Source organism: Schistocerca serialis, chromosome 3 (assembly GCF_023864345.2).
Source record: "Schistocerca serialis cubense isolate TAMUIC-IGC-003099 chromosome 3, iqSchSeri2.2, whole genome shotgun sequence".
Lineage (NCBI taxonomy): Eukaryota > Metazoa > Arthropoda > Insecta > Orthoptera > Acrididae > Schistocerca > Schistocerca serialis.
The window spans coordinates 825,830,258-825,902,346 of NC_064640.1; positions in this window are offsets into that span (position 1 = coordinate 825,830,258).

Below are 72,089 nucleotides of genomic sequence, written 5' to 3' on the forward strand. Positions count from 1 at the left end.
AATATACAGATTGAATAACATCGGGGAGAGACTACAACCCTGTCTCACTCCCTTCCCAACCACTGCTTCCCTTTCATGTCCCTCGACTCTTATAACTGCCATCTGGTTTCTATACAAATTGTAAATAGCCTTTCGCTCCCTGTATTTTACCCGTGCCACCTTCAGAATTTGAGAGAGAGTATTCCAGTCAACATTGTCAAAAGCTTTCTCTAAGTCTACAAATGCTAGAAACATAGGTTTGCCCTTCCTTAATCTAGCTTCTAAGATAAGTCGTAGGGTTAGTATTGCCTCACGTGTTCCAACATTTCTACGGAATCCAAACTGATCTTCCCCAAGGTCGGCTTCTACTAGTTTTTCCATTCGTCTGCAAAGAACTCGCGTTAGTATTTTGCAACTGTGACTTATTAAACTGATAGTTCCGTAATTTTCACATCTGTCAACACCTGCTTTCTTTGGGATTGGAATTATTATATTCTTCTTGAAGTCTGAGGGTATTCCGCCTGTTTCATACATCTTGCTCACCAGATGGTAGAGTTTTGTCCGGACTGGCGCTCCCAAGGCTGTCAGTAGTTCTAATGGAAGTTGTCTACTCCGGGGGCCTTGTTTCGATTCAGGTCTTTCAGTGCTCTGTCGAACTCTTCACGCAGTATCATATCTCGCATTTCATCTTCATCTACATCCTCCTCCATTTCCATAATATTGTCCTCAAGTTCATCGCCCTTGTATAGACCCTCTATATACTCCTTCCACCTTTCTGCTTTCCCTTCTTTGCTTAGAACTGGATTTCCATCTGAACTCTTGATGTTCATACAAGTGGTTCTCTTATCTCCAAAGGTCTCTTTAATTTTCCTGTTTGCAGTATCTATCTTACCCGTAGTGAGATAAGCCTCTACATCCTTACATTTGTCCTCTAGCCATCCCTGCTTAGCCATTTTGCACTTCCTGACGATCTCATTTTTGAGACGTTTGTATTCCTTTTTGCCTGCTTCATTTACTGCATTTTTATATTTTCTCCTTTCATCAATTAAATTCAATATTTCTTCTGTTACCCAACGATTTCTACTAGCCCTCGTCTTTTTACCTACTAGATCCTCTGTTGCCTTCACTACTTCATCCCTCAAAGCTTCCCATTCTTCTTCTACTGTATTTCTTTCCCCCATTCCTGTCAATTGTTCCCTTATGCTCTCCCTGAAACTCTGTACAACCTCTGGTTCTTTCAGTTTATCCAGGTCCCATCTCCTTAAATTCCCACCTGTCTGTAGTTTCTTCAGTTTTAATTCATAACCAATAAATTGTGGTCAGAGTCCGGTTGTCAAAATAGCTCCCGTTTTTGCAGCTGCCCCATCGGTGATCCCTTCTTGCTAGTATTCCGCCTGGCTATTGACCCTTGCTGCTCTGCCTCCAGTATTTCAGGGAAACAACTTTAGAATTTTTCTAGCTGCACCAAGTATACTATTCTCCTATTCAACACTTTTGAAAGGTAATCAACAAGAAACATCCCAGATACCACTCTGCATAATTTTTCTGCCATATGATATCTAATTCCGTTTTTATGCCCGATCACAGGCTTCGACACATAGCTGTGATTATTGTTTCGATTCTGAACTGGTGGAACTACAACTCCCTCATAGCAATAAACTGGTATACAAAATCAGTTGGACTCTGTTTGAAACGCTTCAGGCATTGCTGGAAAATTAGTTTTCATATTTGCTTTTTGTGGGATCCTGCCCACTAGTCTCCTATAGGGTGCCTAAAGGATGCTACTTACTCGGATAGCTACACAACGATTCAAAAAAATTACATTAATGTTTTTTATTACAATAAAGTACACCACTGGCCATTAAAATTGATACACCACGAAGATGGCGTGCTACAGACGCGAAATTTTACCAACAGGAAGAAGATGCTGTGATATGCAAATGATTAGCTTTTCAGAGCATTCACACAAGGTTGGCACCGGTGGCGACACCTACAACGTGCTGACATGAGGAAAGTTTGCAACCGATTTCTCATACACAAACAGCAGATGACCGGTGTTGCTTGGTGAAATGTTGTTGTCACGCCTCGTTTAAGGAGGAGAAATGCGTACCATCACGTTTCCGACTTTGATAAAGGTCGGATTGTAGCCTATCGCGATTGTGGTTTATCGTATCGCGACATTGCTGCTCGCGTTGGTCGAGATCCAGTGACCGTCAGCAGAATATTGAATCGGTGAGTTCAGGAGGGTAATACGGAACGCCATGTTCGAACCCAACAGCCTTGTATCACTGGCAGTCGAGATGACAGGCCTCTTATCCGCATGGCTGTAACGGATCGTGCAGCCACGTCTCGATCCTTGAGTCAACAGATGGGGACGTTTGCAAGACAACAACCATCTGCACGAACAGTTTGACGACGTTTGCAACAGAATTGGACTATCAGCTCAGGGACCATGGCTGCGGTTACCCTTGACGCTGCATCACAGACAGGAGCGCCTGCGATGGTGTACCCAACGACGATCCTGGGTGCACGAATGGCAGAACGTCATTTTTTCGGATGAATCCAGGTTCTGTTTACAGCATCATGATGGTCGCATCCGTGTTTGGTGACACCGCGGTGAACGCACATTGGAAGCGTGTATTCGTCATCGCCATACTGGCGTATCACCCGGCTTGATGGTATGGGCTGCCATTGGTTACACGTCTCGGTCACCTCTTGTTCGCACTGACGGCACTTTGAACAGTGGACGTTACTTTTCAGGTGTGTTACGACCCTTGGCTCTACTCTTCATTCGATGCCTGCGAAACCCTACATTTCAGCGGGATAATGCACGATCGCATGTTGCAGGTCCTGTACGGTCCTTTCTGTATACAGAAAATGTTCGACTGCTGCCCTGGCCAGCACGTTCTCCAGATTTCTCACCAACTGAAAACGTCTGGTCAAAGGTGGCCGAGGAACTGGCTCGTCACAATACGCCAGTCACTACTCTTGATGAACTGTGGTACCGTGTTGAAGCCGCATGGGCAGCTGTACCTGTCCACGCCATCCAAGCTCTGTTTGACTCAATGCCCAGGCGTACCAATGCCGTTATTACGGTCAGAGGTGGTTGTTCTGCGTACTGATTTCTCAGGACCTATGCACCCAAATTGCGTGAAAATGTAATCAAATGTCAGTTCCAGTATGATATATTTCTCCAATGAATACCAGTTTATCACCTGCATTTCTTCTTGGTGCAGCAATTTTAATGTCTAGTAGTGTAGATTTAGAATACTTAACTTTGGTTTACAAGAACATGTCGCAAGCGATTTGCGACATGCAAACAGTCAGTGTCCTCTACATACAATGTCCATACAAGCTATTAATATAAGGCATAGGTCTCAGAATAACAGTTAGGATGACAGCTCTACTAGCGTGCGTCTTCTACCTCGCGGTTCCTACTCCGGGTCTGCTATTGCCCGGCCGAGGATGGCAGTGGCGGCGCTTATATTCTCTTCTTGTAGAGGCCGCTCCTGTCGTGGTGCGGTCTTTGTCAGCGGGCTATTGGCTGACATCGTCTCACAGCCTTCTCTGCTCTTGCGTTCTTCATCTTCGTGCAGGCGTCTGTCGTTACGCCGGAACACTTTTAGCCATAATTCAACAAATGTGCTGCCGGCCGCTGTGACCGAGCGGTTCTAGGCTATTCAGTCCGAAACCACGCGGCTGCAGCGGTCGCAGGTTCGAATCCTGCCTCGGACATGGATATGTGTGATGTCCTTAGGTTAGTTAGGTTTAAGTAATTCTAAATCTAGGGGACTGATGACCTCAGATGTTAGGTCCCATAGCGCTTAGAGCCATATGAACCATTTGAACAAATGTGCTACTAATTTCTTTCCACGAATTTTTCTTGTTGGTATTTCTTCATGTAAAATATATGGCACTCTTTCTTTTGGTAGGTCTATAGTGTCAGCAATTTCATTCATCTTTAATTGCCGGCCATCGAATAATATATCGTTCACTTCCTCATTGTTTTCTTTTGTGGTTACAATTTTCGGAGAGTATTAGTAACTCATGTTCAGTAGGAGCAGTCTCTAGAAAAAAAGAGAGATAGACATTCTGAATGCTCTGCATTCCAGTTCGTCCATTTGAACGAAACTCACTCAATACGACTGCTTAAAAAAAGGTTAGAAAACAAAAGTATTCCACAGATCAACTCAAATCTCTACTTACGTAATTGAGGGACGTGTTGCAACACATTGTGTGAAGTCTAATGAGAATGTCTGGAACAGAAGACTGGTCAATATTCCAGACAAAAGGGCAATACTAAACGGTGGCTGTTTATATTGAAAAGACTCACAAATTGCGTTTGATTTACGTGAAGGCACTGCAAAATGGTAATCAGGTTTGCAACAGGTTCCGGTCGACTTTGAATGCTGGATTTGCAGATACTAGGGCATTTGAGGCTGTTGTGTGCAAGACATGCTTACAGTAGCATTTATTTATTGCTTATTTCATTCTCTGATAATGTACGCCTAGGCAGGCATAACACTGCAGAATAATAGCACGCCTGCGAAATCCGTACCCGCCGATAACATTACGAGCCGTTAGACTGCAGTTGCTACCGAGGCGGTAGAAAATCAAAATCACTGGCGTTTCTAAAAGTGATGCTGACTTTAAAATCTGATATAGTGTATTAGTCAGGGAAGTACTTCTAGTGCGATATATAGTATTGTCTTTCATGTTGTTTTGTTAAAAGATGATTTTCATTGAACTTCGTCATTTATTAAATCGACATGTCTAAGCTTCAACTTTCTTGGACATTTGGGTCGTAATCTTTAATAGTCACCATCCAGTTAATTAAACTACGATTAATACTGATTAGAATGAAACTAATATCCAGTAATAAGAGTGACGCTAGCTGCAGTTTTGGGCACAAAAAAAATTACGGGTAGGCAACTGGGGTGTTATCCTGTAGAACTGGTATGAGAGACCAAACGCTTGGGGATTGTGATACTCCATCTATTTTAGAAGAGCTGCACAGCCAAGGTGCTGCATACAATATGTAGCCATGTTCTGGGTGCCAGATATGGTAAGTCCCATAGCAGAAAGAGTCAGAACACGCACGGCGTTCTTTACACGTTGCTTCAATGCCGTGGCTACGAGCAATCGCTTGTCGGCACGTCTCGCGAACCGAGCTGTGCCACTCTCGCCTAGCCTTCCAATTACATCTGCGTACCATGTCTTAACCGGAAAGTTTGAAATCTGGACACATGCTGAGGAACTGCCAAATTCGTAGTTCGTCAGGCGACTACTGGGGCTGTAGCGGACTGCGATCCGCGTCACGGCAGGCGCTGGTTGACAGCGTATCCGTAAACAAATAACACGACTCGGCGCGATGGTTATTTGTAAAGCGAATTTTAGTTTTTGTTGATAGTTTCTCTGAAATAATTGTCTTCAGTCATTGTTCGCTCATATTTACAACTCACTTAATATCCATAATAATTGGTTCAAATGGCTCTAAGCACTATGGGACTTAAGTTCGGAGGTCATCAGTCCCCTAGAACTTAGACCTACTTAAACCGAACTAACCTAAGGACATCACACACATCCATGCCCGAGGCAGGATTCGAACCTGCAACCGTAGCGGTCGCGCGGTTCCACACTGTAGCGCCTAGAAGCGCGCAGCCATCACGGACGGCCATAATAATTCTCAGTTGCTTTTTTGCTAGCACAAGTGTTAACAATGGAGATGAAACTGAATAAATGTTCTTTGTGTTTAACTCTTAATGTTAAGCAGTGTGCAAATCCCTTGATGGTTCGTAAAATTTAACTGTGAACTGTATAGATCGAAGAAAGACTTACACGAAGTAATAAATACGCGCCAAAATGAAATTCGAAAAACTGTGAAAAGAAACCTATCCGAAAGATTTACTGTTAAGTGCGTCCACAAAGCCGCGTTACCCCCCCCCCCCCCCCCCACACACACACACACATTCATAACAATATAAATCCCTAAAGTTGAATAAATAACATGAACAGCATTTGCTTAGAAGAGTTTTCTAGAAATACTAACGATGTAGAGCTGCTCGTCACCCGAGGAGATCTATGAGACAGGGCCCTCCGAATCGCTGCTGAGATGAACATTGCTGATTTCAGGTCTTCTCCGACCTGTTTAAGCAGAATCAAAAAATGATAGTATAGGAAGTCACAAGACCATGAACCTTACTACATGTGCCGGCCGCGGTGGTCTAGCGGTTCAGGCGCTCAGTCCGGAACCGCGCTCCTGCTACGGTCGCAGGTTCGAATCCTGCCTCGGGCATGGATGTGTGTGATGTCCTTAGGTTAGTTAGGTTTAAGTAGTTCTAAGTTCTAGGGGACTGATGACCACAGATGTTAAGTCCCATAGTGCTCAGAACCATTTGAACCTTACTACATGTAAATGTATAGAGGAGGTGCCATTAATTCGTAGCTGACGTGAAGACGAAGCTTGGCGTTACCGCCATATCTGCTGTGTCTGACGCTGACAGTCACGTTCCGTGAAAGAAATTTGAACAAATTGCACTTAATCATTTCGAGGTGAAAAAAGACAGTGTCTGTTGTCCAATCGATTAATGCTACGACAGATTTATATATGACAATGACACTGATAAGTATGAGTGTATTAACTTCTCCGCAAGTTTATATCTGTCTTCAGGGACCTCAAGGCATATTAGTATGCGGTAGTAAAAACTATGCTCGGTATACAATACAATAAGCAGAACAACTGCCAGGACTGTTGCTTACTCTGCCTCGGTTCTTTCTAAATAAAACTAATAATTACTGTGACGTGTCTGAAAGCATTAATTTTTCTTTTGTCAGTTTTGCCTGGTGCAAGGAAAATGTTTGTTGTCGTCTTTCAAACAACACTTCGCTTTACTATGGCGAGTACGGGGAATAAACAAGGAACTGTTTCGTTGATACTACAATATACATTATTAAAAAATTATCATAAGAACTGTCCTACAGAGATTACAATAAGATGTTGTATGTGTAAGGTATATGTCATTTCAACAAATTAATTTCCTTCATTACCCAGTCGGAGATTCCTAAACTATGAGTTCCGTGTTCCATCCAGCTAGTCTTCTCCTTTCGTCTCTAACAGGCAGAACTCGTGCCTCTTGTGCAGTACGTCTAAACCGCTAGCTGGACTCGAGAACAGTTCTGCGCCGAGTATACTAATACATTTTACCTGTTATTTGTTTAACTCAGCTGAGTTGTCCTAGAGGACTGTCCAGGCTTAGCAGTTCGGATCCAGAAAAACTGCAGACCTTGTAATCAGCAAGCGTGGCTTCCCCCAAGCGTGTTTACTGTGGTTGTCCCGAATGTCTCCGAGAGGATATCAGAACGCTCGCCTAAGCAGTGCTGTTGCTGAATTGCAACTAGTCTATGGGTGTAGTGGACAAATATGACATACTACTTAACTCAACGGAATTTGCCCGCAAAACACTGAAATAGTAGAAAAACTCTTTTTTCACTCCTGCGAGTGCTAAATTTGGCGTTATTTACAACATTCATGCCGGAAACATACTTCAGTCACCGAATTTCAACTCGGCCGCTTTCTTAAGATTTTGGAGGCATACCAACAAGAAAAGAAAGCATCAGGAGGTCGTAGATCAGACGAAGAAAGTTTACTGGGGCTTCGAGAAAGGCCTGGCCTTTCCTTAGGTTAGTTAGGTTTAAGTGGTTGTAAGTCTAGGGGACTGATGACCTCAGATGTTAAGTCCCATAGTGCTTAGAGCCATTTGAACCATTTTCTTCGAGAAAGACACTTTCCAAGCACTGTCAGTAAACAACACTGACTTGTAAGATGCCTTATATGCAGCAAGAACTAAAAAGGAAAGGAATTGCGTTACTGCTGTAAACAATTTGCCGTGGGGCTCTATTTTGCGCCTATTTCGAAATATGCCTATATTACACGAAAAATCTTTCTGGTATGTGTTTCGTTGTAATGTTGTCCAGTATTAGGAACATCGACGATAAGGAATATTCAGATCACAATTTGTTTTAAGAACTTATTGGTGAGAAGAAATACGGAAGAACCTGCGATGATAACGACTAAGCGCAGCAGTGCTCAGCGCCGTATAGTGCCCAAGCGGGCGCTGCCGTTGGGAGCTTCCCAACCGCACACGGATGCGCTCACTGTTATGACGCACTCAGCGTTGAAAGGGCTAATAAACACGAAAATCCACCATTTTCTCCTACTATTATCTCTGTTGTTCATCATCTGTTGTCCATTCCTGTTTCAGTAATTGCTGTATGGAACGTCCAGATCCAAAAATCTATTTTGCCGGTAATTCACTGGCTGGCAGTAATAAAGTCACTGACTTAAATTGTGATACTGTAGAAGCGTAAGGAGCAAACGAGAAAACTATTAGTCAGGATCGTATTATAAAGCTTCATTTCTGTTGCAACGGACTTCGGCTGTTATCTTTAAAGGTCAAAGAGCTATTTGACGACACTAAAATCTCCTAATCTGTATGTCGATCTGTGGATAATATTCTTATACGCACTCGCACCGCCTCCACGAAGAGTGCTAGTGACTGCCGTGAGTTGTTTTCTGAGAAATCATATCACATGTTCTCTTCTGAACCGTAAATAAACGGTTTGGTGTCGATTCACTTTGCGTCAATTACTGCGCATCGTTCGTAGCTCCCGCGTTAGCGCGCGCCAACAAACTTCGGTTACCTTCGGCCCAGATCGACCCAAACCGGCACTCTAGCGCCGTCTGCCGCGTAGCGGGTAGCAGGAGCCATTCAATCGATTGGAGCCACGGCGCGGATTGCTTCCTTTACATTTCAGGAGCGAATAGATGCGCCAAGGAGTCTTCATCGTTATCCAAACGACGCATACACATTTCACGATTTGTTACAGTTCGGAACGAAGTAATTGCAAACCACCTCCACTAAGGTCTTATTTAGAAAAGTAAAGACAGATTTCTTTTTTCGCGCTTCAGGCTGGTATGACAGAGAATGGTCCACCGATACACACTAAACAGTTCAAACCAATGTCGAACTTCAATAGCTGCGTCGGTGCTATGGACTGCCAATTTTGTTAAGTAGGTTTGACGTATCGGTATCAAAACTTGATGTTTAGGGGGTATAGTTGCCCTCCTAATAGAACTAAAACGTTTGCTGTTTGCTTTAATTCCGATTTCGTATGCTCGACTACATTGGCGATGTCACATAGGGTTCTTTGTGTATTGAATTCACAACTACTCTAATCTTTCTAATGCGTTGACACCATAGTGTGTACCACACACGAGTCGCTACTGTCGTAACCATAAAATATATTTCGTCCATAGTTGTTTGATTCCAAATAGTGAAAGACCGAATCTGTGACAACTGAATCTATGAAGCAACACAATTTAAACGTACCTGTCCGTGTACCGCCAACATGAATCGTTATATAGTTATTGAATTTCTGAGCTTGGTTTCATTCGCAGAATCGATAACCCAGTGTTTTTTACATTAAATCTTAAAAGAATTCCCTTATGACAGTGTTCAATGTATGACAACATAGACACCAAGTACTTTATTAAATTCTGTAACTGGCTCAGTTTCTTTTGTGTATCTCACATAGTGGGGAACCTGTCACAATTTGGAGTCTGCGACGCGTCTTTCAGACATCTCTCAGTTCCCCTGTTTTATAGCACGAATGTAACTTTCTTTACTGCAGCGTTACTCAGCTCGTTTAAGTCACGTCGAATTAATACCCTCAGAATAAAATACTGTTAGCAAGTAAAACTAGCCCGACGTGACTTCGTTATTCAGCTATGTATGTGAGCAATTTTACAGGGTGCAGCAGAAACACTGACCTCTTCTAAACTGCGCACCATTGTTGAACACGGCATCCTACAGAGCTGATGTTGGTACCAATGCGTATTGCGGTTCATAGCATTACCAGTCTCTATGAGTCCTTCTATATCGTCGTACCACAAATATGGCAAGCGCAAAGGTGCAGTGAGTCTTCGGATATCATAGGCGGTTTCAGCTACTACGGACTGCTGATTTTCTTGTCAGCAGTTGCTACGTCTGAAGTTGCAGGACGATCGCTCTTAGCTAGAAATGTTAACATCTAAAGAAGAATGAATCCCTTCTCGATGTACAGCAGACTCCATTTCTCCCCTAATTTGTCCGTTGGACTGACATGTCATTGACTAGAAACGTGGGAGATCATGTCTCTTTACGAATGTACGTACTGTATGTGTATCCTGAAATCATATTCAAGGAACATCCAAATATTGAGGCAAACAGGATCCGAAAAAACGTAAGATACCTATAGGATTCGACGCTTTAACATTAGGGCTTTCTTTAGCATTGGGTAGTGCCGTGAAATATCCGTTGTTTCATGAGTGACGTATCGGTAGTTGTTGTACAACCGAACTTATATCGTTAATTTTTTCGCCGTCGCCTTCTATTCCAGAAACAACGGTATTGTAATTCAAAGAACGCAGGGCAGATTTTTTTTGCCTAGCGTGTAGTGTTATACTGTAATTAATTGATTTAATAATACTCCAGTATTAAGTTCTAACCAAAAATAAATATTTCAAAGTTCTCAAAAACGAAGTTATTAAATTACTTAGAAGTAACATTTACGTAATTGATTATATTGTGACGTTAATCGCGCAAACAGCGCTTACACAAAAACAGGGTACCAAAAAGCCATAGTAGCAACATAGGATTAGGAGACAACGAAAGTAATTTCAAATCTACTAGAATGTTATAAGCTATCTGAGCTCCAATATTGTTTCAAACAACAATACAATTGCAAAAAATAGTCTTCATTTACAGACGACTGCGTAAATTTTTCGTCATTTCACATTTAACAACTAGCTCCATATTACATCGATAGATACAATATACCTTAGTTCCAATACTGTAATCAAACTATCGTTCAATTAAAAAACGCCGATCATACATCTTTCATTTTCGTATCTCTGATTGCAATGATTGATACTGTTGGTTGCCGCTATCAGTTGTTTCGGTATTCAAACTAAAACGCCCGCGCGTTTACCACTAAAGTTCGGAGGCCTCACAGAGGTCCAAAAACTCGTAGAAATGTGAAAGAATTTTGTGCTACTTTGTTCACTACGCTGCTTATTTTTGGGACCATATACTGCTATTTTGTATTATTCAGGAACTACAAGATAGCGAGGAAAATTCAATACAAAGTGCTCCGAATTAAGTATTTGTGTGAGGCAAAGAGGAATTAATACGTTGCTTGTTTATTTCCGAGGTACGTATAAGAAGCTACTATATAAACTGGAGTGCATCTGGCTATGAAGCGTACTATGTGGAATAGCATCTCATACTCAAGATCGAAAGCTGCAAGCATTTTGTGTGATTACAAGAGAAAAGCTACATGAGCGACGTTTCAGTTGGCTACCTTTTCGGCTTTCCTCGTGACTTAGGCCTCATCCGCGATGTGATTTGTATAATAATTACGCAAAATTATTGCTCTTAAGTTTTTTGTGTATCCATTTCATTATTACTCGGCCTTTTAAATCTTACCGTTTGCTGTGTCATCATGGATGAACAGAAGTATTGTTCTTAAGTGTCTGAGCCGCTTGTATGAGCCGCCAGCTCCCAGTGAACAGTTGGGTTCATAGATACACAGGGTGACCCAAAAGTCCGTTACCTCTCGAAAATGCAGTAATTCACTGAATAATGTAGGCAGAGAGGTAAAAATTGACACACATTCCTGAAATGAGACAATGTTGTATGGATCTATATTTTATACTGCATCGCATATAATAAAGGAACATTTATTGATACAGTTACATTCTTGAGCACTTTACACATTTTCTGTGAATAATACAATAGAATTTGGTTCTATTCACTTTATTATGTTTTATTTTTCTTCGTGCAATATGCGTATTGGATGAGGGGTGATGACAGTACTGTGAAATGGTCAGCAAACTGTGAGGCTGATGTCTCAGTTTATCACTCCTATCTGCTGTATGTTTTGCGTTCAGTCCAAGGTTTCTTTCACTAGATGATAAAAACATCAGATAAATATCGAAGGTGTACGTCATTAAATCAGGAGGGAAAATATGTAATGACTAAAAGAAAGCATCAGCTAACAAAACTCTTCCTCAGGCATCAAGGAATAGTCAATTTCGTTATGGAGGGAAGTAAAGGAGGTAAAAATTATAGAAGAATACCAAGGCTTGACTACAATTAACTGATTCAAGTGGACGTAGGTTGCAATAGCTATGCAAAGATGAAAATACTTGTGCTAGATAGAAGCTGCATCAAACCAGTCTTCAAAGTGAAGACCATGATGAAAAAAATCGTATTTGAGAGTAATATATAGTCTCTGATAACATTTTAGGTACAGAATCACTTTACTTGTTGCCTGCACTGCACATTACAAATGACTGAATTTGATCTCTGTCTGCATAACCATAAAATGGGTGACAAAACAAGTAAAGCACTCAAAAGACATGGTCAGATGTCAGTGTAACTTTGTACATGTTCATGCCATCACCAGGTATGTAAATTATTAGCACAGCAATACTCTCATGTCCTCTGGAGTGCATTAATGTTCTCATGTTTAATGTTGTTAGTATGACTGTTAGGGTATGAACACTTTAAATAGTTGATTGATCACTGTGAAGGATACAGAGATGCTGCATACTCATCTGAGACAGCATTATCAGTACTTCACACAGTTTGAAAAGGACCTTACTGTGGAAGTCCATTTGGCCAGCTAGTTGAATTGTGCAATCATCAAAGGTTTGTGGGGCATTTGAATGTGACAATGGCCCAATGTTAGACTGTATGAAAATGTGGGGGCAGCCTCACTCATCAGCGAGGTTTCATGTGACCATATCTAACAACCACTGAAGAGGATAGCTGCATAGTGCACCAAGCGCATCATAATCCTTTCACATCTGTACCTACCATCTGACAGCAGGAAATGAACTGTGTGTGACTTTCTTTGTCATCCCACACCATTGTGTGGAGGTTTTTACTAGCCACACTACGGAATTATTTTGCCATAAGCCGCTGTTAATACCACAAAAATCTGATGTGTAAAGTGTCACTGTGTTCAGGGAGCACAGACTACTAACAAATGGTGTCACATTGTGTTCAGTGATGAATTGCGGTTCTGCATTATCCTGGATTCCCATTGTCGGTGAATATTGTAATGATGTGGGGAGGGATATCATTCTTCCATGCCTTGGAGAGGCACAACAGTGTTACTCCTGGTGTCATTATGTGGGAAGCCATTGTTATGACTTCAGGTTATAGCTGTTAGTGATCGAGGGAACTCTGTCAGTACGGTATGTCATGGATATCCTGTGAGATCATGTGTTACGTCTCATGTGACGGTATCACAATACCAGTTCTTTGGCAGAATAATGCTTATCCGCAAATTACACAGGCCTCAAGGTACTGTCTGTGTGATGCTGAGGTACTCGCATGGACAGCAGGAACCCCTGTATGGGACCAGCTCGGCCATTAATCTTTCCCCATGCCAGTATTCAGGATATCAATGACCACATAGAACAGTTGTGAGCCAGCTTGCCATTGAAGAGGTAGAATGGTTTTATGACACCTTCCCAACTGAGTCAGTGCGTGCAGCCAGGTCAGAGGAGCTGAACTATCATACTGATAAGGGGGCTCATACCGCAAAGTTCTTTGTAAATTTGACTCATTTTCATAGTCACTAAAATAATTTCACATGCTCTCGTAACTCATAAAGTTTCATTTTTTATCCTCCTCCCATTTTTTCTGAGGCAATACTCATTCTTCAGATTACGTGTTTGGACCGTATTAATTCCAGTATGTAATGAACTAAATGATTCTTCAAACTGCCATCATAAATAATTTTCTACACTGAGAAGATAAATGCTCTGATCCATTTTCTGTTTTGAGCTGAATATGTTAATCAATAATTTTATTTCCTGGTAAGTGTTATTTTCTAAAAAAAATTATTATTTTGTTCTTGGCAATATCCTTTAAAAATAAAATGTGGTGACATCCTTCCTTATTTCAGAAAACCTGTCCTACAAAATGTCTGTATGGGTGATTAATGTAGCCAGAAGGGACTTCAGGCTAATGAAGAGAATACAACAGTTTACTACGAGCAAAGGAAGTTGTTTCTTTAAATACCATATGGGTTAAACATTTAACTGCTGGATGCATTATAAATAAATTTTGCTGCTGAATCAAGCACATGTTTCTTATGAGATGTTGACTGTGATTCCATTTAGTTTCTATTTATGTGTTTACATATATACAAAATGTTATTATGAAGTACAGCATTGCAGTTTTTACTAATGCATATGCTACAAATAGATCAAATTAGCACTTCTAACACCACTTTCATATAAAATGCAAAATATAGTGGCTATGTATATATTCATATATAATAGAAATGTTCGTATAAAACAAACTTGAGATGTAGTTAACAAAAGATTCACTGCTGAATGTAGCATATATTTCCTTTACAATGGTCATTGCATTTGCATTCAGTGCATATTTACATGTTTATGTATAAATGAAATGTTCATATGAAATACTATGATATTCATTTAACTATTCTATGTAGAACAAATAAATTATGTATTTAATGCATTTTTCTTCTACATTGTTATACTGTATCTGCATTCAGTACTTGTGTATGTGTCCTTATACGAATTTAGTGTTCATATAAAGTAAAACGTAAGGTATGTTTTGCACTTCTAACTCTTGAACACTCTACAATTAATTTTCATTCCTCAGTCTAGCACGTATATCCTTCAAAATGGTTGTTGTGTTTGCATTCAATGCATGTTTACATGCTTATATATACAGGAAATATTCATATAAATTACAGAATTAGCCTACATAATATACAAAATATATTAAATCAATACATATAGTACATATTTCTTAGAATCCATCCACTGTATTTGCTTCATTGTATATGCAGGTGTTCATATACAAGGGATATATTTGTATGAAGTTAAATTTCACTAGTAAATAAAATACAAATAAACTTCTGTTAAGAAACTGCCGTATAAATATCTTTGATATTATTAACTTTTTATTTTCAATGTATGAATGAGTCTTTAATGTTATGTGGTGAGAATGTAAATCAGTTTATCATATGAACAACCCCATTTCCTCAAATTGTGATTCTTATATCACTGGATGCAGGAATGATTGATGGTTATGATTTCAACTGATACTTTCAGCGTTTAATGTTATGCTACTTTAAAATTACTGTGTGTGAAACGACTGACATGACCAGCTTAGTAAATATAAATTGAAATTTTTTACCAGATATAGCATAGCAATGAGTGTTATGAGAGACATTAAAGAGAGATAAAAGTCACTCATAATTTACTTGTTACTCAGTGAGAGCTGTAAGCAGCATGTTGTTATTCATCATGTATGGTAATTATGGAACTTCACTATGACTTTCTTCACAGGAAGCTGGCTGAAGGGTACATTGTAAGCTGAACAGAGATGTACGTTGTATGATAAACATAATTCCTTGGATTATTCTTAGCAGCTTCACCTGTTGTTGCCTCCCCCCCCCCCCCTTATGTTTCCAAGGTGGACTGCATTTAGTGTACATATTCTCCATTGAATATGGTAAGAGATATTCTTGAGACTGTAAGAACACCCCCCCTTCCTCCCAAAATACACACGCACACACAAAAGTCCATTATGCATTAGGCAAGCTACACTGAAATCATAAACAATAGTGAATCTATGTAAAGTTAGTACGAATAGTCACTAATTCTGTGTATATAATTAATACACAGGAGAGATAAAAGAGAATTATGATGGTATCATGCACTACATCCCATACTCTAAACAATATCTTGCAGGGTATAGAACTGAAAGCCATATAAACATAAAGCACTATGATCCAGTTCCTAAACATGAGTCCCGTAACCTGGTTATTGCACCACCTCTCCCACTGGCAGTGGCTGAATGTGCATTAGAAGTGTGCCAAGGAGATAGATGTAGAACATGATTTCGTAACTTAATACATTCAAACAGCATTTACAAGGGAGGTGTGTGGGACATTATGTCAGAAGGCAGTTTCATAGCTTTCACATTACTTTTACATTCACTGTGATCCAACAGGTAACTTTGAGTTTGTTTTCAAATGACAGTTTTCTGAGATTATTACTAGCAGTTTTGATGCTGCAGCTGCAGTTAGCTGAAAGTCTCACTGTGATCCATTCTTACTTACTTCCTTTCAGGCATTAGTAATTCTGCAAATTGGTAAAACACATAATACTGGACGCTTTTCAATATCTCTGTTAGTGGTTGTGAATTTGGCTGTCTTCATACTATTAATTGGTTTTATTATCAATGTGGTTGTGTCATTGGGACTGTAAGCTTTAAAGGTATGTTTGTATGCTGCAAAATTCCATATATTTTTGTGGAGTTAATCCTATACTACTCAATTAGCTACATAACTCTCATTATTCATGCATCTGACTGTTGTGTATCTCATCTGCAGGAAGATATTACTGCATTCTCAATCAGTTTTCCTCATGGGACTGATTCTTTGTTGTGTGGACACTGCATGAGAGAAAAGTAGTCATTCTATATTTAGTGAGGATTCTTGGAACTTAGTAATCCTATGCTCTGCTGAGGAGTTATGAAACAAACTTTTACAATACAACTGTTTGCCACACTAACTAAAAAATCTGAGAGAGAATATCTTCTCATCTTGATGACGGAAAACTGTCTATCCTGGACAATATCCCAAGGAGCAGTGTAGGGAATTCTGCATGGTCCTTCAAGGTGAAGCAATGTCTCGTAAGTGGATGATGGAAATGCAGCAGTGGATGTGGATCAAAATGCGCAGGTAGAGAGGGAGCATTCATGGCAGACAGGATCTGTTGCGGCGACAAGAGGCAGTCCTTAATCTGTCAAAGTCAAGGACACGTCTGACTTCCTCTGGGTGGAGCACAGACCGATGTAGCTACCTGGGGAAGGATACAGCATGGTATCACATGAGAATATGAACATGCAGATGTAAGATAGTGACCACTGATTGCAGCACTGTCTGTTACAACTGACATGTCATATAGTGGTGAAACTGGTGACCCTGGATGCTGTGGCAGTTAGTGGCAGCTGGACTGTATACAGTGCCTTTCCTCTTCCATTTACTAACAACCTCGTAGGTGAGGCAGGAGCCACACCTGACCCCCTAAACATAGACAGAAGTGTGGTGGTCAAACTATGCAAGGGGCGACCCTGCCTACATCACATCTGTGAATCACTTAAATATGCATGCCTGAATTAGGTTGACATGATATGTTCTTTGCACTTCATTTATGGGTGGAAGATGCATATACGCTCCTGCCTAAACTTTACTTAAACATAGAGACTGATGACCTCAGCATTTTGATCCCATAAGGTCCTAACTCAAATTTTGGAATTTTACTTAAACAAAATTTACCCTCTCTAATTTATTCTCTTTAATGCCATGGAAGTAGTATGTGAAGAACAGCAGGTTGTTCTAAGATACCAAAGTGAAATTTTGGCTAAAATACTTTAGGGGGTTTTAGTTGGATAACTGGTGCTCTATTGTAACCATTCAACACTCCAGCTTTTCCTTCTACATTTAAAGAAAATCTTTCCAATGGACCAGCTATGTCAACATAGATGTATAATACAGCTTTGATCTGAAATTTAAATGCAGCATAAAAAGTACTGCAAAACAAGGTTGAAGCCCCTCTAGAATTACACAATTCTGTAGACAAGGAAGGTGGCTGGAATGAATAAGACATATATGCACTGTCCTTATTAGATAACTGTAGCTGTAGTAAAGATTGACTTATAATTGAATTGTTGCTAATGAATTACAGTTTCTGATAGGTTTCCAAGATAAACAGGATAACTTAACCTTATAATGCAGTATTAATTAATTAAATGTAATCTATGGTAAGTAGTAGTTGTGTCAAGTCACTTGCAAATATTCATGCACAGCTGGTGAGACATCTGGGAGATTGTGATTATTCATATCAGAATATCTTTCACTAATATGGTCACTTGTAGCTAATTAAAACCATTACTTCTTGAGAAAACATGACATACAGAATGGCAGTGCAAAATGAAGAAATAGTACCTACACAGAATTTGCACCCTTTTCTGAGATTCATCACTTAAAACTGCAATACTATACTTAAATAGTTAAATGCTATTTACATAAATAAGTTGGGAAGTTAATTCTGGAGGACTGAATGTCATAAATTAGTGTTCAGTCAATGAACTTCTATAAATTTCTAAACAGCTTGGACCTATGCTAAGGATTTCTCTCAGTACCATGATAAGATAAAAAATTTACTCTAGCAAACACTTATTTTTCATCCCTCAGGTATTAATGTGCTTATTGATTAATAGTGATCATATACGAGTGTGTCAATACCACTTTTGCTATGTTGTACAGTAATGACTTTTGTTAGAATGGATCTATACATCTCATGCAGCGGAACATTTAACTCCACCACCATTGATTGAGTAAATAATCAGTACTCTTTCTGTCCTTCAAAGCTGAGCATAGCTACTTCATAATGTCTGCTTATAAACAGAGTTGGAGCAGCACATTAAGATAATGTTATCTGGGTGAAAGACAAATTTGTTAGACAAGAACCATATATTGTAGGATCGACTTTCTTACTTGAAATGTTCGCATAATTCTTGTTCATAATTTAGACTCTAAGAGTAATTGTGTAATTGATGGAGTTTGATTAAGTGCCAGCCAGCAGAACCTATTTCATAATCAACCTTTTAAAGTCTTTAATACAACGACTAAGCCCAATGCAAACCATAATGTATAAATACAAGTTGCTTTTCATGAAAAGTGAAGAATCACACAGCAGTTAATAATAATTATAATTCCTGGTCAGTTACAATAGTTTGTTTTAATATCCCTTGTGCCACTGTAGGTTTAATTTCTTTGTGACAACTCACATTAGATATCAGAAACTACACTCACTGCAGATTTTCTCCCTACATATTGTTAGTGAAATATGGCCACAATTATTTATGCTACCATTAGCTCTTTGAATCTTATTCCTCTGTGCATTTGTTGTACAGGCACTTTTCTTTTGGAGTGACCATCGTAGTAGACAAAGTGTCAGATTCAGATGGTTTTACACTCAGAGTGTGACAAGAACCAATGTTATCTGCAGAAGAACAGTGTAAGTTATATAAGAACAGAAACATATTTAATAACCCATGATGGGTTGAGCAATGAGGACATAAAAAGCAGACTGGCACTTATATGAAGGACATTCCTGGCTAAGAGAAATCTACTAGTATCAATTGGAGCACAGTGTTGTATGGTAGTGAAACATGGACTGTGGGAAAACTGGAACAGAAAAGCATCAAAGCAGTTGAAATGTTTTGTTATAGAAGAACATTATAAATTAGGTGGACTGGTAAGATAAGGAATGAGGAGGTTATCCAAAAAATTAGTGAGGAGAGGAATATATGGAAAACACTGACAAGAAGAATGGACAAGATGATGGAACATCTGTTAAGACATCATGGAATAAAACTTCGTGGCAGATTAAAACTGTGTGCCAGACCGAGACTCGAAATTGGGACCATTGCCTTTCGCGGGCGAGTGCTCTACCGACTGAGCTACCCAAGCACAACTCACGCCCTGCCCTCACAGCTTTACTTCTGCCAGTACCTTATCTCCTACCTTCCAAACTTTACAGAAGGTCTCCTGCGAACCTTGCAGAACTAGCACTCCTGAAAGAAAGGATATTGTGGAGACATGGCTTAGCCACAGCCTGGGGGATGTTTGCAGAATGAGATTTTCACCCTGCAGTGGAGTGTGTGCTGGTATGAAACTTTCTGGCAGATTTGTTCTGCAAAAAAAATTTTTCTTGGAATCACTGCAATAAAATCATGAACTTTCTCAGCCCATGAAGTTTGGTTCCTTTTTCTCATCCCCTTCTGGGTGATTCACTTATCTGTCAGCCATGATACATGAAAAAGGAATTGAGGAATTTAAGGAAAACTTGTGTAATGTAGACTGGAAATATGTGCTGCTTGCCATTCAGGAAAAATATGATGTGTTCTGTAACATAATCATAGGCTACTTTAAAAACTTCTTTTCTAAGAAATTAACCAGTGGTGTCACAAATGTTGACAGGGTTTAATAACATTAAACTTGTGCAGTAAAATTTTATGTAAAGTCATCAGTGCATCACAATGAATTTATCATCAACAAAAAAATAACTTCCTTCAGTAATAAAATAAGAACTGTTAATGCGTCAGGATTGGCCAGGAGGGGAAAGCTGTAGGCACCCATAAAGAAAAAATATTTTTACATGCATGAAAGTTTAATGCTGTAAACAGGCAGGCCTCGAGAAACCACTGAGACTGCAGGGCAGGAGAGGAGGGCATCTGGTTGGTTTGGAAGCTGCCAGCAGAAGAGAGTGAATGGTGTGTCTACTCCCGGCAGCTGGCCGTGGTTCCACACCCACTTGTTCTGTAGTGTTACCTCACCAGCAACATGTGAGTTTAGCTGCTGATGGTTCAACACGTGAGTTTCAGGGTGGTACTATCCAGTTTTGGGGAACGTAAATGAGACGCTGCAACTTACCGCCAGGGAGAAGGCACAGACAAACATCAAGTGAAAAATAAAAATCAAATTTTTATACTAGTAAACACATTCAGTAACGACCCCCACTGTACACTCTTTTTCCCTCCACAGGAGTGAAGCATGGGGGGAAGGTAAATTGACGGTTACTAAGGGGCTCCTGCAAAGGAAGGCCTTACATACTTTTAACAATACATCTTGATTATTTGTGTTTTTGTGTTAGATTTGTATTAAAAAATGACAATAATTAGGTGATGAATACTTGCCCCACAAAATTTGGACGACGGTGGACTGTGCAGCAGTGGTGTGGGAAGCTGCGAGTAGTGTGCTGTTTGCAGCAATCGGCTGCTGGCGGTGGCAGTGGCAGAGGCCACTGACTGCGGCAGGCAGCAGCACGCAACTTCCACCGGAGTGTATAAGCGGTGGGTTGCAGAAGGGTCGATGCACAGATCAAGAGTGGGAGGCTGAAAGTGGTTAACACTGGTGGAGCACTTCACACACATATTTCATTACTCACATGTAAAGGAGGCCCATGCCTTTCCTTTTGGGTAGATTTTACTTATTTACTATTCCTTTCTACTCACCACTACCTTTTACTGACTACTACGGTATGGGGGCAGCAAGGAAAACTCTTGCTCCCATTACACAACTTAACATGGTATTCCCCAGGAGATTGCTCTTCAGGGACAACAGAAGGGGGTGACCGAAGTCACGCAAAAAGTCCTTTTCTAAATGATACTCATAGTGATAAACTAATAAAGATAATTTATAAAGGGGTATATACAGAACTAGGACAAGTGTGCAAACACCTCCTCAGGAAGGGAAGTGATATTACAGAGAGAGCTATTAAATAGTGAACTGCTACCATTAAGTACCACACGGTAGGGCTGGGTTGCTCAAAAGTATTCGTAACAGAGTTGTACTCTATATAACACTCTCCGTACATTGTCACTCAAAACTTATATAATGAATGAGGAATAAATCATATGAAAGTTAGAATTAATTATAGCAGACAAGACGAAGAATAAGGAGGAGGTGGTAGAGTTCGGGGACGTGACTGGCTTAACGCAAGTTGATAGCTGTGCCAGTCCGCATGTTTGCATCATGCTCTGCTTAGAGTAAACGTTCACTGGTAGCATAACATGCAATTTAAATGCCTCCAAAGCTTTGTATCAACTGGAAACTTGCTGCATGGTAAAGTGAATCATGGTTAATGGTTTTGCTCTGACCTCAGGGTGGCAGCATAAAACAGACCATTTATCACCTACAACAACACACACACAGGAACTATTGCCTGTACACAAATCAACTTACAGGAGTAAAACAAATCAATTCTTTTCCATCACCAACAAAACTTCACTGCCCTCTGGGGGTCAACAACCAGAAGTCATCTGATAGTGTCGTGCATTGAGTTAACCAATCAAGGAACTACCACTTACAAAAAAGCAGAAAGCATGGACAGAAAAAGAATAAATGGTTGGGGAAGATTCCAAAGAACTATAGGGATAGACATTAGTAGCAATGGGGTAATAAGGTGCTGAAGGGAGTATGGTCGTGCTTACTTGTCATCTAGCTCGGAAAGGGTGCAACAATGAGGGGTTGCATTAATAAATGGCTGCAATCAATCTGTAGGTGGAATTCACTGTATGTAGGGGTTTCATAAATGATTCGCTGAATCAGAAGCTTTAGTACTGGATGTTGGGGAAAAAAAGAGATTTGACCAATGGGAAAAAGTGTGTTGCATTAATGCAGAGTTTGTTCTGGATATATTCGTGTACAGCCGTCCGCGATTGCAATGCCAGGTCACAAGACATACTGCCAGTTAGGCCGAGAGGCCAACCCATAGCAAACCGGGAAGGTGTTCACATTAAAGAGTAAGGAATTGAGTTTAATCGGGAACAGGTTCAGGTAATGGGTTTCAGAATAAAATTGATTCAGTGGTGAATAGCCTAAAAGTAGGTAGGGTGCAGGACGAATGCTGCTAGAGGAGCAGGAGGCTGAACGCGGAAACAACAGCAAAATTCTAACTGTAGTACTTGTATTGGAATGTAAAAGGCTTCCTTTCTCCTTCCTCTGGGGGGAGACAATGACTAACAGGTGAAAGAGATAGGTAGACGATTGGTTTGCAAAACCGAAAACTGAAAGAATAAACTGATCAGTTGGGAACTCTGTGGGCACTAACTGCAATGTGTAAGCCACACGGGCCTGGAGGAGGGAGGTAGAAAGTAATGGTCGAGGTGGGAAAGAGCAACTCAAAGCAAAGGTAGGAACCCGGTGCAAAACATGGGCAAGGAAGACATAGGGTGATTACATCTCGGGGGGGGGGGGAGAGGGTTAATTACTACAAAATACATAAGTTCCCTGAAGTAACAGGGTGAGTTATGAAAAGAGGGGTGTGAAGTACTGCAATAGTGGTCAATAATCTACTATAGTGTACAATTTATTTTCAACTAGATAGCATGTTACCGCTCTTGGGTGATGACATCATGTCATTGGCACTAATCATTAACAAACAAGTACTTATTTCAATGGGGGCTTCCATCTTGGAACATCATGGGCGTGTTTGAATAAACAAACGGGTGTCTCTCACTTCCTAAGTGCATGGTGGGGCACTGTACCCAAAAGGTAGTAGTGTCGATTTTCATGCTCACTTGTAACAACTTCACTTCCTCGATCAATTACTTCGTAAGAAATAGGGTGAATAATAACGAAACCTTAATTCATCTGGCTGAACTCTTAAATGTGCAACACACATGAGGGATGCTAACTGATATTCTTCATTTACTTGAGTGAAACTTATTCACATCTCTCCTACCACAAATTCTATCTTGCTTACCGCTCTACAGTGAGAGGGTTGTGTACTTCTTTTCAACTTCAAGGGCGCATTCAACTCATCTCTATTGGGTATTTGATATAACTCAGGTGCTTTACTCACTTCTAAACATACCAGTCCGGCTCTGGTCACAAACATGACACATAATAGGATTTCAGAACCCGTAACTCAAAAAAGTCATGTATCATGACTTTAGGGGCAGTCTTACATTATGGGAGTATTGTTGTAGTGCAATATATATAAAATCCAGGCTGTGGTGGGTCTTTACATACTGGGGTTGGCGGTGTAAGGTACAAGTACATATTATACAACACATAAACTATAAAAATACATGCAAGTAAAAACATATGGGACATCAAGGCCATTCCTGCGCAGTAAAATGATGATGTAATGTTTAAACCCAACATAAAACCATAAGGGAATAAAAATAAAAGAGAAATATAAGTTATTGGTACCAATTATTAACTAGCTATCAACTGACAATGTGTATTGGGTCGGAATTCACTCAACACTGTTAAGCATACAAAAGGCATAGAATACAGAGTGGTGAAGCAATTTATCAGACTCTGTACTGGGGAAAACAGGTAGCATTATGAAACTGGCTGGAGGCAGAAACAGACAGAGGACACAGAAGCAGGTTTCAAGTTAGTGCTGAGACTGCAGCATTGCGTACGTGTAGTGCTTAGATAGAGGAACAGCTGTGAAGCACGCGTAACACTGGCCTAGCCAGGAGTGTTGCATTGTAACTAACCAGTTGCAAAATGTAGTCCATAAAAATTAGTAAGATTATAGCAGATTTAGTGATTGCTGGGAATAGTATTGACCAATGAAATGATAAAGAAGGGTTGAATAGTCTGTGAGGAGCACATAATAGTGAAGCCATCTATGAATTTGGAAAAAGAGTAGGTAGTCGGTTATCAAGGTATGTGAGACTAAATGGAGGGTGGGAGGGTGATACTATTTTTCAGGGGAGGTTTGTAACCACAAAGCGCCACCAAACCAAATGTTGATGTACTGGAAGGCACCCCTTTAACGGCGTGATTCATTATTGTTTTGTGTTTCCGCTTCACGATCCATCAGCTGGAGGTCGTTTGTTTCTAAACTTCCCTTGGAGGTATAGCCTGATTAGGAGATATGTTAGAGGCTTAGGAATGCAAATAAATTTATGGGTTGAAGTTACTCAGGCAGTGAGGTGGAAGGATGGAAGAAGTTACGTTTAAAATAGGTATTGCTTAAAAAAAGGTGGTGCCTTTCTGTGCTACGCATTGATAGCGAAGATGGTTCTAGTTTGTGTATCGTAATCTAACGGCGGAAGAAAGATCAGCAGATGGTGAACAGATAGACGGTCAGGAGGGGAAAGGGGGGCCTCGGGCGGCGACAGCTGTGCGTGGCTAGTGAGTCGCTGTGCGTCGGTGGAGGGGCGCGGAGGTACTGCAGTGTCAGATATGTGTCTCCGCCCTTCTACACAATGTCCGCCATGTGTGCAGCTCCCTGGTTGACAGCACCAGCTGATTTTGACAGGCAGAGTGCACTAGTTCACAATTTTGTAGTAGCAATGTTCAAATGAGAGAGTTACTCAATAAAATAATGCCCTTATTTGGAATTAACTGTACTAGTACTGAGAGTAGAGCTGCTGTCCAACCACTAGGCATGTCATAACACATAAATAACATAATCAAAGTAAAATCAATAAAACACTGGTTAGACCTAAGAATTAATTAAGCGAGGCCAGCATTGCAGAACAGGGTGGGCGGGCAAAACTCTGACAGTCTCTTTCAGAGGGGGCTGCTTGGGGACATTTTAGTTATTATAGTAGGGGTAAAATGTTCACTTGCAAAGAGAAAGATAAAAAATAATAAAGAGGTTGCCTGAATCTTGTTACTTTTTCTTTTGATTGATCGAAATGGGAATCTCTTAAGCACAAAATAGCACCTTAGTTTCTAATCTCTAGACTAAAGGCTTAATTCCTCTAGATTTTTTTCTCCCCAGTAGCACCAATATTATAAGCATGCATTTTTTCTGAAGCCACAAAATTACTCCATTATTTTTCCATTACATTCATCTTTCAATTTGCCTAATGCATTTTATTTAGTTGAGGAATGTAAATATTATCTTTTGGATAAGCACTTGTTTCAAATTTATCAAACATTTTATTCATATCTTCATAAAAATCTTGCATTTGTATATTATAAATGTAATAGTCAATATCTTGATTTTAGTTTTATTCGTGTTAATTGCAAAATGATTATCATTAAATTGTTGTATATAGTAAAATATTCACTCCTAAGAATAGCAAAATGGATAAGTGGAAAGTATTCAGATCTTATCAGAGAGACAGTTTAGAAACTGCTGCTGAACGAGAGGCCTGTGAAATATTTGTCTGATATGCTTGAAGCTGCTATGCAAAGCTTGTTCTGCTAACAAGGAGTTTACCCTGGAGCACCATGAGATTTGTAGAAAGCACAACCGCCAGATCCTTGGACGGCACAGGCACTAGCACAAGGGGAACACTTACAGAAGACATTGGGCAATATCACATGCTAGCAGCAAGACATGAAGTGTTAGCTTCATTACGCTCACGAATGAAACAGCTCTCATGGAAAATTCCAGAAGAGTGGTGTCAAGTGCAACCACCCCTTATAAACAGGTGACCCACCAACTGGAGGAGGAGTGCATTTGGGTAGACATCAGGGACACTACCTCTGTGTTGGTCAGTATCAGGAGTAGCAGTTGTCATAATCCATAGAAGAAAGTACTTAGTAAAACTCCACTCACCTCTCCGCAGCAGTCAGGATGTTAACGTCACATACTTATGATACTGGAACAAAGTAATGTTATATAGTTATGGAATGTGCCAAGGGGGTACTTCCAAGAAAAGTAGCTACTTGTCTATGAGTAAATGACTTGCATCTGCTAAATGATCAGATTACTACGGAGTCCCACACTCTGCACTAGTCAATAGTCTACTTTTCAGCTGAGGTAGGGCCTAAAAATGGCGGCCCACAAGCAGTGCCTCATCGGAATCACCAACTGACGTAAGATCCCCTGTCTTTTGCAGCGAGTGTTGCTCTTACTCCCTCTCAGGACAAGATGAGATGCAAAAATTTTGGTGTCAGATGTGTGGAGACTAGTTAATTGATCAATAATAGAGGCAATTCAGAATGGAGGAATAGGTATAACAGGAGTGCCGCAACACTCCATCACAGAATCGATAGCGATGTCGCCGAGCATCCCTGAACCACAGGGGTGTCGCAGCATGCCAGCGCAGCTGTGAGAGGGCACTGAACTGCGCTGCTGCCGGGGTATCGCTTCACGCCGGCACGATCACATGACTGAGCAGGCGGCTAGCCACAGCAGAGGACACACATCGCGCCAGCAACGTGATCACTGAGTCCATCCCACCAACCGCAATTGACAAGGTTAGTGACAGTGGAAGACATTGCTTATCCCAGTAGCACAACTGGCAGGGAAGTGACAGATGAAAATTATCTTGATAGTGCTTCAGCAACTGAGAGGGGTCAGGAGTACCTAAGGTACAGTGAAGCAGCTAAATTAGTTCTGAGAAAATTTGATGGAGATAGGGACCAATTATCTGAATTTATAGACAACTGCAATAATGCCTATATTTTAAAAGAACCTAATAGTAGGACAGTATTCTCAAAACATATCATTGGACAGATAACTGGGTCTGCCTGCAGTAAACTCTTAGTAAGAGATCACATAGAAACTTGGTCCAAAGTGAGGGCTGTGTTATTAGAGAATTATGAGAATAAACATACTATCGATTTCTTTGCATGTCAAATGTTTAACAGTCGGCAACAGAAAGAAGAAGGTGTGGTTCAGTGGGGTTCTCACGTGGACACAATGTAATTCCATTTCAGGAAGACAGCACAACGAGTATTGAAGGACGAGGAATGGTAGGCAGTAACAATGTAATTGGGAAACTAGGCAAGGCAGTCTTTGTTCCAGGATTTTATGATGACAAGAAAAAGACAGTAATAAGGCTCAAGGGAAGAAGTTGACTGTATCGGAGGCCACTGATTGGAAGAATGCACTATTCTGTCTGACAAGAAGAAGCACCAGGTGGTAGGCATGCCCTGGCTAGAATGAAAAGTAGCTGCTAAATGTCTCAACTGCAGCAGGACTGGACATATAGCGTGAGACTGTAGACAGAAGCATACTGTTCATAAGGCAGATACAGTAAAAGAAGCTCCACAAAGACCTGACCACAGTAGGCTGCCAGTTAAAGAGATAGATGTTTAAGAATTCAAGTGAAATGAGTCATGATCCCATTGTCCTGCACTGGCACGACGTCCACAGTGTAATGTAATGGGGCACTCTGCACTGTACCTCAAGGCAAAGCCTGTGGAATCCTTCATGTGTCACCAGTTCAGACATTTTGCCTGGGAATGAGAAGAGAGTAAGTGGGCAAATATACATAGAAGGAACAAGCCAGAAACGCAAAACAGGCATAATGCAGCAGTCTCATTATGCTGCGTCAGGGATAGTATGAACCACTGACTGCACCGGAAAGAGTGATTATGTGTGTTTGCAAAGTAGGGATGTAAATGGAACAGAAACAACGGTATTAATTGATAGCCGTGCTCATGTGAATCTCATAAAGGCGAAGGTCTTGGAAGAGCATGTACAATGGGACACCAGAATGGCAGTTATAAAAAGTATTCCGAACGAACAAATCCAAACAGAAGGGCAAGTATCTATACGGCTCCAGACAAAGACAGGGGCCAAATGGATCTCTCAATTGCAAGTAGTAGGCGCTCAGATCGATTTACTGTTTGACGGACTGTTGGGGCGAGAATTTCTGGAAAAAGAACAAGATCATACTAAATTATGCACACTGCAAAATGTGGATACATGGAGAACGAATCGCATTAAGGGAAGCCAGGGAAGATGTGAATATAGGTCAAATTACAGTGCAAACTAACAAGAACCAGGGGGCCAAACAACCAAACTGTTCAGCGGTAACGAAAACGAGTTGTAATGAAAGTATGGCAATGTCTTTCAAAGGAAAGGCAAGTCATAGGAGACACACAGAACCCGAAGCAGTAGCAATGCAGCTGGCAACAGGTAACACCGCGCCACGAGTCTTAGTTACGAGCAAGCAAGTGAGTCCCGTAACTGAACAAACACAGAAGTTACTATCACTTGCCGTCTTGTGTGAGCTGAGAACAGGGAGCTGCCAATGAACTATGTGTTCCAGAAGCAACGAGAAATTATCCAAACAGGAGCCGAGCACTAATGGTCCTGGAGTAACCGGAATCAACCCGAAATATTAGTAGTCAACAAAGCATGGGAAGAAAATATTCTATAGTCCGGGTGACACACCGTCTAGGCTCATTGGTAAAAATTCCATGACAAGAAATTAGACCAGTGGTCTACATACCGGAAGCACCAGCAACAGTCAAGGACAGGATGTGTATCACAAGTATAGTGAACACCAGAGAACAGGATGTATGGTTTCCCACACCTGAAGTGTTTGCAGAGAAGGTTCCATCTCTGAGTGGTTATAAAGTCTGACACACCGTGCCCACACGGAAAGAGGAAGTAAAATCATAGCAGAATTTGCTAAAAGAAAATGTGTGCACCATGCATTTGAATGGCGAAGAATCAGGGGCAACAAAAGAGTTACGTGTCGCTTACAACGATGTATTCCACTTACCAGGAGACATGCTCATGCACATCACACTGGTAACACACAAGATCCCACTAATCCCAGAAGCGGAAGGAACCATAATAGAGGGGATATTAGCCAAGGCCATAATATCGGTGAGCATCATTGCTTGGAATTTTGCTCTCATCGTTTTACCAAAAAAACCACATGTGGGCAGCAAACAGAATTGTGGGTAGTGGCAGGTCACAGGACACTAAATGATATATCAAGATTTATGGTATATCCATTACCCAGAATAGATTAGATACTCAGCAGCATAGGAAAGGTGAAGTACTTCTCCATGTCAGACCTTGCCAAAGGATACTATCAAGTACTGATAGACAATAAAGACCGGGAGAAGACTGTGTTCAGTACACCATCAGACCATTATGAACATGATGGTGATGGGCTTGAAGACGGCTCCATCTATGTTTCAGTGACTGATGAACACAGTGGTGATAGATGTACAAGGAAACAAGGTACACTATGTGATCAAAAGTATCCGGACACCCCAGAAACAACCATTTTTCATATTAGGTGCATTATGCTGCCACCTACTGCCAGGTACTCCATATCAGCAACCTCAGTAGTCATTAGATGTTGTGAGACAGCAAAATGGGGTGCTCCACAGAACTCATGGACTTTGAACGTGGTCAGGTGATTAGTTGTCACTTATGTCATACATCTGTACGCGAGATTTCCACACTCCTAAACATTCCTAGATCCACTGTTTCTGATGTGATAGCGAAGTGGAAACATGAAGGGACATGTACAACACAAAAGTGTACAGCCCGACCTTGTCTTTTGACTGACAGAGACTGCTGATAGTTGAAGAGGATTGTAATGTATAATAGGCAGATATCTATCCAGACCATCACATAGGAATTCCAAACTGCATCCGGATCCACTGCAAGTACTATGACAGTTAGGCCAGAGGTGAGAAAACTTGGATTTCATGGTTGAGTGGCTGCTCATAAGCCACACATCACGCTGGTAGATATCAAACGACACCTAGCTTGGTGTACGGAGTGAAAACATTGGACAATTTAACGGTGGGAAAACATTGTGTGGAATGATGAATCATGGTACACAATGTGGCGATCCAATGGCAGGGTATGGGTATGGCGAATGCCCAGCAAACATCATCTGCCAGAGTGTCTAGTTCCAACAGTAAAGTTCGGAGGTGGTGCTGTTATGGTGTGGTCGTGTTCTTCATAGAGGGGGATTGCAGCCTTTGTTTTGCATGGCACTATCGCAGCACAGGCCTACAATGATGTTTTAAGCACCTTCTTGCTTCCCACTGTTGAGGAGCAATTCGAGGATGGTGATTGCATCTTTCAGCATGATCGAGCATTTGTTTATAATGCACAGCCTGTGGAGTGGTTACATGACAATAATAACCCTGTAGAGGCCTGGCCTAAACAGAGGCCTCACCTGAATCCAATAGAACACCTTTTGGATGTTTTGGCACCAACTTCTTTCCAGGTCTCACTGACCGACATCAGCACCTCTCCTTAGTGCAGCACTCTATGAAGAATGAGCTGCCATTCCCCAAGAAACCTTCCAGTACCTGATTGAAAGTAACCGGAATCGCCAAATGAGGTAAGTTACTCTGTCTTGCGCAGTGAGTGTCGGTCTTACTCCCTCTCGTTACATGACAAAATATTGTTCTCCCTGTGAAATTCAGTTTTCTTAAAAGTTCTTCACACTTTTGCATCAGTAATTAATTTTATATCCATCCTGTTTCTAATATTTTCAATGATTTTCCAGATATTGACTTATTCATGAAGACGAAAAAATTGTTATCTTTTTAGTATCATTTGTTGCTTTATTTCTCATTTCTGTATTGAGGTATACCATCTCTGATACCTTTTTCAAACCATTAGTATCATGTCATAATCAGCTAACAATTGCATATAACTTTTGTCATTTTAAACTCGAATTCCAACCTAAACCTAACGCTGTAAAACATCAAGATGGGTTTAAATCATAAGTTTTATAAAAAGTTCCATAAAATTTTCAAAACTCTATAGACAAAAACAATACAATAGTTTTAGTATATATGTCATGATATTCAGCAAGATTTTTTGTATTAAATTTTTCCCAAATTAATTCTGCAAATTCGTAATCTTCATCAGTAATAACACATTCATTTAACTTATAATGGAATGTTTGTTTTCATGGAAGAAGTCTTTCTTTAAAGTTTTTGAACTATCCATACAGTCATGAGTATAAACACCATTTTAATTACAAAATTTAGTAGATCTTTTGTAAAGGTTTTGTAACTTCTTTCACCTGATCCTTTCTTAAATTTGATGATAATATATCAGTTGAAGTAGCCTTAAATTTGAATATATGAACAACCTCATTTTCAAATTTGCTCTTTTTTTTATCAAAACTAATGTATCTATCTTCATTGTTATGTATCAAATCTACTTCTTTTTCCTCACAACTGAGTTCCTTTATGGACAAGTCAGTATCATATCCCAAGAGGTTATGTAAATAAGCTGGTGCAAAACATGGATGTTTCTGTTGTTAATTACAGTTATTAGATACCAGCTTTATGTACTTTCCAATTAAATGATGATGAGGATGTACTTTTTGCTTTATTGTGAATAGTGACTTCTACATAATGAACATATTTTTTAAATTTTTTATGTCTTGATTGTTCTTGAAATGCTAACGATTTCATTTCTTCAATTTCAGAATATGAACTTCCAATTTATTCAACTTCTTTTTACTTACATTTGATAAATTTTTATGACAGTTTGGCCCTCTCTATGTACTCATATTATATCAATTCATATGTTTAATGTAATAACAGAAACCTATTGGTTCACGTTTTTGATATTTGACCGTATATGACTTTTCTAGATCAGGCTCACAGTTATCCATTTTTAAAAAGTAAACTTCCAAAATCAGAAACTTTCATTGTATATTGATAATTTTTAAAACTTATATATGACTTTTTCTCTGGTAATTCCACTTTTAGAGGTATATTTACTAAACAGTTTGAAATATGAATACCTAAATTTTGTTTATTGTTAAAATGTAAAGAACACATATCACAAATAAATTTCATTTATTTATGTTTTGAGATATGATCAATAATGAGTTCAACATTTTTATATTTTGTAACTGCCTCTACATTTTTATCTACAGGATATAATACTGGTTTTATTGGCAACAAAAAATATTTTTGATCATAATTTTGAACATAAACAGAAGCCTTTTTATATTTTTCTGGTAATTCAATGTAAGTTGAACCTCTTAATTCAATATATTTATTAATCGCTAACTGTAATTCAATAACATGATCCAGACTCCAACCAGATCCTTGAATTTGAAATTCAGACATTCATCATGTAAATTCTTTTTTCCAATTTCATAACATTTAATCAAATCTCTTTCATTCATTGTTCTATAATTATGTGTAGCAATTTAATATCCATTGTCTCTTCAGAATCTGATTATTTCATCATATAATGACAAAAATTACAAAATTGACTTTCGAACCATTATGTAATTTTAAATTTTCCATCACTGTTTCCATAATTTCTCATTTTGATACATTAAAAAAATTTGGACCAAGCATGTTTGGATTGTTCTCTAAATTTATAATATATAACCTGTTTCCAAATGCTTTATTAACTAGATGTTAATTAACTGTTTCTTTATTTTTTGTTTCTCTAATAAATTAGCAGAAAATGGAAATATTTCTTTCAAATGTTTATTTTCATCATTCTTAACAAATTATCATCATTTCAAGTTCAAACTCAGGCAAATGTTTTGACATAATTAACTTCATATTAACATAATTAATAATAAATGCAATTGAAATTTTTTTGCTGAAATTACTGTACCTAGTAAATTAACAATTTTACAATAATCATGAACATTAATTATACTCATCCGTCACAATTTTGTCTCCGTTTATAAGAAAAATAAGTTTAATAAAGTACATGAAAATTAATTATGACAGAAAATTAAGTTAAAATGTATAAATTAGGGCAAAGTTAGAAAAATTAAAAAAATACAAAAAAAGAATCAAGAAATTATTAAAACTTAAATGAATGTATGATAAATTTAGAGAGTTCAAATTGAAGATAAATTTAACTGTGTTGAAGATAGTTGCAGTTTATTTAAAGTTAAGAAAATGAACTGAGTTCAAGATAAAGACAGATTTTTAGTCAGGTTTAAGAAGATTTTTTTATCGACAGAATTTTTGTTTCCGACAAATTATTCTGTACATTTTTTACATTTGCCTCAATTTTTATCTTTGGATGACATTTTGATAAAAACAACTTCAATCTTTAATTATTTTACAATTAATACATTTTACATCCAGTTTGTTTTCATCATTTTCATTGTATTTCAACAACAGTAATATTTTCAAATATATCTTTGAATGTTCATCACTTTAATTTCGTTTTAAATTATTCTTATAAAAATATGTAGAATTGTTTTTTTCTCATACACAAACAATAAATACTTGAAAAAGAGATGAAAATGCACTATAAAAGAGTAAATATATTCAGAAAAATGGTTAAAATGCACTAAAACAATGGCGATTGTTATTCGTTCATGCCGATTTCACGTTTTTTGTTACCAAAATCTGACATTAGTCAAATTCGTTTTTTTTAATGAATTTTTAGATCTTTTTCATGAAATTTACCTGAAATTTGGTGAGGTTTTCAAAATTTGTGATGAAAGAGCCAAAATAGACCAGAAACCCCAAACGTATCTACTGATAAACGTTCACAAGTGTTTACTAAATGTATTGGAAGTCATTTTTCTTATAAACATAGCTTTCTACTACAGCATCTTTCCCCCAGATTTCATTAATCCTTTTCTCTGTACTAATACTGTCTTCTTTGTGGCACGGAGGGGATTGGGGGGGGGGGGGGGTGTCATCTCACAGCACAGAACTGCTGTGCACCTGGTAGCAGGATACACCATGGCAGTTATGATTTCAGGAAGCTCCTTTTCCAGCACTGCTCGACAAGTATGAAGGCTTAGCCACATCAATGTGTATAAATATCTGCCATGTTGTGGACACGGGTTCAATTCCTTGTACTAGCAAGAATTTCTCCTCAGTAGGGGAACTGGTATGGGGTATACTCTGCCTTGTGATGCCAATTCCTCAATGGGAATTTAGGACTATAAGGTCTGGAAAGTCAGAAAACCAGCAGGGAGAGCAGTTCTGCTGAATGCATGATTGTCTGTACTGCATCCGCATGACACTGCATTACAGAGACTGTTACAGAAGCTGGTCAATTTCCATTGGCTCCCAGGGCTTGGATGATGAGCTGTTTTTTATCATGCTCTTGGCATCCAGCAAAAAAGTATTTGATAGTTTACTAATTCAGAATAAGAGAGTCAGAGTAACAACAAGGGCTGATAATATTATAAAGTGAATGATTTTGTTCATTAATATGAAATCAATCTATACATTTTGGCAGTGTTAACTACATATGTCCTGAATTACCTAACATAATTTTAGTAATTCAAATACAAGAGTACAGTGGCAGATCATGTACAGCTCTACTCTCACCATAGAAAATATTAGCAAGACCTAACAACAGCACGGTTCATATGACAACTGAAATAGTGCCTAAAACACATTTTCTTAATACAAAGTATGACAAAACAAGTGTTAAAGAAAATGCTGCGCAGTTTCTCGTTAGGAACTCCACTCTATTCATTACAAGAATTCCAAGAAATGCCCAATAGAACATAACCACATCAAACTATTCACATAAAATTCTGCATTAAAAAGAATTAATATTTCAAGCATTTAGATGAAATCATACTTATTCCAAATGACTAATCTGTAATCTGAATAGTTGGAAAAAAGTATCAGTTATCACATTACTGTCTTCTTAAATGTTCTGAGAGTAACAACAAAGGCATATAACAGAACATACTGTAAGTTTCCATTCACTATATTGAGTTGGAAACCCGAAGGAACCTACTGTTCTTCTCGTACTGCGGCCATATGTTCAGAGAGAATTATACAGAGGGAACAAAATTTGATTAAGTAGAGTTTGGGCAGAAGTATAGTTCACCCAGGTGTTCCTTTTGTAAGACAAGCAGCAAGAGTACTTCATTTAAATCTTACTCTGGCATGCACAGTGACAGGGTTACATGTTACGAGTGTTGTGTCTAGAAATCCTGCATACTCGGTTCGGTAGACAAACAATCAAACAACTCATATCAATGAGTGTTATTTACAACAAGACAAGTACAAATACTTAACTTTGATCTGAGAATTCTTGTAGTGACTGCTGATCTCTAACTGAGCTACACAGGGTTTGCTGATGAAGAGGCTACAATGCGATGGCTAACAAAGTGGCTAATATTGAAGCTGCTGTCAATGTAGTTGCCATCAGTCGAGTGCAGCGCTTATGTTGTCTTCACCTAGGGGCCGCTGCTGTCACATTGTCGTCCTGGATGGAGGTCAGTCAGCATGCAATTGGCTGACCTCTCCTCACAGCCTTCTCTTCTCTGTCGTTTCCGACTGGCATGCTATCACTGTCTTTATCTCATAACAATGATCATCTTCTTTAAATGTAGAATGGCTTATTTTCATCTCATCTAGTGCACATATAACAGTGAATCACAGTTATAACAGTGAATCACAGTGCCATGCAGATAATGAATTGTACCAATTATGCAGTGAGATGCACAACAGAGCTGGATACGTTACTGGTGACAATGCTGTGACTAATTGAGTAGTATGGAATTGTAAACAGTTCCTCCTACTCCACAGAAATATACAAGACATTATAGCACACATACAAACTGTGGCTTCTCTTTGACTGGGAAAGCGTATAGTGACACAGACACATTGACATAATATAACTAATTACTTGCATAATGATCAAATTAACAATCACTAAGAGAGATGCTCAAAATTGCTCTGTATTATCTTATTAATCACTTTGCAGGATTACTAATGTCTGAAAGACTATAAACTAAAGTAACTTTGCGGAGCCCTCAGCTACCCACAGCAAAGCATGATGAGGAAAGTCTCACAGCATCAGAATTTCTAGTAATCAAAGCTGCATTCATCACTATTTCTGAAAAAAATGGTCATTTGAAAAGAGCTAATATATTATTCATTGAGTATAACACAATACTGAACTCATATTCAGCAGAGGGGACAAATTCTAAGACCAGCCTTCACAGTTCATGGTAACATGGTTTTCCACTCAGCACTCTGCAGGGTACAGTATGGAATGTGGGATATGGTACACAGTATCATTACAATTCTCTTCTGCACTTATGTGTGTTAATTATACACAGAGTTACCAGTTGTTCCTTGTAGCTTTACAAGGATTCACTAATGTTGGTAAATTCGGTGTAGCATTTCTTACACATTACTGATTGTATGTGTGTGTGTGTGTGTGTGTGTGTGTGTGTGTGTGTGTGTGTCAGTCTGTGATTTGCAGGGGGGAGGGGTTGGGGGGGATTTCCCCCCCTCTGCATCAGACCATCCCCTCCTCTGGTTTTAGTTTATGCATCCCAACCTGGGATGTTTGTTTCCCACGCACTGTAGTAAAACTTTACATATAATTTAAATTTGTGGAGCCGAACACTGAAAGTTTTTAATAAGTCTTACTATAAATACTATTAATATGTTTCAGTTTTCTATCATCAGAATAAGTACAGCATTTCACAAATTTGCCTCTACTTTTTGAATTCCCCTTGTATACCTGTATGTAGATGATTTTGTAAATAAGCTTTATCTATAATGTACTTTTAAAGAAATAACAAGGGATGGCTTTTCTGATAGTGCATACGCGTGAATAGTGAGTTTCGGCATTAACATCTGTTTATAAATAGCTGTTGAACCATGCGTAATGCCATAGTCCAAGCTAGTAAAAAATATAATTCTACTAACCCCCCCCCTCCCCCCCACTGGTAAAAGCATAAATCGCAGCCTGGTGTGTGTGTGTCAGGGGAGGGTGGGCTGTTCATTGTATATTATGATATCCTCTCATAGAAAAGAATTAGCAATCTTAACAGTATGATGAACTCACCTTGCTTTTACCATTCCTTATCAGAGCCTGTGAAGAAAATGTATATTATACACAGTTCTCTTTTAAATTTTACAAGGGAATGACGGGTAACAACAAGTGAAGAAGATATGAGTAGCTGAAGGAATGTTATTTTGATTGCAATGTAAACCTTAATCAGCTTCCTGACAAAGAAGCCATAGAGAAATTTCAGAAGCACATGTTGAACAACTATATATCACATAATTATATTTAGGAGTTACAATTTGAAATGTTGAGTGTTCTGATTATAGCAAACACTACTACTCCACCCAGTGATACAATAATCATTATTCAATGAATTGACATTGTCGTTATGAAAAACTCATTTATTTAATTAATACATTTTTGTTACATAGGTTTAAACTGGCTTTCAACACATATTGAAAAGAAATGATGTCAAGGGGAATCTCTTTTCCACGGAACTGATTTGTCTGTACTGGTCCACCAGTAATTGCAGATAGGTTCCTGTGTACCTGAAACAATATTGGAGCTTTCTCATACACAAAGCAGTGGTTCTATATTTTATTTTTAAAAACACATTGTATACACAGTATCTGTAATACGTGCCAGTTAGAAATTTGGATGTATCAAAGAGGCACTTAAAATTCCAATCCACACATTAAATTTAAACTACTATCGGTATCTAGTGTTACTGTAACATGCGGATTTTATCTATCCACAAGAATGAGTTTTGAAAATTTGCTGCTTTGTACCTTTAGAAATTTTCCTTCTCTGTAATCAAGAGTATATAAACAATGGATTTGTAGTCTGTGTAGCACACCTTTGGCAAACATTCTCCTATTGTCTAGTAGCTGCAGATCCAAGTGAGACAATATCATAAGATCATGAAATCCCCCACCCCCCCCCTCAACAACAAATAGTTTGGTAAAAGCATTTATATTTTTAAATACACTAATTTCTAAATTTCTCAGTGAATTTCAGGGAAGACAGTAGAATGACAACCAAGCACCATGAAAATGACAAATAAGCCTACCGAATAACAAGCTACATTTAACACAGGCTGCTCTTTTGTTGCTAGCCTATAGAGATGGGATGGGTGTCTGACCAGATGCAGAAAACATTCCAGCTGGATGTTGTTGTGTGGTCTTCAGTCCTGAGACTGGTTTGAAGCAGCTCTCCATGCTACTCTATCCTGTGCAAGCTTCTTCATCTCCCAGTACATACTGCAACCTACATCCTTCTGAATCTGCTTAGTGTACTCATCTCTTGGTCTCCCTCTACGATTTTTACCCTCCACGCTGCCCTCCAATATTAAATTGGTGATCCTTTGATGCCTCAGAACATGTTCTACCAACCGATCCCTTTTTCTAGTCAAGTTGTGCCACAAACTCCTCTTCTCCCCAATTCGATTCAATACCTCCTCATTAGTTATGTGATCTATCCATCTAATCTTCAGCATTCCTCTGTAGCACTATATTTCGAAAGCTTCTATTCTCTTCTTGTCTAAACTATTTATCGTCCATGTTTCACTTCCATACATGGCTACACTCCATACAAATACTTTCAGAAACGACTTCCTGACACTTAAATCTACACTCGATGTTAACAAATTTCTCTTCTTCAAAACGCTTTCCTTGCCATTGCCAGTCTACATTTTATATCCCCTCTACTTTGACCATTATCAGTTATTTTGCTTTCCAAATAGCAAAGCTTCTTTACTACTTTAAGTGTCTCATTTCCCAATCTAATTCCCTCAGCATCACCCAACTTAATTTGACTACATTCCATTATCCTTGTTTTGCTTTTGTTGATGTTCATCTTATATCCTCCTTTCAAGACACTGTCCATTCCGTTCAACTGCTCTTCCAACTCCTTTGCTGTCTCTGACAGAATTACAATGTCATCAGTGAACCTCAAAGTTTTTATTTCTTCTCCATCGATTTTAATACCTACTCCGAATTTTTCTTATGTTTCTTTTACTGCTTGCTCAATATACAGATTGAACAACATCGGGGAGAGGCTACAACCCTGTCTCACTCCCTTTCCAACCACTGCTTCCCTTTCATGTCCCTCGACTCTTATAACTGCCATCTGGTTTCTGTACAAATTGTAAATGGCCTTTCGCTCCCTGTATTTTACACCTGCCACCTTCAGGATTTGAAAGAGAGTATTCCAGTCAACATTGTCAAAAGCTTTCTCTAAGTCTACAAATGCTAGGAACGTAGGTTTGCCCTTCCTTAATCTAGCTTCTAAGATAAGTCGTAGGGTCAGTATTGCCTCACGTGTTCCCATATTTCTACGGAATCCAAACTGATCTTCCCCTAGGTTGGCTTCTACTAGTTTTTTCATTCGTCTGTAAAGAATTTGCATTAGTATTTTGCAGCTGTGACTTATTAAACTGATAGTTCGGTAATTTTCACATCTGTCAACGCCTGCTTGCTTTGGGATTGGAATTATTATATTCTTCTTGAAGTCCGAGGGTATTTCGCCTGTCTCATACATTTTGCTCACCAGATCGTAGAGTTTTGTCAGGACCGGCTCTCCTAAGGCTGTCAGTAATTCTAATGGAATGTTGTCTACTCCCGGGGCCTTGTTTCGACTTAGGTCTTTCAGTGCTCTATCAAATTCTTCACGCAGTGTGATATCTCCCATTTCATCCTCATCTACATCCTCTTCCATTTCTATAACATTGCCCTCAAGTACATCGCCCTTGTATAGACCCTCTATATACTCCTTCCACCTTTCTGCTTTCCCTTCTTTGCTTAGAACTGGGTTTCCATCTGAGCTCTTGATATTCATACAAATGATTCTCTTTTCTCCAAAGGTCTCTTTAATTTTCCTGTAGGCAGTATCTATCTTACCCCTAGTGAGATAAGCTTCTACATCCTTACATTTGTCCTCTTGCCATCCCTGCTAAGCCATTTTGCACTTCCTGTCGATCTCATTTTTGAGACGTTTGTATTCCTTTTTGTTTGTTTGATTTACTGCATTTTTTATTTTCTCCTTTTTATCAATTAAATTCAATATTTCTTCTGTCACCCAAGGATTTCTACTAGCCCTCGTCTTTTTACCTACTTGATCCTCTGCTGCCTTCACTACTTCATCCTTCAAAGCTACCCATTCTTCTTCTACTGTATTTCTTTCCCCCATTCTTGTCAATTGTTCCCTTATGCTCTCCCTGAAACTCTGTACAACCCCTGATTTAGTCAGTTTATCCAGGTCCCATCTCCTTAGATTCCCACCTTTTTGCAGTTTCTTCAGTTTTAATCTACAGTTTATAACCAATAGATTGTGGTCAGAGTCCACATCTGCCCCTGGAAATACCTCACAATTTAAAACCTGGTTCCTAAATCTCTGTCTTACCATTACATAATCTATCAGAAACCTGTCAGTATCTCCAGGCTTCTTCCATGTATACAACCTTCTTTTATGATTCTTGAACCAAGTGTTAGCTATGATTAAGTTGTGCTCTGTGCGAAATTCCACCAGGCGGCTTCCTCTTTCATTTCTTAACCCCAATCCATATTCACCTACTCCGTTTCCTTCTCATCCTTTTCCTACTCTCGAATTCCAGTCACCCATGACTATTAAATTTTCGTCTCCCTTCACTATCTGAATAATTTCTTTTGTCTCATCATACATTTCTTCAATTTCTTCAGCATCTGCAGGGCTAGTAGGCATATAGATTTGTACTACTGTCGTAGGCGTGGGCTTCATGTCTATCTTGGCCACAACAATGCGTTCGCTGTGCTGTTTGTAGTAGCTTACCCGCATTCCTATTGCTTTATTCAATATTAAACCTACTCCTGCATTACCCCTATTTGATTTTGTATTTATAACCCTGTATTCACCTGACCAAAAGTCTTGTTCCTCCTGCCACCGAACTTCATTAATTTCCACTATATCCAACTTTAATCTATCCATTTCCCTTTTTAAATTTTCTAACCTACCTGCCGATTAAGGGATCTGACATTCCACGTTCCGATCCATAGAATGCCAGTTTTCTTTCTCCTGATAACGATGTCCTCCTGAGTAGTCCCCGCCTGGAGATCCGAATGGGGGACTATTTTACCTCCAGAATATTTTACCCAAGAGGATGCCATCATCATTTATCCATACAGTAAAGCTGCATGTCCTCGAGAAAAAATTATGACCGTAGTTTCCCCTTGCTTTCAGCCGTTCGCAGTACCAGCACAGCAAGACCGTTTTGGTTAGTGTCACAAGGCCAGATCAGTCAGTCATCCAGACTGTTGTCCCTGCAACTACTGAAAAGGCTGCTGCCCCTCTTCAGGAACCATATGTTTGTCTAGCATCTCAACAGATACCCCTCCGTTGTGGTTGCACCTATGGTACGGCTATCTGTATCACTGGGGCACGCAAGGCTCCCCACCAATGGCAAGGTCTATGGTTCATGGGGCGAGGTCCAGCTGGATAAAGAGGCCCATTCACTAAGTGACTGTAAATGGTGCCAACATCAAACCTGACATGGTTTGTTAGCACACAAGCAGAGCGAGCAAACTGTGGAGGAAAGTAAGGAAGGCAAGACAGAAAGGGAAAGGTGCTCCTCTGAGTGATAGATGAGAGGGAGGGCGTGGGGGGGGGGGGGGGGGGGGGGGGAGAGAGAAAGAGAGAGAGAGAGAACACACCGGTAACAAATGAAAGGAGCAGCATTCCAATTATTTACATGCCTGTATAGCTATTGTCTCCAGAGTTTTGTTCAAAGTCAAGGTAAAAAGTGAAATAATGTTAATGATGGGTGCAGGCTATAGTTCCATATAACATAAGCTGTCACACTGTCAAAGGTGTGAGATTTTGAAATAGTATCATCACTGGCATGTAGTGACTGCAATATTGACATTAATTAAAAAGGTACAAATGACTAGTTTCAATAATTAAAGCACCATCCTCTAACATAAAATACTTGACTATCATGACTCTGTTGATGTGAAATGTAATATCATAAGCATATTGTACCATAATTCACACTGCTTTGCTGCTGTCATTTGAAAGACATATATCTTCTCCAGGAAGCAATGTAATGCAACTTTCCTTTTCAGATCTACAAGCAGACATTCTATGGTCTACCGATGTTTTAAATTATACAGGATGTGTCAAAAAGAATCATCCGATTTATGTTATTTGAGATGTATGCATGAACAATGTACTGTTGAAAGGAGCAAATTCTCGAGTTTTACATGATTCCTGCTAGGTACCAGCAGGGTGCACCCTGTCTAGTTCTTGCAGAAATGGTGTCAGAACAACAGAAAGGGTTTCCTGTTCTATGTTTTATGCACTGCAGTTCAATAATAATGGTTCAGCATGACTTTTGTACTGGGATGGTGTGAATCCTCCTACAGTACACAGCATTAGATGATGGCATGAACAATTCCAAGGAACAGGTTGTTTGTGTAAAGGTAAATCGCTGGGCCATCCACAATTGTTTGAGACAGATGTCGAACACATCCCCCATAGTTTCAGCCCCCAATGTCCATCTAGCGTGTGTTGTGTTGATGTTTACACATGAAACTATACAAAATTCAGCAACTGAAAGCTCTTCTTGAAGGTAACACGGCCTTCACTTAATAATCAAGAACAGCAGTGTTTGCTTACAGTTGTCAGTGCTAACATACAGGCAACACTCTGTGAAATAACTGCAGAAATGTTTGTGGCATGTACAACAAACTTATCTGTTAGGACAGTGCAGTGAATTTTGGCACTAATGGATTATGGCAACAGACGACCAAAGCGAGTGCCTTTGCTAACAGCATGACATCCCTTGCAGTGCCTCTCCTTGGCTCGTGACCACATCTGATAATATAAAAACTATGACCTGGTCAGATGAGTCCTGGTTTAAGTTGGTAAGAGCTGATGGTAGGGTTTGAGTGTGGCACAGATCCTATGGAAGCCATGGATCCAAGTTCTCAATGAAGCACTGTGCAAGCTGGAGGCGACTCCACAATTATGTGTGCTGTGTTTACATGGAATGGACAGTGTCCTCTGGGACAGCTGAACTGATCATTCACTGTAAATGGTTATGTTTGGCTATTTGGAGGCCATTTTATGCCATTTGTGGCCGAATTTTTATGGGTAATAATGCACGATGTAATTGGGCCACAGTTGCTCACAACTGGTTGGAAGAACATTCTGGACAATTTGAGCAAATGGTTTTGCCACTCCAATGCCTCAACATTAATCCCATCAAATATTTATGGGACATCATCAAGAGGGCAGACCATGCATAAGGCCCTCCACTGGCAACATTATCATAATATGGATGGCTATAGAGGCAGCAAGGCTCAATATTTCTGCAGGGGACTTCCTACGACTTGTTGAGTTCAATGTTGTGTTGAGTTGCTGCACTAAACAGGGAAAATGGAGGTCCAACACAATATTAGGAGGTATCCCATGACTTTTGTCACCTTAGTGTAGTTAGCTTCTCATGGTATGGGCTCAGGAATATCTTTTTGAAACACTATGCAGCTGAAAGCATGAGACTAAAGGCGAACAATTGTTTTTAAAATAAAGAGATCTATTTCTACATCTATAATCTCACTCACCAAAATACTGTGAAGTACATACTAGAGGGTACTCCCATTATGCCCCATATTAGGTTCTCCTACCATTCCTTTCACATATGTGTCTGTCTGCTCTGTAATAAGTCTCATTTGGGCTATAGAGCCCCACAGGAACAATACACAGGCCCTGAACTATATCTCTACATTTTTCATTTAATACTGTTGCCTGAACCATGAGAAGTGGGCTTTTATAGGATAGTTGATGTCTACCTTCAGGCATCTGTCAGGTCAGGTTTTACAGCATTTCATTATGTAATTTTAGAAAGCATTATAAGGAGAATAGAACAGTAATCTTCATGGAGCACTTTAAAATTAAAATTAAAACAGTTTGGTCATAACTGAACATTTTCTAACAAATTTCAACCAGTTTCAGACAAATAGCAATCACCTTCAGATACAATAAGATAAGTACAAGGTATATTTCCTTCCATATTGGAATTGTACTTACCTATCAGTGTATATGGTCTGAAGATGGTCATTTTTTGGCTGAAATCAGTTGCAGTCTTTTAATCAATGTTCTATTGGGATCAAATCTGTTTTAACTTTAATTTTAAGAACTTTTTATGATTTCCTCTTGTAAGTCAAAAATACCTGTCCCAATACATGCTGTCCTTCTCTGTATACAGTCTGCATTCCCTCATATATGTGAGTGATCTCAGTTGTTACTCATTGAATTTGTTGTTATAGGATACTATGCTTTTGCATTTCTTATCTCTCTTTCTCTTTCCTTCCCCCACCCCCTCTCCTCCTAGAAAGCTGCTGTCTCAAGGTAAGCAGACTGCACAGAAGAAAATGACAATTAAGGGCCACACTGCACATACTGGTTCATTTGAAAAATAAGTCACCTAATTTTAATTTTCTTTCTTACTCTAAAAATTTATTAATTCATTTTTACCAAGGTGCAGATTCGAACCCAGATCAACTGCTCACTAGGCAGACATGCTACCACTTCACCATCTTGGCACAGTGAGATTACCCAACTGCATGGACAAACCTGCAAGCCTCCCTCCTCGATCCAAATTCCTGTTCACTCCTCAGCTAACTTGGCATTCCTAGTTTAGGGGGAATACTAAGTGGGCTGAGGCATGAAAGAGAATTGGGATTGAGGAGGGAGGCATGCCAGGGTTGGGTGAGTAATTGTGCAAAGCCACTGTACTAGTGTGGCATAGTGTTTAGTACATCTGCATAGTGAGGAGGAGATCCAGGTTCGAACCCTTTCCTCAGGAGAAGTTTTCATTTGTCACTTCGGTATGTATATGAATATCATAGATGTGATTCTGGTGTGAGGTGCTGGTGGTGGTAGTGGTCATGTGTGTATATGGTGTGTTTGCTTGTGGGAGTGTGGTTGTGTGTGTTTACTTTGATGAAGAAGGCTGTGGCCAAAAGCTGTAATGTGTTGTTGTGCCTGTCTGCAACTCAATGGGTCATCTTAACAGCAAGTAGCAATCAGTACTTTTCCTACAATTGTTGATATTCCAACCTGGAGTTTCATTGTTTGATAGATGTTTGAGAAGTGAAATGGTCTCTGGAACCACATAGTTTCATTAGATCAAAACTGTTACTTCTCTTACTACACATAATAACTGCCCCTAATCAAGGCAATGCATTTCTGTAAACTCTTCATTTTTACTGACTGTGTAAGAAAGATTAATAACTGAAAAGGTTATTTTTTGCACCCCATTCAGCTGAGATGCCGAGTCACAGATAGGCACAAGAAGAAGACTGTCAGGAAGTGAGCTTTCGGACAACTAGCCCTTTGTTGGAAATAGAAAACATACACACACACACACTTATGAAATTGCAACTCACACACACACACATGACCACAGTCTCTGGCTACTGAAGCCAGACGCTGGCAGAGGTTAGGGTCTGTGTGTGCATGCTGTCTGTTTCCATTGAAGGCCTAATCAGCTGAAAGCTCACTTTCAGACAGTCTCTTTGCTGTGCCTATCTGCGATTCAGCATCTCAACTATAAGGTGAGTACTGACTATCCTTTTCCTAATATTGTTACATTCCATCCTGGACATTCCACTGTTTAAAGATCAACAATTATTTGTATCAACAGTTCCACATATATTTTAAAAGAAAATAAAAATTTGCACATCAGCTGTGTTGTGGGGAATGTTTTTCATAATATCAAGAAGCTATGTTACTCATAGAATTATTAAGCTATGTAAATAAAGTGAAACATTTGCTATTATCTTAGAATGGATATTGTTTTGAATACAATTATGTGCCAAACTCTGGAGGGAGATTCTCTACAGTAGGACTATTTCAAAGTCCTCTTTCATTTGTACTACAATATTTAAAGGTCTTGACTGCAATAAGTGAAGGCTTCATAGTGTATGAATTCTATAAGTGAAACAGAATGTATAATCATGTAACCAGAACTGCTGATTTATGGTGGTTTACATAATCTATAGCATAATGTCCAGTTCAGCCCTTCCATCCTTTACGATGATGTAATTTCCACAAATTTTTATGTAACAGTCAATGATACATAGTGCTATAAGGAACAGTGATATGTGAATATACTGCAGCCATTTTGTAAATTTCTTGCAGTTTTATTTCTATGTTTGTCGAATTAGAAGTTATGTTATGTGTTATGGGTGAGTATGAAGTTTCAAGTATAGGATGAAGTACTGTACAATGTGTAGCCTGTAACTGTTTAGAAGTACTTAATCAGACTGCAACACATACATATCATGGATAAATAATTATCTCATACAATTTATATTATCATTTCATGAAATACTGACAATAGTGTTTAATTAATGTTATGAATAAGATACCAGTAACAGTCTGGTGATAAATGGTATTGCCCCTACACCACTATCACCTACTTGTATTTTGAAGCTGCTACTCATGTCATCTGTGAGTTTTGTGATAACCTTGAATTTCTGCAATTTTGCAATAGCCAATGTTAGTTGCAAGCTTTATAAGAGTGATGGAGGAAACAGTATGGCATCTATAGTGTTTGAGGCTGTGTCCAGCACTTTTACTGAGTGCAATAAATCAAGGAAACTACTAGGTACATGTTTACATTTCATTTAAACCATTGGAAATTATAGTAAATAAGGATTCCAGTCATATTATTAAAAATCAGGAAAGGTGTTTGAAAATCTGTCATGTGTATATTGGAGTTGAATGAATTGCATTCCCAATATCATCCATCAAATGGATACTGATATTACCACCAGGCGATATTAGGATCAATTGTTTTAATTTGTAACCAATAATTGACATAGTTACTTCTGTCTGGCTGTCCAGAAAAAAAGAAATGGGAATGATGAGAGCATTGAAGATGTATGAAGTACCCAGATCAACAATTTGAGAATACATTGTAAGACATGCAAAAGGACAAACTGAAAAGGAAACTCAGTTGTAAGACAGAAACTTGGTAGGAAATATGGAAATGAGCATACAGCATTGTGGGCCAGGAGTCCGTCACTTGGGGAAGTTCGGCAAAGAGGGTAAGTACTTACTGCATTTGATGCCGCACTGGGCAACTTGTGCGTCAGAGATGGGAATGAAATGATGATGAAGCCAACACAACACCCAGACCCTGAGTAGAGAAAAATCTCCTACCCCAGCTGGGAATCAAATCCGGGCCCCTTGGTATGGCATTCCACCACACTGACCACTCAGCTAACGGGGGTGGACACTTGGAAGGAAACACATGATGACATGTGAAGTAGAGAAAGAAGTGATCTAGTACTATACAGAAGGGGAAAAGATTATTTTTGGTTTGACGTGTAAGGAGTTAAAGCAGATAGTGTTTGAGCTTGCCTTGAACAATCTGCCTCACCCCTCTTATATACCAGTAAATATGGCACATTATAATTGGATTAACTTATTTTTGAAAAGAAATGGTTCCCCGTTAACAACAGGAACACCACAATCATTGACAAGAGCTGTAAACTTAGGCTTTATTCAAGACAATGTGAAGTCATTTTTCTGTATTTTAAAAGCAGATCAGCTAAAATCAAGTTCAACCCTACCAGAACATTTAACATACACAAAACTGGAATCACAACTGTCCAAAGGAAAAATGTGAAACTTATTTGTGTGTAAGGAAAATTGGCAATTTACAGTGTCATTGGCCGAGAGGGGATATCTGAACACCATGTCAGGTGCCAGCTAGTATGTCACTCCAATATAGCTTACCCCAGAAAAAAGCAGGACTTGAAGCTAATGACGGGAGTTCCTCCTGGAGCTATTCCAAGATTTTGTCCATGTCTGTATTACAACTCATAGCATGCATAGGATGCACCCTCTAGATATTGCTTTCATGAAGCCATTTAAAACTTTATATTCAAGAAATTGAGACGTGGATTTACAGTAACTAGGGTAGAGTTGGGACACAGTGTGAAGTAGCTGAACTCATGGACAAAGCATACGATGGAGCAGCAATCGTGAGAAATGCACTGAATGGTTCTCATGGCACTGGTAACTGTCCTTATAATGACTCAGAATTTACTGAAGTTGACTGTATTCATGAACTGAATGATAACCAACCAAAGCCTATTTCTGAAGATCATTGTGGGCCTTAACTGCTTGCAAATATAGTCACAGCTGATCTAGCACTTAGGCTTGTATCACATTGCACTGACAGCCAGGTTCAGTCTATTGACGAAGATCAACCTCAAATCATGTCACATTCTACATCTGATGCCATCACTATATCCTATAAACTTGCCCATGGATGTAAAAGATGTGCCAAAATTTCAACCAGTGTCTCAAAACTGAGGAGTCCTGAGAAAATGGTGTTGACTAGTACTTCTTGTAAGAAAAACCTGAAAACCTTTTACGCTTCTAAAGGCACAAACACTTCAAATGAGGCTTCAAGACGTGGAGCAACATGAAAGAGTAATTCAGCCAACACTAAGAGGAAAGTTAAAAGAAAGTATAAAAGCTCAAGTTCTAACAATGATTTTGCTCATGAACCTTGACAAGTAGACACCAAAGGTGATATCAATCTGGATCTTGATTACTATTCGGTGGTTGCTATCTGTACATTTTGCCATAAGAAGTTCTTTCTGTCTGAATAACTAGCTCTTAAATTTGTTTTACATAATTCTGACAAATAAGCTCATCTAAATATGGAAACGTGTAACAATTTTCCAACAAATTCTAAACTTTTAACTTCCTTTTAATTTAAATCCAGTTACAAAAGCTAATCCAATATGTGCTCTTCCATTTTCAAACAGGAGGTCCTATTGCCTGGTGAGCAAAAGTAGGAATGGGGATTCACAATATTTTGAACCCACTCTTGAAAATTTTTCGCTTATTAAGGTGTCCTAGTTTACTCAAACTAGCATAGCTTAAGAATCAATTTGGCAAATTCAAGCCAAAGGAGCATAGTTTATAGAAATATGCATTAGGTTTCGAGGTCTATTTCACAAACCAGGAGGCTGATAAACAGAGAAATAATTATGATAGACAATATTTGAGGCCCATTACATTTTTAAATATTCTTTCTTCTTGATTTTACTGTGAATCATAGTGAATATTACCAGTCAGACAACTATTTGAATGATGTTTAGTTTACTGTCACTTCTTCCCTGACAAACTATGTAGAAATAATTTGCCGGAGAATTGCTTTTGAATTGCATTATGAATATTTTATTGTAAGACAACAATAACATTGTTTCAAGAAATTAAATTTATAAACTGGGTTTTGAATGCTAACATTGCAGTTCGAAGCAAGATGATTTATTTTGCGGGTTCTAATAATACAACAATAAACAGCAACAACTAAAAAAAGATCACTATAGGTTAATGTCTAACAACATAAAAGTCACTGGATATCCATGCTAGGCAGGACAAAAAGAAAGGAGGAATCAGCAATTGCCTCACTGAAAGGAACGTCTTGACAATTCCTGAAAGTAAATTAGATAAACCTAAACTAGGTTGGAACGACTGGCATATGAACTGCACTTCTACTAAATATGAATCCAGTGATGTGACCACAGTGACACATATCTCAATTCAGCTTGAAATGAATAAATTGGCAGTGGACCAAATACTCAATCTGACAAAACAAAAGTGAAGCACTCAGAGGGTATGGTCAAATGTAAATGTAATTTCATATGCGCAGACACCATTGGCAGGTACATAAGTGATTAGAGTTGCAGTTTTCTGTAACAGGCAGAAAGGCCATTAGAGTGCACTACTTTTTGTCACGTTTAGTGTTGTTACCAGGACTGGTAGGGTATATAAGGGGAGTGAACTGTATCAGATGTTTAGTTATTCCTGTGAAGGACTTGGAGATGCCACTTACATGAGACAGAATTGTCAGCACCTGATAGAGCTAGAAAGTAATCTCATTGCGGGTTCTCATCCAGCCAGCTCAGTGAGCTGAGCAGTATCCAGATTTGTGGGGCATTTGGATGTGGCAATAGGCCATTGTTGCACTGCATGGGAGTGTAAGGGAAAGCATACTCAGCATCAGGGTTCCTGTCAACCACATGTAACCACCACAAGGGAGTATCACCATATTGTACATGAAGCACTTCATAACCCTGTCACATTTGCACCTGCCATTTAAGAACAAACAAGGGCCTACCTACAACATCCTGTGTTATCCTGCACCATTGATCAGAGACTAGTAGCAGTTGGATTAGGCAATTGCTGTCCCTTTTTAGGCTATCACTAAACATCACAACACAAACAGCTACATTTTGAATGATGCTGTGCACAGGAAGACTGGAGTACTGATGAATGGCATTGCATTGTGTTCAACAATGAATTGTGGTTCTGCACTAACCTAAACGATCACTGTTACTGAGTATGGTGGCAACCTGGAGAGAGGTCACATTCTTTCGATGTTTTATAGAGCCACTTCAGTGTTATTCCTGCCATCACAGTCTGGAGAGCCACCAGGTATGACTTCTGGTTACAGCTGGTAGTCAGTGAGGGACTTCTGATGTCACAATATTTCATCAAGAACTTAGTGCCTCTTCATATGTTACTTCTCAGGCAACATTATTGTGGTGCCAATTTTCCACAGGACACTCATCACTCACACATGGAGCATGTCTCTATGAACTGTCTGCATGATGTTGAGGTAGGCTACTCTTTTGGCCAGCAAGATTCCAGATCTCCCCCAACGAACAAGTGTGGGATCAGCTTGGACATCAGCCCCACACCAATTCCAGTATCAATGATACCAAAGGCTAGTTACAACTGTTTTCCAGCCCTCCCCAGGAGAGGATATAACAGGCTTAATGCACTATTCTCAACATAGTCATACATGCAGGCCAGAAGAGATATAAGATCATATTGATTAGTGAGCTGATGCTGCCAAGTTCAATATCAATTTGAACTCATATTGTAATATCTGAAATAACATCACATACTGTATCAATCCATGAAGTTTCATTTTGTTTCTTTCTCCCATTCTGGGTGCTTTACACTTTTTGTCAGGTATTGTATAATGTTTCCAAATTAACAAAGTGCATGGGCCATGTGTTTTAATAAACAATCTTTAATTTTTTGCACTCATGTCACACAGAGTGATATCCTAAGAATAAAAGTGTTTATTACTCTAATGCAAATGGTGAATATAATATGACATGATCACAAACTGCCATTTTGTTGGTATCTCTTCTAACATATATTCACTAATGTCATCTGTCTTAAGTAATCCATCACTGTTTGAAATGAATATTAAAACTGACATCTTTATCACTGCAAGAAACTGTATAACTTTATTACTGACAGTTAAAGCTTTCAACAGCTCAGAAACGTTTGAAATATGCTGCCATAAAACTATTTCACCAATTACTCCATAACAACAGGTATATCAAGTGTCAATATAAACTTAAATTGTTTCTTCTCCTTCTATTCTAGAAATGAATACCTATTTACAAACTAGAACCACCATAGAAGACAAGAGAAACATGAATATGGTTTTGCAATACCTTGCTGTTGTTCACTTAAACATGCCATACAGACATATAAATTTTTACTAAGTGACGAGGCTGAAATGGAGATACAATGAACCAAATATTGCTGAATAAGGCCTTGTTATAAGTTTCAGATTTTGAAACTGGCCTAAGATTATCTTAGGTTTTCTGGAAATTTCTGACATTATCAACTCAGCTGAGTATTGGATCAAATGATTGTACAGCTTACTGAAATGCACACTTGAAGCACTTTATGAAATTTCCTTCTTGATAGCATTAAAATTAATTGTAACATGCAGTAGAAGAGAAAGTAGGAGGTACAAGAGTTAAGAACATATTTCTCATTTCTCAGAGTCTTGCCTTATACAAGAGACTAAAAACTGAAGGAGCATTTGTGATTGAAATAAATAACAAAATTAACAGCCTGTCATTGCCTGAGGAGACATCAAACATAGATCTGAAAAGTAACTAGCAATTTAAATTAAATAACTAATTTCAGAAAAAAGCTTACTACATGATAGTCACCATCCCTAACACCATCACAGTAGGTGTTACGTAAACCAGATTCAGTAACACTGTAAACTGTTCCTTTTCATTCTGGTCATATATATGACGGATAACTACTAAGTACGAGGGTCTTTTGATAAGACAGGTAAATCTCCATTAAAGAATGGAACATTTTTGTTGAGCTTTCATGACTGATAAGTCTGATTATTCCAAGGATTGTATAAAGAAATTCAACAATGTATAGTGTACAGTCCATTCACCTGGTCCTCCTCAATGCAACATGCCAACTTCCTTGATGTTGACCTTCACCTCAAGGATACATCAGTACTTCTGTCTCCATCAGATAAACAATACCTCCATTCTGACAGCTGACATCCATTTCATACCAAGAAGTCCCTTCCATACAGCTTCAGTACCAATGGTCATCACAATTTTTGTGTCATACAGTCCCTCTCCAAATATGCCAAGAATCTCACTGAGGTCTTCACAGACTGAAATTAATCTCTCAACCTCGCCCAGAAACAGATCTCCCATATGTCGTCTCTCCACTTACGTAACATCTCACACATATCTACTGTATAAGAGGATGGATCCCATAGTGGGAAATAACCATCTAGAACTTAAGCACATCAAAATAAATTAATTAACAGACAACAGATTCAGTACGCCTTGGGAAAGATCCACCGTGGTATAACAATCATGTACGAAAGGTACTACCGAAACAAAGAAAGCTTCATCATAGGTTTAAGAGTAGTCGAATCATAGCTGATAAGGAAAAGCTGAACGAAGCGAAAAAGAGCGTAAAGAGAGCAATGAGAGAAGCATTCAACGAATTCGAACATAAAACATTGGCAAACAATCTAAACAAGAACCCTAAAAAGTTTTGGTCATATGTAAAATCGGTAAGCGGATCTAAATCCCCTATTCAGTCACTCGTTGACCACGATGGCACCGAAACAGAGGACGACCGAAGAAAGGCAGAAATACTGAATTCAGTGTTCCAAAACTGTTTCACTGCGGAAAATCGTAACACGGTCCCTGACTTCAGCCATCGCACGGACGCCAAAATGGAAAATATTGAAATAAACGATATCGGAATTGAAAAACAACTGCTATCACTTAGTAGCGGAAAAGCATCCGGACCAGACGAGATACCCTTAAGATTCTACAGTGATTATGCTAAAGAACTTGCCCCCTTTCTATCAGCAATTTATCGTAGATCGCTGGAAGAATGTAAAGTACCTAGCGACTGGAAGAAAGCGCAGGTCGTTCCCATTTTCAAGAAGGGTCATAAATCAGATGCGAATAATTATAGGCCTATTTCGCTTACGTCAATCTGTTGCAGAATAATGGAACATGTTTTGTGTTCTCGTATTATGACGTTCTTAGATAATACAAATCTCCTTCATCATAACCAACATGGATTCCGCAAACAGAGATCATGTGAAACTCAGCTCGCCTTATTTGCCCAAGAAATTCACAGTGCTGTAGACACTGGCGAGCAGATTGATGCCGTATTCCTGGACTTCAGGAAGGCATTTGATACGGTTCCGCACTTACGTTTAGTGAAAAAAATACGAGCTTACGGAATATCGGACCAGGTTTGTGATTGGATTCAGGATTTCCTAGAAGAAAGAACACAACATGTCATTCTTAATGGTTCAAAATCTGCAGATGTAGAGGTAATTTCGGGAGTACCGCAGGGAAGCGTGATAGGACCTTTATTGTTTACAATATACATAAATGACTTAGTTGACAACATCGGTAGCTCCGTGAGGCTATTTGCAGATGACACGGTTGTCTACAAGAAAGTAGCAACATCAGAAGACTCGTACGTACTCCAGGAGGACCTGCAGAGGATTAATGCATGGTGCGACAGCTGGCAGCTTTCCCTAAACGTAGATAAATGTAATATAATGCGCATACATAGGGGCAGAAATCCATTCCAGTACGATTATGCCATAGGTGGTAAATCATTGGAAGCGGTAACGACCGTAAAATACTTAGGAGTTACTATCCGGAGCGATCTGAAGTGGAATGATCACATAAAACAAATAGTGGGAAAAGCAGGCGCCAGGTTGAGATTCAAAGGAAGAATTCTAAGAAAATGTGACTCATCGACAAAAGAAGTAGCTTACAAAACGCTTGTTCGTCCGATTCTTGAGTATTGCTCATCAGTATGGGACCCTTACCAGGTTGGATTAATAGAAGAGATAGACATGATCCAGTGAAAAGCAGCGCGATTCGTCATGGGGACATTTAGTCAGCGCGAGAGCGTTACGGAGATGCTGAACAAGCTCCAGTGGCGGACACTTCAAGAAAGGCGTTACGCAATACGGAGAGGTTTATTATCGAAATTACGAGAGAGCACATTCCGGGAAGAGACGGGCAACATATTACTACCGCCCACATATATCTCGCGTAATGATCACAACGAAAAAATCCGAGAAATTAGAGCAAATACGGAGACTTACAAGCAGTCGTTCTTCCCACGCACAATTCGTGAATGGAACAGGGAAGGGGGGATCAGATAGTGGTACAATAAGTACCCTCCGCCACACACCGTAAGGTGGCTCGCGGTGTATAGATGTAGATGTAGATGTAGTAGGGTTTAAAGTAGTATTAGTTTTTGGGTAATTCATTAAGAGATTTTTTTGCAGTTTTTTTATTAGCAGATTTAGTTGTGGTACTAAAAGAATTAAATACTAGAAATACATAGGTAATAAATATATTGCTATTGAAGTAAATGTGATTTGTGTGCCTTGTTTGAGTTTTTCAGGTAATATACTGTAATTATGAAGAAAAAAATATCCACTGTCTGGCCATAATGGAGAGCTATCCTCGAGGCTCAATACCACTAAGGGCTGGAGCAAGTCAATCACATTCTCTGCCAGTGTTCTGAATACCTCTAGCCATGACTGGAAAGTAGAAATGGCCTACCTACTGTACTCACCACCCCTTCCACAGTGGTACCCTGCTGCCCGCCAACCCCACGCAGTACTTCTGCCCATCCCTACTCCGTCCCTTGTCACAAACACTTGCATCAAGGATCATATCCCTGCAATAGACCTAAATGCAAAACCTATCCCATAAATCCTCCCACTACAACCTACTCCAATCAGGTCACAGGCATCTTCTGCATCATAAAAGTAAGGACTACTTGTAAAAGCACCCATGTCATCTACAAACTATGCTGCAACCACTCTGCGGCTATCTGCATGGGCGTGAAACTACCAAGTTGTCTGCATGAATGGCCCTGCCAATCTGTGGCTAAGCTGCAGCTGGATCACTTAGCTGCTGAGTGTTCTACTCAGTATGATGTTCTTTTCTTTAATGACTACTTCACAGCTGGCACCATTTGAATTATTTCCACGTACTCCAGCTTTTTGGAACTGTGCAGCATAACCTCCCCCTAAAACATATCCCTTTTCCACGTAAACTCCTTGGCCTCTGTCTCCAGTAGTCCCTGTCCTAAACCTAGCAATTAACTTCTCCGCTTCCAATCCAATACTGCACATGCTTCCTAATCCACCAATGCAGCTTCCAGTCTTTTCCCCTTCCCTATTTCTCGCCATACTCTTCCCTCTCACTCTCCCCCACCCCTGACAAAGCACAGCCACAAAACGCTAGCAGCCCTATCCTGTCCCCACCACATCCCTGCACTCTCCTACAGGTAGCAAAGTGTCTTTCCCCAACCTTTCCTTGCAATCCCTCATCCTCCCCAGTCTGTGCCTTCCGCTAATCTTGTGGTAGTGTGCCTGGTTTTTATTTCAGAAGATGGACTCAGTCTGAAAGCTTAATATTTTAGCAGTCTTTCCCATTGTGCTTGTGTGTCACTTAGTGACTCCTCTATGTACATACTTTTCTTTATCAATGTTTCCTTTCCCAATGGCTTCGTTGCTCAACAGATCTAGCAGCTGTATAGTTTGTGGTGCTGTAGTGCTAACAATAAGAGACTCTGACATTTTACGTATTACTCCATGTAAAGCACTAATGGATCCTCAGTCTCAGCACTTAAAGAGTAGAGTAGTGATTTGTTCAGTGGGAACATGTGAGCAATGTGAAGCCCTTACAGTTGGAAAAATATACAATGTTCACATAGCAAGTTGTGACAATTTATACACTACGCAGCTGAACTCAATTAAAAATTTTCTTCTCATTACATTTAATAATTTGTTTTGCCTGGCCTCTGTTGCATAGTGGTTCATACTTAGACTGTCCATTAATCAGTAAACAGAAGAAACTTTACACAAAATAGAAGAAAACTGCATCTGAAAAAAATGCAAACAGTAGTGTCACAATGCTGTAGAATTTTATCATGAAGACGATAAAATATACTTGCCACATGCAGTTTATTATTCTGTATCAGAAAACCAGAAAAAAAACAGTTTTCTTTTATTTTAACATATTATTATGATATTAATCTTAAAGTGGCAATTATTACTGACAACAAATTTGGCACAACTACTGCATTATTGTAAATAGTTAAGGATCCTGAATTAATAGACAATGTCTAAAGCATTGTCAGTATTCTATAAATTAAATGAAATCTTAAAATTTTGTTAGTAATTTGATTTCAGATAGTGATAGTGGTAAACTATGTTGTGAGACATAAGAAAGTGTTTTCATAACTTCCAACAGCTCATTTAAAATACATTTCAGAGCACTGTAACCTGTCCAGATAAATGAGCATGTTAAAGCACTCACTTCCAGGACACATAAAGGCACATCAGCTAAATGTCAAATCCGCCTCATATATTAATAATGCGGTTTATGGGCTATTCTGGCTATGATTTTTAGCCAGTTTCCATACTTTCACTTGTATATAAAACCATTTAAGAAGATAGGGCAGACTAACAGCAGCCTCTCAACACATTTACTCTCTCATATGAAGTTTGGTATGAGGAACCAGTAACACTTTTGGGAAAAAAATTGGCAACATTCTTAAATATAAATGTAGGATCAAAAGTACCAGCAACACCTATTATAAGCAAATTTGCCTACTCTAGGACAGAAGGAGGGAAATGCACAGCCCTAAAAATATATCAGAGAGTCCTTTTTGAATGAAATGTGCTGGCAGCTAATGAATGACTGAAATAGACATTAAACTCATTTTTCACTTGGAATCTTCTCCTATACCACATATAACTGAGCCTGAAGTAAATATTGACTTATGTAAATGATGAGCATATAGAAATATTTCGACTATACAAACCTACTTCTCTTTCTACATAATTGGAAATGGTCACCAATATACTCCCAGAACATGCAAATAACTACAAAATACTTCTTCAATTCCCATCTAAAAGATACTCTGAATGAGCCCTCATGTTATGTCACTGGAGCCATTCCTAATCAGAACATGTCTGGTGCCAGGATGTCATATGATGTACAAAAAAAGTCCTACACATTTAGAAGAAAATCAATGTGGTATACAATGGGTTTTTATGGATAAACAACTGTAATATATATCTAAGAACACTTATGCTATCTGCCAGACATTTTATATGTTTGGATAGAATATCAAAGAGTTTTATGGCTGAGAATTGCATTCCTTCCTGTGACACAGTTAGATTCACCAAAGGGAAGTGCAGCTCACTTTTTATTCTAGGATTGTATTGGCGAATATCTCTGTTACTTCCAAACTACAGTGAGTTGAGAACAAATATAATGAGTGAATAAATGTGCTGGAAGGATGTGTTTAAAATTCCCTATTACTTAACAGATTCCTCAAAAATTTGAATGTGTTGTCCTCACATTTAATTCTAATTACTTCCTTTTGTGTAGAGAATACTTTTTGCCTAAGTGGAGAGTTATCCTGGGACAAACTGATTAATCACTAACATTGAACATGAAGAGCAATGGGCCCATAATAGAAGTCTTTGGATTAATCAGTGTAATTTCTCCCCATGAAGGTGATATGCTGTCCCTCTTTGCAATTTCAATACAACAAATAACCAAAATTGCAAAATATCTCTATTACTTGATCATGGCTAGTTTTGGGTTTTTATGCATAACCCATCCTCAAATCATGCATCCAATCAGAATAAATGTTACTCAAGACACCAAAAACTCATTACAGTCAGTTTGCACAGGAGTACAATGAAAACTGGATACATGTTTCATGATCATTTGCACTGTACTCCATTTTGCTAATAATTGTCATGATTCGTTGCTGTGTGGAGTGGTATTCGTTCTGCTTGGATGGATGATCTGAGAATGAGTTATGAATAAAAACCTAAAACTGGTAATCATCAAGTAATAAAAAGAGCATTTTACAACTTTAGCTGTTTGTCATATGGAAATGGTATCACAAGTTGCTGGCCCTTCAAGAACCTAGCATGCTGGAAACTTATGTCCCTCTTTGTATTACCCACAAGCCTAGTGTAAAATTTTTCATCCTGATTCATAAATAGGAACTAAATCTGGCATGTGCTGAACAAGCTATCCCATAAAAACTTAATTTCTCTTACGGTACATTGTGATTGAACAATAAAATGTCTTTAATAACTCAGAGACATTTTCAAATGATGATGCTTTACCGTTTAAAAATTTTAAGTGAATATATTATCAACTTTATCAGTAGAGTGATTCTTATGAGATCCCAACTGTGATTTTGTAAGTATCCCATTCTATTCGGGTGGATGACAACAATTAAGAGAGTTAGGATATGGGCATTTCTGGTATCAGACATTACGGGCTACACAACAAAAAATCTATATTTCTATTAATTTGTGAAATTTTAAGAGAGTTCAACGAGAAAAAGTGATCAAGTAGCTTTCCTTTATAAATTTTAGCAAGAATTGGGATAGTGAACATTTGACTAGAGAAAATTCTGTGTTACAGTACTACAGCTATCATTCTTGCACAGTTGGAGTTTTACATCATGTCATTTATTTATTTATTTATTTATTTATTTATTTATTTATTTACATCCTGAATCTTTGTGGTACATATACCATACCTTAGATGTTGGACAAAATATTACATTAATATACTGTTACATTGGTGTATAAATTACATTTATAAATTGTTACATTTTTGTATTGCTATGTTGTTACATTACATTTTTATACTGTGACAACCAACTTATTTTTCAAGATACTGTGTAACTGAGTAAAAACAGTTTTCCAAGAGATATGATGTTACAGATTTTTTAAAGCTATGGATTTTGTTTATGGCCTTTAGATTACTTGGCAGCTTATTAAACAAATGTGAACCTGAGTGATATACACCTTTCTTGCACAGTGTGGTATAACAATGATGTCTGTGTATGTCACTGTTTGCCCTTGTATGGTGTTCGTGTACAGATTTATTTTGAATAAATACATTTCCATTTTTTAGCATGCTCTTTTTTAGGAACATTACAACTTCTAGTATATAGATACATGGTAGGGGTAGAATCCCCAGTTCTTTAAAGAATGGTTTGCATGATTTTCGGCTGTTGGCATTTTTCATTACCCTCACAATCTTTTTTTGTTTCCGGAATGTGGTTATGCAATGAGGAGAATTTCCCCAGAATATGATGCCATATCTTAATAGGGAGTGTATGCAAGCGTAATACACTGCTCTAACTGCCTCAGCGATACAGATAGCCGTACCGTAGGTGCAACCACAACGGAGGGGTATCTGTTGAGAGGCCAGACAAACGTGTGGTTCCTGAAGAGGGGCAGCAGCCTTTTCAGTAGTTGCAAGGGCAACAGTCTGGATGATTGACTGATCTGGCCTTGTAACAATAACCAAAACGGCCTTGCTGTGCTGGTACTGCGAATGGCTGAAAGCAAGGGGAAACTACAGCCGTAATTTTTCCCGAGGGCATGCAGCATCACTGTATGATTAAATGATGATGGCGTCCTCTTGGGTAAAATATTCCGGAGGTAAAATAGTCCCCCATTCGGATCTCCGGGCGGGGACTACTCAAGAGGATGTCGTTATCAGGAGAAAGAAAACTGGTGTTTTACGGATCGGAGCGTGGAATGTCAGATCCCTTAATCGGGCAGGTAGGTTAGAAAATTTAAAAAGGGAAATGGATAGGTTGAAGTTAGATATAGTGGGAATTAGTGAAGTTCGGTGGCAGGAGGAACAAGACTTCTGGTCAGGTGACTACAGGGTTATAAACACAAAATCAAATAGGGGGAATGCAGGAGTAGGTTTAATAATGAATAGGAAAATAGGAATGCGGGTAAGCTACTACAAACAGCATAGTGAACGCATTATTGTGGCCAAGATAGATACGAAGCCCACACCTACTACAGTAGTACAAGTTTATATGCCAACTAGCTCTGCAGATGACGAAGAAATTGAAGAAATGTATGATGAAATAAAAGAAATTATTCAGATTGTGAAGGGAGACGAAAATTTAATAGTCATGGGTGACTGGAATTCAAGTGTAGGAAAAGGGAGAGAAGGAAACATAGTAGGTGAATATGGATTGGGGGACAGAAATGAAAGAGGAAGCCGCCTGGTAGAATTTTGCACAGAGCACAACATAATCATAACTAACACTTGGTTTAAGAATCATGAAAGAAGGTTGTATACATGGAAGAACCCTGGAGATACTAAAAGGTATCAGATAGATTATATAATGGTAAGACAGAGATTTAGGAACCAGGTTTTAAATTGTAAGACATTTCCAGGGGCAGATGTGGACTCTGACCACAATCTATTGGTTATGACCTGTAGATTAAAACTGAAGAAACTGCAAAAAGGTGGGAATTTAAGGAGATGGGACCTGGATAAACTAAAAGAATCAGAGGTTGTACAGAGATTCAGGGAGAGCATAAGGGAGCAATTGACAGGAATGGGGGAAAGAAATACAGTAGAAGAAGAATGGGTAGCTTTGAGGGATGAAGTAGTGAAGGCAGCAGAGGATCAAGTAGGTAAAAAGACGAGGGCTAGTAGAAATCCTTGGGTAACAGAAGAAATATTGAATTTAATTGATGAAAGGAGAAAATATAAAAATGCAGTAAGTGAAACAGGCAAAAAGGAATACAAACGTCTCAAAAATGAGATCGACAGGAAGTGCAAAATGGCTAAGCAGGGATGGCTAGAGGACAAATGTAAGGATGTAGAGGCCTATCTCACTAGGGGTAAGATAGATACCGCCTACAGGAAAATTAAAGAGACCTTTGGAGATAAGAGAACGACTTGTATGAATATCAAGAGCTCAGATGGAAACCCAGTGCTAAGCAAAGAAGGGAAAGCAGAAAGGTGGAAGTAGTATATAGAGGGTCTATACAAGGGCGATGTACTTGAGGAAAATATTATGGAAATGGAAGAGGATGTAGATGAAGATGAAATGGGAGATACGATACTGCGTGAAGAGTTTGACAGAGCACTGAAAGACCTGAGTCGAAACAAGGCCCCCGGAGTAGACAATATTCCATTAGAACTACTGACGGCCGTGGGAGAGCCAGTCCTGACAAAACTCTACCATCTGGTGAGCAAGATGTATGAAACAGGCGAAATACCCTCAGACTTCAAGAAGAATATAATAATTCCAATCCCAAAGAAAGCAGGTGTTGACAGATGTGAAAATTACCGAACTATCAGCTTAATAAGTCACAGCTGCAAAATACTAACACGAATTCTTTACAGACGAATGGAAAAACTAGTAGAAGCCAACCTCGGGGAAGATCAGTTTGGATTCCGTAGAAACACTGGAACACGTGAGGCAATACTGACCTTACGACTTATCTTAGAAGAAAGATTAAGGAAAGGCAAACCTACGTTTCTAGCATTTGTAGACTTAGAGAAAGCTTTTGACAATGTTGACTGGAATACTCTCTTTCAAATTCTAAAGGTGGCAGGGGTAAAATACAGGGAGCGAAAGGCTATTTACAATTTATACAGAAACCAGATGGCAGTTATAAGAGTCGAGGGACATGAAAGGGAAGCAGTGGTTGGGAAGGGAGTAAGACAGGGTTGTAGCCTCTCCCCGATGTTGTTCAATCTGTATATTGAGCAAGCAGTAAAGGAAACAAAAGAAAAATTCGGAGTAGGTATTAAAATTCATGGAGAAGAAATAAAAACTTTGAGGTTCGCCGATGACATTGTAATTCTGTCAGAGACAGCAAAGGACTTGGAAGAGCAGTTGAATGGAATGGACAGTGTCTTGAAAGGAGGATATAAGATGAACATCAACAAAAGCAAAACAAGGATAATGGAATGTAGTCTAATTAAGTCGGGTGATGCTGAGGGAATTAGATTAGGAAATGAGGCACTTAAAGTAGTAAAGGAGTTTTGCTATTTGGGGAGCAAAATAACTGATGATGGTCGAAGTAGAGAGGATATAAAATGTCGACTGGCAATGGCAAGGAAAGCGTTTCTGAAGAAGAGAAATTTGTTAACATCCAGTATTGATTTAAGTGTCAGGAAGTCATTTCTGAAAGTATTCGTATGGAGTGTAGCCATGTATGGAAGTGAAACATGGACGATAAATAGTTTAGACAAGAAGAGAATAGAAGCTTTCGAAATGTGGTGCTACAGAAGAATGCTGAAGATTAGATGGGTAGATCATGTAACTAATGAGGAAGTATTGAATAGGATTGGGGAGAAGAGAAGTTTGTGGCACAACTTGACCAGAAGAAGGGATCGGTTGGTAGGGCATGTTCTGAGGCATCAAGGGATCACCAATTTAGTATTGGAGGGCAGCGTGGAGGGTAAAAATCGTAGAGGGAGACCACGAGATGAATACACTAAGCAGATTCAGAAGGATGTAGGTTGCAGTAGGTACTGGGAGATGAAAAATCTTGCACAGGATAGAGTAGCATGGAGAGCTGCATCAAACCAGTCTCAGGACTGAAGACCACAACAACAACAACTGTTTCAGGACTTGTGTTGTTCCATATAATCCTCATCGCATAAGTCATTTTGGATAGTTTAGAATTTAATGAAGTGATGTGGGAATTCCATTTAAGATTGTCTTGTAAGTGGATGCCAAGAAATTTTGCTTCAGTGACACTGTTAATTCTTTGGTTTTCTATTGACATGTTTGGTTTTAAAGGGTTTTTATTTTGTTGTGTATGGAAGTGTAAGACGACTGTTTTTTGAGGGTTTATCAGTAATTTATTCCTCATAAACCACTCTGAGACATTATCACTTGTGACTTTAGCATTTAAACTTAGAGCCATTTCGTTTTCACCTTCAATTAATATGCTTGTGTCATCTGCAAATAACACTGGTTCGGAGTGTTGAACGTGTAGGGGGAAGTCGTTTATGAAAATTAGGAAGAGAAAGGGACCTAAAATTGAGCCTTGTGGTACACCGTGGGTTAATGTGGAAGGTTTTGATTGATAAGCTTGGAGTTCGTTTTTTCCCATGTGTTTTACCTCTGTTACCTGAGAGCGATTTTCTAGGTAGGATTTCAGCCACTCGTGTGGCAGGCCTCTTACACCATACCACTCTAACTTTCTTAGGAGAATTTCATGGTCTATTAGATCAAATGCTTTTGTTAAATCCAGGAAAATGCCCGAAACATTTTTGTGATTATCCACTGAATTTAAAATACGATTTATGAGGCTAAAAGTGGCTGTTTCAGTACTGCACTGAGGCCTGAAGCCATGCTGACATCCTGAAATCATATTTTTTTTGTTAAAGAAATCAGTTAGTTGTAGCAGAACTAGTTTTTCAATGATTTTTGAAAAACCTGATAGGAGTGACACGGGCCTATAGTTGACCATCTGCTGCCGATCGCCCTTTTTGTAAAGGGGTACAACTTTTGCAGTTTTTAACTGTTGTGGGAAAATACCACTTGATAGTGAAGAATTGCATATATCTAGCAGTGGTGCGAGTATCTGTTCAGCTGATACTTTTATAATATAGTCTGGCACATCGTCGACACCGGCTGAATATTTATTTTTTAATGACTTTATACTGTTTAACAGTTCTTCCCTACTTATTGGACGGAGGAACATGGATGTATTTGTTACACTATTTCCAGAAATTTCCTGTAATATTTTGTTTGATGTTTTTCCCATTTGTTCCTTCGCTAACCCACGAGCAATATTGGTGTAGTAAGAATTGAAGTGGTTAGCAATTAATTTTGGATCAGTGATCTTGCTGCTCGCCTGTGACAATACAATATTTTTGTGTGTTTCCACCTTACCAGTAAGTCTCTGTACCGTATTCCACATTGTCTTAGCTTTGTTTGATGATTCCATAATAAGTTTGTCATTATCCCTTAATTTTGCTTCCATTATTACACGACTCAGAGTTAACTTGTATTTTTTGAAGTGGTGAGCAAATTCAGGGCTGCTATCTGTTTTTGATAGTGCAAAAAGTTCCCTTTTTCTTCTACATGATACTTTGATCCCTGATGTAATCCAAGTTTTGGGTTTGCTGGGGCCTCTACAAATTATTTTCTTTTTTGGAAATGCAATTTCGAAACAATGTCTGTAAATTTCCATGAAATTATCCAGCTTTTCATCTGTGTTGTAACTGTTGTAGATTTTATTCCACGAGTGGGTACTTAGCATATGTTTGAAGTGCTCAATATTTTGCATGCTGAATTTTCTCTTGTAGATAACACTTCCATTCCTAGACAAATCAACACTTCCGCATACGGCAAGTAGCTGTGCATTGTGGTCACTGTAGCCGGTGTTAAAGTTTTCTGAGGTGTGCATGTCAGTGTTTACAGAGATTGGATCAATAAGTGTAGCACTAGTTTTTGTTACATGTGTAGGGGAGTTTATTTTAGTGCACAGGTTATATTCTTGAATAATATTAAGGAATTTTTCTCTTTGGTGGCTGTGTGTTAAGAGGTCAATATTAAAATCGCCACACAGAACTATAGTTTTGCAAGTATTTTTAAGTTTCCCTAGTGCAAGGTCAAGTTTTTTAAAGAAAATGTTTACATTGCTGTTGGGTGATCTGTAAACACACATTATTAAAGTTTTTCCTGATGTTATTTCAATAGCTGAGGCTTCAAAGTGTTTTTCGCTTCCTAAGTGATGTACACAGTCTATTATCTTATAGTCTATGTTTTCTTTTACATAAATGCAGCTTCCTCCAAGCTTTGATGTTGATCTGCAAAAGTAGTTTGCCAGAGTGAAACTGGTTATGTTTGAACACTGTAAATTGTCCTTCTCTAGCCAGTGCTCACAAAAACATAAAACTGATACCTCCTTCCACTCATTCCGAAGAAGTACATTTATTTCATCAAGTTTGTTTGGTAGAGACTGTACATTTTGGTGAACGACTTTTAGAGTGTATGTATAAGTTTGTTCTGCAACATATTCCCCTGTGGCACCCTCAGCTACTCTAAAAAACCTCTACCTGTCCCTTGGAGTGTGTTTCTTCCCAACCATTTATCTAGTGTATTTTGGCCCATTTTTGTGCTATTTGTTCTTTCCTTGGGTTCCACACTTCCTTGTGAATCAATTTGGACTCCTTTAACATTTTCTGCTTTGTTTTTTGAGCTTTCATTGCCTGTTATGAGCCAATTATACAATGTACTGGTAAGTTTTCTAGTGTAATGCTTTACAAAATTATATATTTTCTCTGTTAGGTATTGTTTACCAGCATAATTTAGATGAAGTCCGTGTCTGGTGTGCATGGATTTTTCAAGAGTGCTTACATCTATTACATTTGCATGCTCAAATTTTCCACAAACATCCTTTATGTCAGAGTTTATCTTAGTCACTAATTGATTCACACATGGCCAGGAAGGTAGGTCATGCCTCTGTGGTTGGTTAATAACTAACACATTCGTGTGGATTGTCTGCTTCAGTACACATTTAAGAGCTATTTTTATTTCGTTGGCTTGATCCCTGGCAACATCGTTCGCACCTCCAAAAATTACCACGTAGTCTGATGGTCCAAAGTTTTTACAAGAGTTTTCAATTGGTTTTGTTACTTCCGAAAAACAAGCTCCTGGTTTCACGAAACCCATGACATTGTAGCTTGGTAAAAGGCTAGACACTCTTTCTGCAATTTGACGACCGTGACTGTCGGCGAGTATAAGGACCTGTCGATCTTTTTTGCACAGTCTCAGCTGGTCGATATTGTTTTGTTTTGCGTTGTTTATCAGAGCGGTACCCGAAATGCATGTTTCTGCAAATGAGTGCTCACACTCATGGGTATACGAGGGGATCCCTTAAATATCAGAATAACGTTGCTGTGGGTGGACCTTGTGTAGTATGTATTTCTGCCAATAGGCATGTATAGTGGAGCTTATTGCCAGTTCAGTACTACCTGTGTTGTCATTTGGCTTGTTCTGTTCATCTGCAGTGATTGTTTTTGCTGGTACTGTTTTGTTCTTGTTTTACTTTTATGATGACAAGTTTAAGTGAACAACACTTTGCAATCATTTCAGAAATGTAGAACTCGTAAATGTTAATAATATTGGGCATAGATTCCACACATTACATGGATTGCATGTTAACAACATGGGGAAAAAACTGCTTGTCGGAAAAATTGAAGAAATTATCACCAAGAGGCATCAAACACTAAAAAGCAAAATCATCCTGGATTGGCCCCCCAAATATTCGAAGGAAACAATGCCAGAAAGACCTCACTCACCAACATCAACAACAAAAGAAGGAACTAGGTGCCTCCAATATTCAGGCACAATGAATGCAGTAACAGCTCTACCAATTGCAGACCCAGCTCTAACACCAGCAGCAATATTATCAACATTAGGAGCAGCAGCTGAACAACTACCAGGGGAGCCAGACACAGAAGAAAATTCTGCTGCAGATGATAATAGAAGAATAGGTGCAGTCGGGAAAAGAAAAGCAGTACTTCCAGCACACCTGAATGATTTTTTATTGACAAGGTAAAGGTAAGTGATCAATTAAATATGCCAGAGTCTAACAATATGCCAAAGCCTAACAAACCCTTTAATTTCATGCTGATTCATCAAAATGTCCAATCATTGCTAAACAAATTAAGTGAAGTTGAAATTTTATGTGCTGATGAGCTAAAAACGTTTCTGTAGTGTGTATAACTGAACACTGGCTGCCTAAAGATGCAATGTCAGTCACAAAACTTGCAGACTTCAATCTTTCTTCATCATTTTCTAGAATTACATTCAGTCATGGAGGGTCATGTATGTTTGTTAAAAGTGGCATTGATTATTGTAACATAAAACCCATTGAACTGTTAGCTGAAGAGAAAATTTTTGAAGTATCCGCAGTTGAACTCTCTGCATTAAAATTAATAATCATCTGTGTATATTGGAGCCCTGATGGGAACTTAAATGATTTCTGTCACTAACTAGAAGCAGCTTTAAATACTATAAAAAACTTCAACAAACCAGTGATCATATGTGGAGATTTTAATATTGATTTTCAAGAAATCTCAAAAGACCAGCAAAGCTTGATGACATATAACATAAAAGCCACCATAGACTCTCCTACAAGAGTTACACCAACAACTAGCGCAACACCTGGTCATTAAAAAAATAAAGTAACCCTAAATGTAAAGAAAACTAACTATATTAACTTCCAATTGAACAAAAAACACAATGCCACTAGAATAAAAGTTAATAATAATGAATTAGAATGTGTAACAAGTACCAAATTCTTAGGGATGAATGTAGACAGCCAACTGAAATGGACAAACCATGTCAACATTTTGGCAAAGAAATTATCCACAGCATGCTATGCTCTTAGAATCCTTGCACCGGTATGCAATAATACCTGTCTTAAAATAACATATTACGGATATCTACACTCAGTCCTCAGCTATGGGATCATGTTTTGGGGAACAAGTGCCAGTAACATACAAACTGTGTTCAAAGTACAAAAAAGAGCCATAAGGATAATAACAAATAGCAACAACAGGGCCCACTGTCTAGAATTATTTAGAAACCTAGGAATTCTAACTGTTTCTTGTGAGTATATCTTTCAGAACATAATGTTCATTAAGAAAAATCTTAACATGTACAACACAAACAGCCTAATACATGACCATGAAACAAGAGCTTGTCACCACATCCATCTAGATAGAAAGAACAAGGCAAAGACGCAAAAAAGTATATTTTACAATGGGATAAAACTGTACAACAAATTACCACAAGAAATTAAAGAAATAAATGAGCCCCTCACTTTCAGACAAAAGCTTAAAACCTTTTTAGTAAGTAAAAGTTTTTATACTGTAAAAGACTATTTAACATAGATGTAGATTATTAGCAACATATGACATTATCACCAAAATATTATGTAATTATAAATATGTGTATGACTAGTTATAAAAACTACACAAAATATGAGAAACCTGTTTAATTGTAAATGTAAATGTGTGCTCATGTGTTGTAATCTGACGACATCCATACAATATTTATTGTTCCACGGATGAATAAATAAATAAATAAATAAATAAACAATTGATCAGATATTAATAAACACAAATGTAAATCACAATTTCTGTGCTAGAAATCTTAATACTGGCTTCAGTGATCACTATGCACAGTTTATTGCTTTGCACACCCCAAGTGAAACAACTGAGAAAGAGGAACTTGTAAAAGAAGCAAGGAAATTCACTAACAAACAAATAAACCTTTTTGTACAGAGACTAAGTAAAGAAACTTGGTATGAAGTGTATACTTGTGAAAATACTATCAAAAAGTTTGAAAAATTCATGGAAATCTTCATGTCATACTTTGAAGCTACATTTCCATTAAAAAAGCAAAAATGTCAACCTAACTTCAAAAAGAACAAATGGATTACAACAGGTATTAGAATATCTTGTGCAGAGAAAAGAAGATTACACAATATAGCAAAGACACAGAACATGCCTCATGAATTTCATTTGTACCTGAAGAATTACAAGAGGATCCTCAAAAATGTTGTAAGGAAAGTTAAAACAATGGCAAATGACAAATACATTGAAAATTCAAAAAACAAATCTAAAGCTATATGTGAAGTTATAAAAAATCAAACAACAAGTGAAACTAAAGAATATAAAAATATGAACTTATGTTATGAAGGACAAATGATTTCTTGCCCAACAGAAATTGCAGGGACCTTCAACAAATATTTTGCAAACGTAAGTGAACAGTTGGTAAGTGGACTGGAAGAACACAACAAAATATCACCTCCACCATGCAATAGTGTGAGAAATATGTCTACATCTTTGTTCCTTTCACCCACAAATTCTGAAGAAATTTTATCAGTTATAAAAACCTTGAAAACAGGGTACTCATGTGGAATTGATGGAATACCAGATGCAATTATTAAAAAATGCTGTCTTGCCTTAGCTGAACCCTTGACACATTTGTGCAACAGCTCACTGGCATCAGGAACCTTCCCTTCGTGCTTAAAAACAGCAAAGCTGAAACCACTGTTCAAAGAAGGAAATCCAGAATGTCTTTCAAATTATAGACCAATAGCCCTACTGCCTGTATTTTCTAAAATTTTAGAAAAAGTTTTTTATAAGAGATTGTCTGATTTCCTAAATAAAAATAAAATTCTCTCTCCTTCACAGCATGGCTACAGAAAAGGCTATTCAACTGAAAGTGCAATATTTGAACTTCTTAATGAAATCTATACGAAACTGGATGCAAGTGAGTATGTGACAGGCATATGTCTTGATTTATCTAAAGCTTTTGACGTCAATGACCATACTGCCCTACTGCAGAAGCTTGACCAGTTAGGAATTAGAGGTATATCCAATGAGTGGCTCAAGACATACCTATGTGGTCGCAAACAGGTGGTTGAAGTGCAATATACTGACCATAACAAAATCAGCTACTACTATACGGGATATGAAAATGTGAAATATGGTATCCCTCAAGGTTCAATATTAGGACCCATTCTGTTTCTCATCTATGTCAATGATCTTATGTACAACAAGTATTGCCAAACTACCCTCCAGTTTGCAGACGATACAAGATTCCTTATTAGTGGTAAAACAGAAGAAAAACTAAAAGACTCTGCTATCCAAACAATGAACAGTGTAGAACAGTGGTTCAGCTACAACAAGCTAATTATAAACAAAGAAAAGACAGTAGCACTGAACTTCTATAATGTAAAATGTAGACACCACCCAAACATAGAAAGAGAACTTACAGACAGAGTTCTTGAAACTGTTGACAGCACTAAATTTCTGGGACTCTGGCTCCAGAACAACACAAAATGGGAGGTACATATTGAATATTTGCAAAGAAAACTAAGAAAAACCTGTTACACGATACAGATCTTAGAAACTTGTTGCAGCAAAGCCAGCCTGTTAAATGTATACTACTCCTATGTGCATTCTGTAATTAAATATGGCATAATCTTCTGGGGCAATACTACAACAAATATTAAACTTTTCAGGATGAAAAAGAGAATACTAAGAATTATTGAAGGGGTAAACAATACGAAATTGTGCAGTCCCATATTATAAAAACTATCAGTTCTTCCTCTTCCTCGCATTTTTATCTACGAAACATCAGTTTTCATCAAACAATATATCGATATACACCCAGATATCTTATTAAAAAATTAAGATATACATGCACACAATACAAGGCAAAAATCTGACCTTCATGTGATACAGGTGAGAACATCATTGTGCCAAAAAGGCACACTACATACTGAGATAAAGATTTTCAATAATCTACCTAAACATATTAAATCAATAGGTAAACTCTGTAGTTTTAAGGCTGAAGTAAAGGCATATTTAATTGATCATTGCTTTTACAGTCTGAAAGAATATATAAAAGCCAAACAACAAAAATAAAGATGCATTATTAATATTCTACTTTGTATGTTGCCTGTAATGTTTGTTGTATTTATGAATCTGTGCTACATTTCTTCAATATCTAGTCCATAGGATTACAATACAAACTGTATTTTATCTTGTAAATACCTAACCATGTCCAATATCCTTGTATATATTCTATACATATAGGATTTGAAGGACTAAATAAATAAATGTGAAATTTTATTTTCTACTTGGTAAATATGTTGCTGAAAGTGTTTTAATGTTGAAAACAGTTTACCAACATGAAGCTATGGGAAAAACTCACGCGTACAAGTAGTTTGCTCAATTTAAAACTGGTTACATGTCAATTGATGTTAAACCTTTTTCTGGACATCAGTCAACTGCCCAAATCAATGATAGTTTATGCCATCGGGTCAGACCATCAATTAAACCTTTACTTCTAAGTTTTAAACACAACAGTGTTTGTTAAAAAAGACTTGATTTGTGGAAGACAGGAAATGGTTCTTCCAACACGACAATGCACCTGCACACACAGCCATCTCTGTTAGACAGTTTTTGGGTAAAAACAGCATGCACCTTACTCACCTGACTTGGTTCTCTTCAACTTTTTCTTATTTCCACACATGAAAAGGCGCATGAAAGACACCAATCTGACAACATTAAAGAAGTCAAAGAAGGGGGTAGGAGCTGTCAGCCATTTCTAAAGATGACTACAAAAAATGTTTCAAACATTGGAAGCGACAGTGGGAGAAAAGTATTAGTTATAATGGAAAGTATTTTATAGGGGATCAGGTTATTTTGTACCCAATTTGAAAATATATAGTTTCTAAAAAGTAATTCCAGTTTTTCTTTTTGGGTATCCCATAATATTAGACAGAATAAGTATTTACTTGCACTTTGATCATATTTGTTGGATCCTAAGGTTGATGAGGTTGTTGCCTTTGATACATTTAAGTGAGCTAAAAGAGACATTAACATTCAACATTTAGGTGCTTGTGCATTTATCTTCAACAAAATATAGAGTTAATAAAGAAATTAGTTTCTGAAATAACACAGTTTTATGAATCATGAAATTAAACACAAACACAATTTCCAAATATATTTTGTCTGATTCTTCTCTAACATTTTACTCTAGTGTATAAGTTGTCAGAAATATATTATTTTGTATTCTGGCATTCAAAACCAAAATAAAACCATGTGTTATAGCAAACTCCAGGAAGAGAGACAGATTTGGGCACTGAAGGTAAAAAAGGAAGGCAGTTCACCCAGGCCCCAACATCAGATTAATTCACCTGTAGGAGATCCTCATCATCAGGTCATAGTGACCTGTGTTTACTTTCTAA